Raw genomic sequence first — 72,089 nt, forward strand, 5'->3', positions numbered from 1 at the left:
ACCTCTTGATATCGTTTTATCGAGAAAAAATATATCGCGATAATTATCGTTATCGTTTTATCGCCCAGCCCTTAACATAAACAGAAAAATTCTGCCTGTTAAAACGATAACAACAAAAAATATAGCCTTTAAACCTAGCACTATGTTTTACTTTTGTCAATCTTTTCGTAGAATATGCATCTTTTCTCTCTCTTAATATGTGTCTATGAGAGAGAGATAGAAGGATGAATCCATTTATTACTTAAAGTGCATATCTTAACGTATCGCAATCAGCATGCCGCATGCATACAGTTTTCAATTGACTTAAACATTCCGAGGTTTGATATTTTCAGGTAATGACTGTCGTCAATAACAATGCCGCTGTATAACAAACTACTAACTAACTGCGACTGGCGCCATGTTGTGTCCACTTAGCGATTGTATTGAAAATAATTACTTGTCTTGTTGACAGGACGATTGTTTTATACATTGTAATGGATTATATAGTAACAAGCTGGATTTACATTATCCCTTAAATCTTAGGACATTTATTACAAACAAAACAGATAATAGAAAGATCATATATTTTGTCTATATAATACAAATAATAGGATTTTTTTTTTTTTTGGTAAGGCATGAATTGACTCAAGACTCGACTCAGACTCGTGACAAAAGACTCCAGACTTGTCTTAGACTCCAGTGATAAAGACTTCAGACTTGACTCGGACTCCAGATGAAATACTTGTGAACTTCTCTGGTATATGATATATTAGACATATTTATGTCATATATTTCAAATGAAATTTAAATAAGTTTAAAAGATAAGAAAAGTTTTAATAGTAGATTCGTTGGGTTAATTTGACCACCTGCAGTCTCCAAACGAGAAGGCACGTTCTAAATTTGAGAGCAGAGCGGTAACAAGCTGTATATAAAGCATAAAAAAAAATTATGATATGTATATTTATTTGCAACAATTATATTAACAGCAATAATGAGAAATTCCTGTTAGATTCCAATTCCAACAGCCAATGGGCTGATGGACGCCGCACTGCGTTGTCATGGTAATATTCCAGGTGAAGGTAATGAAGAAATTACATTTCTTTCATTGCTCCCTTCCCAAAGTGGATTCCAAATGGCTACATCCTGACATGCAAGAGCTCTGCTCCCTCCAAGGTCCCCACTTCAAGGGCTCTGCCCTTCGGAGTGAGTAGGGCATGGGGTCCTCACTTCCGATTGGAATTCGTCATTGTCAATATGTCATTGCCAAAGCCGGCGGCCATCTTGGGAACACACTCAGGCAGTTATTTTCAGTCATCAAGTACAGCTCCTAACTAAATGAATGAGGAAATACTAATCTAAAAAAAATACCTGCTTGCCAAACTCACATTTCAATAACATTTTATTGAAAACTAATCTGACATGAAATAATATCAAAGTTATTTTCAATGTCAAGTTTGTTAGCCAGTGCATGTGAGGTGTAGAGCAAAGGGTAAATGCAAGCTTCACTACACCAACCACTTTACTGTTGTTTCTTGATCTTCTCTCATCAAACAGCAAGAACTAGCCAATTAGCTATTTGAAAGGCGGGACTTCTTTTCTAGAGCTGCCATATTGGTCGTTACAGTTTCTCCCTTTCTTAGTAATACAAGGGGAACTGTCTCTGCCACTGCTTAGACTGGTCAACAGAAATGGTTTTAGTGCTTGTGCCAATTGGCATGTGTCATTTGTCATCAACGAACCCCTTCCATGGGTTCTGTTGTAGAAGAGGAAGAACGAGATGAATGATACAGCCAGTGGCTTTTAAGATGGATGACTGAGCCTCTGTGCCGACGAGAACCTGTCCGCTTCCATTTCCATCCTTCTGAAGAGTCACAGCTGATTAAAATATCCACACTGCTCGTTCCCATTAACCATCCACTCATTTTCCACCCAACCTTAGCCTGGCTTCCTCAATTAAAGTGCCCCCTGCCTGTGTTAATGGACCCGGTAGAACGACAGCACACAGAATTACAAACGCCACTACTTTCCTTCCTGACAGCCAAGAAGCAATTTGTTTCATGTTTACAGGTCTAGGCGGAGACCTGGCTCCAGCTGCTTTCAGCGACAGCTCTTTACAACAGTTTGTTCTTGTTTTTTCTTTTAAAAAAAATTTCTCACATAGGAACTAAAACCATCAATTCAAAGCCTGTGTCATTAGTTTGATATAAAAGACAGGCCATGGTCGTCTCCTCTCCTTAGAAAAAAGACGGAGAAAAAATCTGAAGATTGTAGATCCGAGCTGCTGTCCATGACAGATTAAACACTGTTAGGTGATGGTACAATAACACAATCTTCACTGGAGCCATAAGGCACCAAGAAAAGCCATAAAAGGATAAGCCATATGTTGTCCTCCAAAAACTGCTGTCCTTATGTTATCCATACCCTAAATGTAAGAGCATTTTGCATACATGATAAACTCTGTCCAGTGCAACAGAATGGCTATAAACAGAAAGCAGTGTGCCTTTCAGAGAGCCGATGTCCTCTTCTACACGCTGAGCTCAAGCACATCTGGAGCCAAACTGCTAAACTCTTATGGTGTATGCCATTGTGCTTTGAAAAAAGCCTTTGGAAATGCATTAGCGTTAGACACTATCTAAAGAAAGACCAAGCACGGATTTGAGACATAGCAATGAAGCACAAAGAAATGGGACACAGATAAATTTTTATTTTATTTTTTCAAATCCAGATCCTCCCAACCCTATTGAAGGCTTTTCTTTATTGTTTGGTAACAATTTGATACCTCAAAGTTCTATCAGTATTTTTTTTAGCTTCCAAATCACTTTTTTCTCTCTTCCTCTCAACCGCGGCAAATTTGTTTTCAGTCTCCATAAAATAGCCTTTTCTTATTTCTGAGCAGCGCTGTATACTGTGGAAAATCTTTCACATAATGTATCCTTAAAAGCACATTACTCTGTCTCATACACCGTTACGAGTTAAGAACGTGGTTAATATTTACAGACAGAGCGAGGAGGGAAAAAAAGGGGGAAAGAAATGGGGAGGAAAAAGAGAGAGGATTTTGCTGTGGAATAAAATTCCCCCACCCACGTATACACACTCGCTCTCTCTTTGCAGCAGTCAAACAATTGCTATTCACAATCCTACCCTTAATGCCTAAGACCCGCATAAAAGCAGTGAGTTTAAGAATATAGGGATAAGCTCTTTCAGCTTTTCTAAGTCTTAAGGCTGGTTTATGCTCCGTGAATACTGAGCATCAGCCGCCACTGCTGTTGCCACTCTAAATAGATATTACAATGATTTGGGAACAATGGCTTCTTCCAGACACAAAAATACATATATGTGTATATATACTGAATAGGAGGCAAACATTAGCAGCGCTCTGACAATGCGAGCTCATGATAGATGGAGAAGAAGAGAGAAAGATTACTGTCTGTGAGAGAGAAAAGGCGAGATGGCAGTCGGGGTGTTTGTGGGGAAAGCTGGGGCTGGGAGATGCTTTGAGAAGCTAAATCTCCCCCAGAGCACAATGCTGCTCCGCTGATACAAGCAGCAGACATGGGGTCACCTCCCCTCCAGGAGACAAAGGAGCCCGCGCTGCTTGCAGACGCGAGATGAGCTCCGGCACCTCTGCACCGACGGAAACTTTAGCTTTATTCGCTCGGATTGTTGCGTTTGTTTTGCAATCACTGCTGTTGGTAATTGAGTGTTTCTGTGAGCACTTTCAGCCCTGTAAATTCCCACTAGTTATTTCACCTCATTGGTGTTTTGTTATTTTACCTCAAAGTCTTTTATCTGTCTTGTACTGTTTTAACTTTTTTCACCACGTTTAATTTTAAACTCTTTTTTTTTTTTTGAGTGAAAAATGCAGGACTTCATTGTGCTAAAGCTATTGTCACGGCTAACTTTTTATGCATCTAAATACACAAACAACATTTTCACAATATTCGCAAAAGATCTGTTGCTACTTCTGTTACGCCACAACTGACTTTAATAAAAAAATCTTAGCACATATTAAAAAAATGCTAGACTTTGTCTCGCTAAAGCTAATGTCATGGCTATCATTTTATTGTAAATACACACAAACAAATTTTGCGCACTTTTTGCAAAATTTGAGAAATTTACAGTTTTGGAAATGAAGCACAATAAAAAAAATATTCAGTCACATTTTATATTAGGTGTCTTTACTAAAAACATTTTCTATTTATATTGATAAATTAAAATGAAATAATGCATAGCTTTTTATGTTTTTAGATTAAAAGTTTGTATCTAAATGGTATAAAACAATAAGATTTATACATAGAAGCCATCAGAAATATGTATTTTAACAAAAAAAAAGAAAGAAATTAAATGGAAATTCTAAACATGGACATCCATGTGTACCTACAGTTTTTTTATTTATTTTTTTTTATTTTTTTTATCGATGACAGACTTCCCTCTGGTAAAGTTTCCTGGAATTCTCCAATCATTTAGCCCACTTAAAACCCGCCACTTTCTTACAAGTGACTGGAAGCGCGCATCTAGTCAACGACTGATGAACAGAACCAAGAACCAATTGAACCAAAATGTTTTCTTTTTCGATAATCCAGAATATGAAAGAAGAAAAAATCTGTCACTACTTCCGTTATATTGCAACTTTAATAAAAAAAATCGAATCTTAGCACATATAAGTGCCCATTTCAAAAACACCAGGTTGCGGTTCATTTTGCAGTTGGCACTGGTTTGACTGTGGACAGGTCAGGTGCAGGAAGTCTTATCTCATGATCGTAGTATTAATGTCAATTGTAATGTTTGTTGGCACTGCAGGAAAATTACTCTTAGGGCCCTTATTCGTTCTCATTCAAAAGACCTGAGGGGAAGCAGCTCTCTCTCCCTCTCCTTGTCTTAATCCAGTCCAATCACCGCTCTCGGACTTTGCCACCTCTCACAATTACAGCAGTCCATAATCCGAGCAGCTTCCATTTTCCTCTGAGGGTTAAGAGAAGCAGAGATCAGGGGGGGATCACTGACCACCCACACGCAGCCCTCTCCATAGCTCCCCGTCAACCCTGTCACCACAAATCATAAGGCGATGGCTCTGATAGATTCTAATGCTGCCTTCTGCTCATGGTCAGTGCTTAAATACAGTTTAGTGGCTTAGGGAGGATTTGCTTGTATCAGAGGTGCTGGGTGTTTAGGAGAAGCTTTCTCAAGCGTATTGCGCTTGTTCACATGTGTTATGTTGCCAAGATGGCCTTTTTGAAGGGGCTCAAGAATTCACCAAGTTTGAAGTGTGGTCAATGAGATACTTGACTTAGAGGCAAAGTCTCTCTCGCTCGCACTTCTCACGGAGTTTAAGCTGTTTTTAAGGGAGACATTCCTAATTCTACTCGAACAGATATGACTACCATGTCCATTTGGATGGTGATCCACTTTGTAAACTCTCAGTGGCACCATGTGAGCCGCAACCAAGCAGGAAAACACAATCTTCATTTTAAGCAAGCACTCCAGGAAGAGTTTCAACTGCTTATGTTTATTTAAAAAAAAATAAAAAAAAATAATAATAATTATAAAAATAAACTTGACTGCATTGAACTCTGATTAAATGACAAATTTCCTTGTAAACCTTATATAACATAACTTAAATAAGCCATTAACCCTTAAATGCATGAATGTTTCGCCAATCATTACATATTCGGGAAGAATGAAATCACACAGAAGAATAAAATAAAGCATGTGTTGTTACCTTTTGGAGCTTGAAAGGGTTTAGTTTTAGCAGATGTTTTATATTATCATCACTGTCCTCGTCAGAGCTCATTTCCCAGTACATTCAGCATCTGGCTCATATTAGCCATCTCAAACATGTTTTCAAAACTATCATTTTCAACATCTTCAAAATCCATATTTTGATCGCTGACAGCTTCTTCACCAGATCCACCATCAGGTGACAGTGAGATTTAATATTTGATTGCATTCAGTATTTGTTTTGCAGTAAATCGTTGAGCCATTTAAAGTTTTGCTGATGATACTTCCTATTTTTTGTTTTCTGCCTATGAGTGAAACGTCACTTCATCATTGTGTATCAGACAGGGTGATTTGCACTTATTCAGTCATCAAATATTAAATTATTGTTGTGCAAAAAATAAATACACTATTACATACCTCGGGTTGTTAGTGAGCCTATACATTTTTTTTTACAAAGTAATGAATGAGAAAGCAGACATTGAATTGATTGAGGAATACCAAGAAGGTTGATTCTTACACGTTATGCTTATCATGACAATCTTCACAAATGAATACAGCTTTAATGAATTTGGAAGCCTAAATACAATAGTCAGAAGTATAAAGCTAAACGTAGGCTAAGAACTACACTATGGTCATATGACTTCACCACCACTATTAAAGGGTTAGTTCACCCAAAAATTAAAATGATGTCATTAATGACTCACCCTCATGTCGTTCCAAGCCCGTAAGACCTCCGTTCATCTTCAGAACACAGTTTAAGGTATTTTAGATTTAGTCCGAGAGCTTTCTGTCCCTCCATTGAAAATGTATGTATGGTATACTGTCCTTGTCCAGAAAGGAAATAAAGACATCATCAAAGTTGTCCATGTGACATCAGTTGGTTAGTTAGAATTTTTTGAAGCATCGAAAATACATTTTGGTCCAAAAATAACAAAAACTACGACTTTATTCATCATTGTATTCTCTTCCGGTTCTGTTGTCAATCCGCGTTCACGAGTCCGCAGTGACGTTGGTGATGTAAGACGCTGCTAGAATAGCTTGAATACAGCGTGCGTCTCCCTTAGACTGTAAACGAAGCTCTGGCGCACCAGATAACACGTCAGCAGCGTCACTGCGGACTCGTGAACGCGGATTGACAACAGAACCGGAAGAGAATACAATGCTGAATAAAGTCGTAGTTTTTGTTAATTTTGGACCAAAATGTATTTTCGATGCTTCAAATAATTCTAACTAAGACTTACTGTATATTATATCTTGTAAAAAGTGGCAAAATAGGTTCCCTTAAATGTACACGAAGAACATCGATGCTAATGCTAGTTAAAGAACTATGGAATGCAAACCCAATTTTTTTTTTTACCCAAAAATGACTAATCATCATGTTTTTACTAACTTGTATCGCTGTATTTCTTCTGAATAACACACACACACACACACTCACACAATTAAGGAATGTTATATAATGGCCTAAGCCTTTATTCACCCTCGAATAAAATCAAAACATTGATGAACGTACATGTGATAAGGCAATTCAAACCTCAACTAGCATATAACCTCATACTCATTGGTTCTCAGGTTCTTGCACCATGAAATTTCATAAAATGTTATGTGAGAACCAATGAGGTTTGACGAGAGATGACGGCAGGGGTGGACTTAACTAGTAAGCAAGTTAAAAGTGGCCACTTAGGGCCCCCAGAAAATTAGGGGATCCCATCTGATATTGGCAAAAAAAGATTTGACAAACGACTTCAGCGCAAAGTTCTGCACGCTCGCGAATCCTCTCATTAGTCATTATAACAAACAAAGTGCAGACACAATGTAAATAATAGATCCATTGTATAGTGTAGAAAGCTTCATTGATTATAGCAGAACTTTGGGGATCCCAATGAACTGAAGTTCAGTGATTATAAAGGGAGTGCTCTTTGCGTGCTTTCTAGGCTATTTAATCTATTCAAAATTTGTATATAAGTCTTGTTCTTCATGCTGCTAACAGGACTAACAGCCACGTAAATGCTGCAAAGTTTCGGGAGTGACATCCGCATATAAATGCGGGATTCACTGTTGAAATTGCAGTGTTTGACATAGTGATAACCATAGCAATGGACAGGACAGAAATATATTATGTCAAATGTGCATTAAGGCTAGAGCACCCTACCATGTGCCTTCAAAACAATTGGTATATGGAATGACAGTTTTAAGAGCAATATTAAGACGTGAAAGAGGACTTGGTTTAATACTCACATGACACGCCGTATGACATCCAGCTCTCTGTGCGCGTGCTTCGGATGGGCACTGCACACGCTCAGGAAACCATATATCTGAAGTTTAGACTGATATGTCTTTAAAACACATGCAGATGATAAACTTTCATGATGATGAAGAAGAACTGCAATGTCATGTGAGCATGGCCGAGATAGAGATGATAATAAACACCAAACAAATGTTTTAGTTTTTGGCAGAGTATCCGAAGCACGAGCTGTACAGGCTCCGCCCTCTTCTGGAAACAGGGTGAGGAGCAGCAGCTCATTTGCATAGCTGAAACTTCACAGACACATTCTGGAGACACCTGAGACGTGTATTACATCTTGTAAAAAGGGGTCCCCTTTAAATGGACAAGTGCAAGCACATTTCTTTTTTTTGTAATTTCTTCTCTTGTGATCCAACAAAATTAAGGCAATACAGCTTTAGAACATCTTTAGAATGACTTTAAGCTTTGAAGAAATAGACTATAATTGTCTCAGTGATGTTTGAATGTAAGGCAGGAAAAAAAAAAAAATTACTATCCACCAAGAGCATCTTTCTGGGTAAGCTTTGTGCAGGATTCTCTATTGAGTTGTAAGGAGAGTGCTTCAAAGTCATACTAGAAGGAGAGAGGCAGCGAGACTGAAAGTGAGACAGAGCGAGAGAGAGAATCCTTAGCTTCAGCAGAAATACACATACTGCTTATGGAGACGACAGAAGCGGTTAAATGAATCATCCAGTTGGCTTTAACTAAGCTTGGCTGCCTCTGTCCTCCCAGCATCTTTAATGTTTGTTTGCCTGCGGGGTCCGTGATTTTTTTATTTTTTTTTTCCCTTCTTGTTTCTGTTTCCCCTCTCAAAATGGGAAGATACAGATTTATTTCAAAACCTTTAAATGGACTTGAATCGATCAACTCCTTTTTGTATGTGTGACGAAAGCCGTACAGGAGGGGGAAGAGCACCCCAATTCGGCAGATGTTACAATTCCGATTTGCCTTTCATTCTTTTTCAAACCTGCACAATAGCATAACGAAAGGAATTTCAAAGGCCGATTTAAATTGATTTAAGTTAGAGCTCTTGTCATAAAAGTGAGTGTTTGCAAGTATCACAAAGATGAAGAGAATTGAGAGAGAGATGACAATAAAAGGAACCCAAGGCATTGTACTTTTTTGCAAAAGCCTCAAGAATCTTTTTTAAAAATATCCAGGCTTGGAATGATTTGCTCAAGTCTTTTTAGATTTCTACAGTGTAAGAGATAGTCATCAAGAAGAATAAACAACTTGGATATGCCGGAGAGAGGATATGAAAGAAAGAAAGTGCTGAAAAAGAATACCCTGCTGCCAAGAAAAATTGGAAATGGAAGGCTTTGTTTACTTTCAGAGCAGCCATGTTGAATTTTGCACCTTTCTTAGAAACAGAGAATAGTGCACAGAGATATTAGCGCCTAAAGATGATGGTACAGACAGTTTTCGATAGAGGAGACTGGGCCTACAGTAGTTGTCCCTTTTTTTTCTCGGAGGTGAATATTTCTCAGGGTCGTCAATTGTTTTACTTGTATACATTTATGTCTTCACTACAAAACAGCTATTGAACCTTTCAAAAGCTTTGTTGGCAAACATGAAACTTGAATACACATTTTGCCACTAAATAGGGTAACCACGAAACTATTATAGGCTAAAGCAATTCATGAAGCAAGAGTAATAAAAAATAAAAAGATTTATATACTAAAATACCAAAGCATTGTTTTGGCCAACAGCGCAAAAAAAAAAAATATATATATAGCAACATGACATCATGACTTTGCGTAAACATACACGCCACTTTCAATTCAAACATGACATCATGACTTTGCGTAAACATACACGCCACTTTCAATTCAAGTGGCGTGTTATCTATACGCATTTTGAGCTATCCGCGTGTATGTCCACGCCGAAATCTTTTGCGTGTATGTCTACGCCATTAAATGTCCGAGTGATTCCGCGTGTATGTGTACGCCGTTAAATGTCCGAGCAAAATCTATATCTACATCTGTGGAGCGATATTTCTTTTCCTAGGATGGTAGGAGAAGACTCATAAATGGTATTAACCCTAGTGACGGGTAGGTTTAGGGACGGGGTTGGGGTAGGTCATATATTTATACATAATACAGTAATATAACGTTAAGTCAAGGGCGTTGATAAACACGCTGAAAAGCGATTATGCGTGTTGATAGCACGCCAAAAATGGAAATACGAATTGGCGTGTCATACATACGCCATTTCATGAGATCAGTCTGTATATATATATATATATATATATATATATATATATATTTATATTAGTAACAATAGTTTAGGGTCCAATTATCACTATTAACTAGTTGCTAGCATGCATATTACTAGGATATTGACTTTATATTTATAAAGCACATATTAATGCCTTATTCTGCATGACTATATTCTACATCCTGTAATCCTACCAAATAACTTAATTTAACAACTACCTTACTAACTATTAATAAGCAGTAATTAGGAGTTTATTGAGGCAAAAGTCATAGTTATAGTTAATAGTGAGAATTGGACCCTAAAATAAAGTGTGATCAAAAAATCTTACTGACAACCAAAGTTTTGAACGGTACTGTATAAAAACTAGAATTTGGGACAAAATTCACCAAAATTATTCTAATTTAACACAATTTTTAGCTAGTCTGAAACCAAGATAAAAAAAAACAATTAAACAAACAAAACAAAAAAAAACCTTTTAACTCAAAACCTTATAATTTCAGATCATGACTACTCGGTGTGACAGTCCCATGTATGCAAATAATAAAAAAAGACCCTGAAAAAATCGGGTCATATTTTATTTTGACAATATACTGCAAGGTGTCTTAAGATATACAATTGAATGATAGTTTGCAACCCAGTGTTTCTCTACAATCTGCATCCTGTAAATTCTTTCCCACAGCTTGGGTCTTCTTTTAGTTACTTTTGATGGATTTGTGGCATCATCCTAGCAAATGGGTTCAATTAAGACTGGGCAACCATATTGGCAAAGTCCCTAAAAGTGTGTATCGGCACTAAATCAAGCTGCTTAGGAGAGACAAAGATAATTAAAGAGTGCAAACAGTAAATGATGATGAAGAGGGTGAGGGAAGAGCCACTGTCTGTCTGAACTCTCAACAAAACGTGTAACTGGTACTAATGAGCACACTATAGGCCCTGCTAACGAGGGCCTGTTCATCATGGGCAAGTCACAAGTCACGGTATAATCTTATCACCAGTGCTGTGCTCTCCTCAACTGGAGGAACAGCCTCATGCCTGGACAAAACCAAGAGAAACCCAGTCACTCAGCCAGATGACAGAAACACACTTATACATGTTTGTTTGTGTATATGGTGGGGTCTTTCCATTAAATTCTGAGCTATTTCTATCCCCTACCCTTTAAATCATTTTGCATTTTAGGTTTTAATTAAGACAGCTATTGTAGATGTATTTTATCCCTGCAAGGATTTCAAACCTACAGGGATGCACATTGTAAATATGCATTTTGTTTATACAAAGGCCTTTTACCTTTGATGGTACTATTTCTGTCCTTCAGATAATCATAATACTATCTTGTTTGGCCTCAGATGGACATCCACCACTAGAGGGCAGTGCAGCCCAGTCCTTGTACATAGTCAACAGACCATATGCATGGAAATGCAGCCAAACGACTGATAAAGACAAGTAACCTGATGGTTCAGGCTGATAGTGCATGGGTGACGTAGTCCATAGGGTGCACAAATTCCAAAACATTTATTATCTCCTTTGATTCATTCCTGATCAGTGAATATTTTCATCAGCAAATCCTCCCACTGGGCCCACAGCCTATTGACTTTCCGTAGCCTACTGTTTGTTTTTCTTGTGTTTCTTTTTACTGTTGCCGAAAAAGCTAGAGATGGAAGGGAAGAGAGGAAAAGTTTAGAGATTCTAGTTAACATGGATTAGCAATATTTTTACAGCATTTATTAGGCTAGTCTTGGTTATGTTCGCTTCTACATAGAGGGTCAGTGGCAGAAGGGAAAGTGGAATATGTTTTAATCCTCAGGTGCCTTTTAAATATCAGCTTTGAGTTTTGATGGCCATTGATCATTAAGCATTATACAATTGTAAGCAATGTCACAAAAGCAGTGTACAGTATAAAAGATTTTAAGTGTGTTCAAACTATAATCATTTAATATGTTTCGAATTATATAATAATTTGATACAATAGACTTATTGTGTACATACATGTTTTTACATTGTACTTATATTTTAAAAATACCTGCATGTAATTACAGCTGTAATTAATTTATGTAATTACATTTGTAATTACACTGTTACACCCTTACACCTTAATAACGTCTATATTGTAAAACACATTGCTGCTATTGAGTATAAGGGTGACTCAATAGCAGCAATGTGTTTTACAATACAACATGAACACAATTAGTACATTTTACTTATTTTTAGATGTAATAGTACTTAAAGCCACTTAATATAAAGTGGGACCACATTTATATACATTTTACACACACACACACACACACACACACACACACACACACACACACACACACACACACACACACACACACACACACACACACACACACACACACACACACACGTCTATATTTTACTATCTTTGTGGGGACTCTCCATAAACGTAATGGTTTTTATACTGTAAAAACTGTATATTACACACACACACACACACACACACACACACACACACACACACACACACACACACACACACACACACACACACACACACACACACACACGCGCACACACACACACACACACACACACACACACACACACACACACACACACACTTTAGAATAAACTCAAAGGCTGAGAGTAAAAGGATCAATGCTATATCACACATCTACCAAAACCTTTTACATTTTTACTATTAAAAGGTGTATATGAACTAAAACTAGTATATAAACTGATACTGGCCAGTATATAATTAATATTAACACAGATTAATAATTGCTATAAAATATTGGTTATTGTTAGTTCATGACACCTAATGTAAAACCATATTGTTATGAAAACTGAAACCTTTAACTTTTGTTTTTGGCTCATAGATTTGAACAATTTGTGACATGTTCACATTCAGCACAATTTTCAAAACAAAACTTGGACTTGTTTAAAAAGTAGCATGTTTTAATAGTGAAAGAACGTGAGACACAGAATGGGGAAGAATGGAAAAGCACAATAACAGGAATAAAGGGAAGAGTCTGGATTTAACTCTTTATCCGTTGGCTTGGTTTCTTTTTTTTTTTTTTTCACAGGGCAAAGCTCTGGCAGTCACAATTGGATGAACAAGTTTTTCTTTCCTATTTACGTGTCTATCACAGCTATGACTCATTCCGTACCCCGTAATTATGTGTCTTTGAAAAAGTAAATCTTCCTTTAATGCACTGTAATTGTGTGAGAGTGTGTGAGTGTGAAATGAGGTTTGGATGGAAAGTCTGATGAGTTTAATCCTGATCTGATTGCTTAAAACCTGTTGAGCTAAATGTCTTTAAACTTGTACGAAACTGATTTAAAATACATTTACTACTATTTACATAACAACATTTTACATTTAACAATTTGTAACTATAAGACTTTCAAGTGCATGTGTACATGTATTTGTAAATGTGAATACTTCCTCTTCCCACAGACCTTTGCTTGGCCCCAAGGCATCAGTAAACGACTGTGATTGATCCAACATATCTCACACTGCACTTACTTTACACAGATATGCCTACCAAAGTACCTTCCTTGAGCAGGGAAAAGAGCCAAGAGCAGCACACAAACAGCACTGATGTGTCGATCTGTAATATCAAGTCAATTCTGCTGGTGAAAAAACAAAAAAAAACAAAGAGGAGTTACAGGATTCACCTCAGGGTGATAATAACTGAATGAGATGAGACCACAGAAGAGGATGTTTCTTGTTTTTACTTGCCTTAAATGATAAAAAGGGAGTTGAATAAAGCTGAACAACCTAAGGTTTAAAAGGCCATGGAGTGCGCAAATAGCTCTGTGTGTTCTAACTGCAAACCGCAACGACATTACACAAATATTATCAACACCATTTCTCCTCAGAAATGAAAACATGTTGTCAAGTGGCTTTATCAGGTCGTAATGAGTCAAATTAAACTACATTATAATCAAATTTTCACTATTCTCTATACAATTTCAAGAAAACTGTCTTTACATTGTGTGCACAAGTTATTAAGACTCATTAAGCTTGTATTGGAGTCACATTGCATGAGCGAAGGATGTTCTTCCAGCTATGGAAGGCTCTTGTGCTAGCATGTGGCCCCTGAGGGAGCTCACGAGGAAGAAAAGAGATGAGTGTGTAAGATAAAGCCTGTTTAGAGTATGACATGCTTTCAGGCTTGAAAGAAGACACCCGAGTATATACTTGGGTCTAGACATGTTTGATCAACACCTCTATCAGACAATAATCTTTCTCCACAAAGTGTAGTGAAAGATTACAAGAGCACACAAAGACACACATGGACGGTTTGTTGGATGCAGATAATGAAAAATAATGGGTCTTAAAATTGTTGTTGCAAGTGCTACTTTTTTTTTTATAAACTACTACTTTAGTAGGATTATATATATATATATACATACACACATACATACAGTTGTAATCGAAATTATTCAACCCCCATTGTAAATAAGGTTTATCGGCAAAATTTACAGACTTTCAGCTGTTTGCAATGAACAAATCAAACAAAAGTAATTGAAATAGTTCCACACAACAAATGTTTCAAGTGGTTTCCCCAAATTCAACTAAAAGTCCAACTTCCAATGACTTCTGCAATATCAAAATTATTCAACCCCCTAAATAGAATCCCTCACAACAGCACAAATCTGCAAAACAGGTGTTGTCTCAAGCACACCTGATGCAAATAATCAAGGTCTTCAAGTTGCACCAGGTTTGCTTGGGCTAAAACACATGAAATATCTGAACTGGCTAGGTTTGATGATTGTCACGTTTGACTGCATGTTAGAAATATGGCTAAGTCAAAAGAATGGTCGGAAAAAATGTTAAGAGAAAATATCACCACCCTTTACGAAAAGATAGTGAAGGCGCTAAATGTTCCTAGAGCCACCATTGGAAGAATAGTTTGCAAGGAACAGTGGTTATACCTGGACAGGGAAGAAATAGGAAGCAATATCAATGGCTGCAACCAGATTTCTGAGAAGGCAGGTTCAGAAAAACCCTTGAGTGACTGCAAAAGACCTGCAGCAAGACTTTGTGGCAACAGGCACTGAGGTTTCAGCTTGCCAGAACTCCAAGACGTACACCATTACTGATCCAAAAGCACAAAAAAGGTGATCAAAATCATATAAATAAGCCACAGAAGTGTTGGGATTCTGTCCTGTAGAGTGATGAAACAACACTTTTGGAATTTTTCGGCCCTATGGATCGGCGGTGTGTCTGGAGTAAGAAGAATGAAGCATATGCTGAAAAGAACACTCTGTCTACAGTTAAGCATGGTGGTGCTTGATGCTCTGGGGCTGCTTTGCATCCTCTGGCACTGGAAACCTGCAGCGTGTGGAAGGCAAGATGGCTTCATTGAAGTATCAGGAAATCCTAGAAAAAAACGTGATGTCTAGCCTACGTTTATTTGTGTATACGATTGTAATCTGATCTAAAATTATTGACGTCCACACTGTGTATTGCAACTGTTCAGGGGTGCGTTTCCCGAAAGCATCGTTAGCCAACTATGGTCGCAAGTTCCGTCGTTACCAATAGCAGACTGATCTCATGAAATGGCGTATGTATGACACGCCAATTCGTATTTCCATTTTTGGCGTGCTATCAACACGCATAATCGCTTTTCAGCGTGTTTATCAACGCCTTTGACTTAACGTTATATTACTGTATTATGTATATATAGATATATGACCTACCCCAACCCCGTCCCTAAACCTACCCGTCACTGGGGTTAATACCATTTATGAGTGTTCTCCTACCATCCTAGGAAAAGAAATATCGCTCCACAGATGTAGATATAGATTTTGCTTCGTTTCGCTCGGACATTTAACGGCGTACACATACACGCGGAATCACTCGGACATTTAGTGGCGTAGACATACACGTAAAAGATTTCGGCGTGGACATACACGCGGATAGCCCAAAATGCGTATAGATAACACGCCACTTGACTTGAAAGTGGCGTGTATGTTTACGCAAAGTCATGATGTCATGTTGCCAATAGAGTTCAATGGGATTTGCAACCAACTTGCGACCATAGTTGGCTAACGATGCTTTCGGGAAACGCACCCCAGATCCGATTTGTGTGTCCATGCGGCTCTTTCGTTTTCTGGAATACTTGCGTTGGTACTAGGAATACACCAAAATACAACTGCAACATGGAGGGGTTTGCAATAGAGATGTTGTCTTATTTAAATGTTACAACATGACAATGTGTAGCCGCCTCGCTGGTCTACTGCGTCTTCTGAGGCAACGGGAGAACCATAGGCTGTTATTGCGTGGCTTTATTCTCTGCTGTCGTCTCCGTCGGTTTACAAACATGTCTCCGTTAGCTATATTGTCATTTTCGTATCGCCTCGTCTGGCACTTTGGAACAACACAGTCTTGTTTCGGCAGCGACTTTCAGCATGTTTCCTTAGACTTAGACTTAGGGCCCTATTTTAACGATCTGAAACGCAAGTGTCAAAGCGCAAAGCGCAAGTAACTTTGTGGGCGGATCCCGGCGCTGTTGCTATTTTCCCGGCGGGATAAATGCCTCTTGCGCCTGGCGCAAATCTAAAAGGGGTTGGTCTGAAGTAGCTTCATTATTCATAGGTGTGGTTTGCGCGTAACGTGAAATAAACCAATCAGAGCGTCATCCAACATACCCTTTAAGAGCAGGTGCGCATGTTGCATGGCGGATTGCTATTGTAACGGCGGATTTACCAGGCGCGCGCCAGGAGCGGTTCACAGCCGAGGAGACAGACGTTCTTGTCAGGACCGTGAAAGACAGAGAAGTGACGTTGTATGGGGATGGGAGAAACACACCCAAATCAGCGTCGGTTAAACAGGCGTGGGAGGAAAAAAACTACATTTTTTTACATCTTCATGGACACCACAATGATTTCCCTCATGTGTTAATATTTTTATTTGTTATAATGTATGATTTGCAAAAATAAAAACTGCTGCATCTGTGTTGATGAGAGAATCAAAGTGTATGCGCGTTGTGCACCCGCTACATTAAGGCCAAGCATGCACGCTTAAAATAGCATTATGAACAACGCGCAACGCGCGTGACTTTAGACTAGGTTTTTCTGGTCAGTGGCGCAATTGTTTTCTGGAACTGCAAAATAGCACTAGGGAATGTTTGCGCCGAAACACGCCTCCTTTTTGCGCCGACCCGCCCAGGGAGCGCAAGTTCATTTCCTAGTTTACTGACGTGCGTCTGTGGAGGGAAAAGCCCGCTTTGCGCGGGTGCAAAATACGGATGATACATGCGCCGGTGTACAACGTCAATTGCGCTGAGTGCAAGATATAGGGCCCTTAGACTTAGAAAACTTTAATGTCCCCGAAAGGCAATTTGTTGTACAATACAGGCATATTGACACATAATCCACAACACAAACATTATCCACATGCACAATGTCATAAATAAATAAAATAAAAAATAAATATTACCACTTCACATTACTTCACATATATTCTCCAATCATACCCCTCCTCCCACCTTATTTAATTGGGTTATTGCCATAGGAACGAATGAGTATTTTGCTCGATTTGTTCTAACCTTAGGGTATCTATATCTACGACCAGAAGGGAGCGGCTATAACAACTATAACAACATCTGACGTTTACGTTTTACGTGGCGTGAGAAAGTCACATAAACCACGCGAAATCCAATCATAGCTGTCAGACTGAAGCAGATTTCCAGAAATGGGATTTGAATAGGATTTCAAACCACATATGGATGTAGCTTGAAACGGATTAGAAAAAAAATCGCATTTTATATGACCTAAGCACCAATCACACCACGTCTGTCAGTTGACAGACCAATCACGACAGTGATTCGGGAGTCCCACCTCCCTAATATAAACCACTGCCGGGTGGTCCCTACTTCATTCTCTGCATATCTCTTCTCCGTGCACTGCAAGGAGGGAAGTGTGGTGAGATACCTCACTCATGTTATCAGAGAACCGGGGTTACGTAAGTAACCTAAAGTTCTCTTTCAAACATTCGCTCGGTATCTCACTATGGGATATAGACAACTCCCGTATTGCAGAAATGCTGTCTGAAGCAGGCCTGTCAACCAACTCAGTGATGTATATAACATAAACACACCCCAACGTGTTTATTTATTTATTTATTTATTTTTACAGACTTAGGACGGAATGAGCCAGTGATGGCTCAGTGACATCCAGTCAATAAAATCGGACAAATGTGTGAGGCGAAGCCCAACTGCTGCACATATGTCCTGAACTGAAACGCCCTTAAACAGTGCCCATGAGGTAGCCAAACCTCTGGTAGAATGAGCCTTCAGCCCGTCCGGAGGACAGAGACCCATGCCATTATAACCTAATATAATGGCTTCCACTACCCTGTGGGAAAGGCGCTGACGCGAAATAGGTTTCCCTTTATGAGAATCAGCCCATGAAACAAATAACTGATTACTCTTCCTTAGTGCTTTCGTTCTCTCCACATAGTGACGCAAAGCACGGACAGGGCACAAGCAATGAAGCCGCGCATCTTCTGACGAGGAAAAAGGCTGCGGATGGAAAGCCAGTAAATCCACCTGTTTATAAGCGATAGTGTTGTGATGTCTGTCTGTGTTCCCCCTGTCTTTGTGTATTTGGTTCAGTCCTGTTCCCTGTTTTCCCACTCCTCGTTTGTGTTCATGTATACCACGCCCCTTGTTATCTCGTTTAGCTCGTTTGTCCCTTGTATTTAAGCCCTGTGTTTCAGCCCTGTCTTTGTGAGTTCTTGTTTGATTGTTTACGTGTATGTTGGTTGTTGCTATTCTTTAATCCTGTTCCTGAGTCTGGTTTCATGTCTGAGTTTGTATGGTTTGTAGTCTATTGAATAAAGTGTGCTGCAGTTGGATCCTGCTTCATCGCTTGCTTCAACTACACAAAGCGTAACAGAAGAACTCACCAAAACTATGGATCCAGTAGTCACAAACAACCAGGCCCTAAGGAGATACCTGTTGTCAATGTCACAAGATGGCCAGACCATAGTAAGGTATGTGAAGGACTTCTGGGCTTGCTGCCATTTAGCGTCCCTAGACGACGTCCAGCTTATAGAGCTGTTCCGGAGCGGACTATACGAGGGCATCGCTCTTATGATGCCAGATGACTATACCGACTGGACGCTAGAACGGTATATCGACCTGGCCCTTTTCCTGAGCGATTCGTCGTTTGCTGTGGACATGGAGAAGAAACTCCGTCAACCAGTAGTATCCCTTCAGTCTGGTCTTTACGTCACTCAAATTATCAAGCCACCCACCAGATCGATCTATAGCCGTCTGGTGTCCAGCGTGGCCGATCCCCCGCTGAGGTCAGCACGGGTTACCAAAAAGGCTAACCTGCTTGGGACTCGTTTCGTCCAGACCGTCCCACCTGCCGAGCCTGAGCATCACGTCAGCGCTGTCGAACCTGTGTTCCAAGTCAGCCCTGACGAATCTGCACTTCACGCCGGTCCTGCAGAGCCTTTGCCGCTGGCACAGTCCAGCCCAGCTGAGCCTTCACCGCTGATTCCATCCCGCCCAGCCGAGCCTTCACCGCTGGTCCCGTCCAGCCCAGAGCTTCCTTCGCCGCTGGTCCTGTCCAGCCCTGAGCTTCCTTCGCCGTTGGTCCGGCCCAGTTCAGATCTTCACGTCACGCCTACCGAGCCAGAGCTTCACGTCACGCCTGCCGAGCCTGCGCTTCACGTCAGCCACGCCGAGCCTGCGCGTCACGTCAGCCACGCCGAGCCTGCGCTTCACGTCACGTCTGCCCAGCCAGAGTCTGTTCACGTCACGTCTGCCCAGCCAGAGACTGTTCACGCCACGCATGCGCCGCCTGAGTCCTCAGCAGATATGGCCACCGCTATGCCTGAGCCCTCAGTGACCGCAACACTGGCCATTATGGCCACAGCCATGTGGTGTGTGTGGGCTGTGCACACACTTGAGCCGGTGTCTGTTCCTGAGCCGGTGTCTGTTCCTGAGCCGCGGTCTGTTCCTATTCCCGAGCCGGCGCCTGTTCCAGCCTATGACCCCATAGCTACCCCCAAGAAAATTTGGGGGGGGGGGGGGGGGGCAGTAGGTACTCGCCATGGCCACCCGAAGGGTCCTCACCGCCGTGGCCGCCCGAGGGGTCTGCTCCGCCCTGGCCACCGGTACTGCCAGCTCCGCCCTGGCCGCCTGCACGTCGAGCTCCACCCACATTCCATGGCCCAGGTCCGCCAACGTTCCATGGCCCATGCCCGCCATTGCAAGGCCCTGGTCCCGTTCCCTGCGCGGACCTGGCCCTCCAGCCCTCCCCCGGGACCGCCTCCGCTCCACCACCCTCCCGAACTGTCTTGTTTCCTGTTTTGTTGGGCGTCAGGAGCCGCCCATAGAGGGGGGGCTATGTTGTGATGTCTGTCTGTGTTCCCCCTGTCTTTGTGTATTTGGTTCAGTCCTGTTCCCTGTTTTCCCGCTCCTCGTTTGTGTTCATGTATACCACGCCCCTTGTTATCTCGTTTAGCTCGTTTGTCCCTTGTATTTAAGCCCTGTGTTTCAGCCCTGTCTTTGTGAGTTCTTGTTTGATTGTTTACTAGGGGTGGAATGGTACATGTATTCGTATCGAACCGAAACGGTACGGGCGTCACGGTTCGGTGCACGAATTTACACGGAGAATACACGGTATAAAAATAAATAAAACTCATGTGCAAATTAATTAATGTAATGCGGAACTACTGTTAGATACGCGGGTTCTTTAGGGACACATAATCTGTAGCCTACCATCGGCTTAGCTCTGAACGTGCCTTCAAACGTTAGCTTTATACGCGCGTCCTATTCGCTTTGGACTAGCGTAGAACTAGACGCGAATTTGGCGCTCTATTCGCGTTTGGTGTGACCGCATAATGAACAGGCTGCGATGTCAAGATTGCAATGCTGGAGTGTGTGTGTGTGCGAGAGAGAGAGAGAAAGAGAGAGAGAGAGAGAGAGAGAGAGAGAGACGCGTGGGCACGATCGAACTGTGTGTGTGTGTGAGAGAGAGAGAGAGAGAGAGACGCATGGGCGCGATCGAACTGTGTGTGTGTGAGAGAGAGAGAGAGAGAGAGAGAGAGAGAGAGAGAGAGAGAGAGAGAGAGAGAGAGGCGCGCGCTCGAACAGTGGAAACATAAAAAACATACTCCGTCATTTTGTTCATACAGATCATTCAACCTGCAAAGTGTTTACTTATATTTGTGTACACTCGCAATAAAACACAACATTGTGCTTTTGTCACACTGTAAACTCTTGTCAAACTGTAACCTACAACTGTCACCCAACCAAAATCACACACACACACTGTTTTAAAAGAAAAACATATTTATCCAACTCCATTTCAAAACAGTCTGTGGGTCCCATCATCTTTTGGACATTCATCATATTGCATTGGTCTTCATTTCTTGTCCTCGGAGGACTAATCTTACACATTCTACATTGATTAAAAAAAGAAAATCGAATGTTTTTAATGGTAGTATTATTTTATACAGAAATCAATTATTTATAATTCAGATGAGAATAATGTTACATTGTCAATTAATAATGTTAATTAAAATTAAGGAAAACAAATATATTGATCTGAAATATAGCAAAATAATTTTAAATTAATAGTACAATTACCAAACATATCGCAAGGTCTTTTTGTCTTTTTATTAATATAATTAATTAACTAATTATATAAAACTATTGTCAGTGCACTACAAATAAACTGGTTCTATGCCTTTATTTATAAAACTTATTTAAAAAATGCAATGCCTTCTGCATTTTTGTTTTGCTTTTCCCTCCATTGTACCGAAATCGTACCGAACCGTGATGTCTGAACCGAGGTATGAACCGAACCGTGACTTCTGTGTACCGTTCCACCCCTATTGTTTACGTGTATGTTGGTTGTTGCTATTCTTTAATCCTGTTCCTGTGTCTGGTTTCATGTCTGAGTTTGTATGGTTTGTAGTCTATTGAATAAAGTGTGCTGCAGTTGGATCCTGCTTCATCCCTTGCTTCAACTACACAAAACGTAACAGATAGCTGACTCGCTAACTTTAGGCACAAACGCTGGATTCATTTTGAGATTTACTCTCGAGTAATCCATAGCGAAACGCATACAGGAGTTATGAACCGATAATGCGTGAAGTTCACTAACCCGCTTTGCGGTCGAAAGAGCCAATAATAAAGCAGCCTTTAGCGAAAGGAGCTTTAATTCAACACTCTCTATAGGCTCAAAAGGGGGCTTAGATAGTGCGTTAAGGACCACAGACATATCCCACGGCGGAATCAATGGCTTTGAAACCTTGTTCAAACGCCGTGCACCTCTCATAAACCTGCATACAAGCGGGTGTTGACCTATAGTGTTTCCAGCAAGATAAACCTTAACAGTCGAAAAGGCTCTGCCCTTATCCAAAAGTTCCTGCAGAAAACATAACACATCCGTGACAGAACAGAGAAAAGGAACGATGTGTCTGTGTGCGCACCATCGCTCAAACACAGTCCATTTCCGATCATATGCAGAGCGCGTTGAAGCTGCTCGTGCGTTCTGAATTGTTTCAATCACCCTCGAAGGTAAACCCTTCACACTCAAGTTTAACCTCTCACGGGCCAGGCCCAAAAAGCCACTTTGTCTGGGGCTGGGTGAAAAATCTCGCCGCGCGCTTGTGAGAGAAGGTCCCTGCGCAACGAGAGAGGCCAAGGCTGGTCGCACAGGAGTTGAATTATCTCCGTCAACCACAACTTCCCTGGCCAGTTCGGGGCAATCATTATGACTGAGTGACCGTACTCTCTTACCCTCTTACCCTAGTTGGAAATATCAGACTCAGAGGAGGAAACGCGTACAGTAGTGCGTTTGGCCACGGGTGCGCTAGAGCATCCACACCCATAGGCTCTCGCCAGAGAGAAGAATAGAGGACACTGAGTGTTTTCGTGCGAGGCGAAGAGATCTACGCCAGCTCGGCCAAACCTCTCCCACAACTGGCTCACTACCTGAGGGTGGAGAGTCCATTCTCCATACAGAGGATTTCCCCTGGACAGGAGATCCGCCCCCACATTCATTATTCCCGGGACATGGGTCGCCCGTAGTGAATGAAAATGCTTCACGCCCCTTACGATTAGTTTCCGTGCCAGGCTGTGAAGCAGATGGGAACGTGTGCCTCCCTGGCGATTTATGTAAGCCACCGCCGTTGTGTTGTCTGATCTGATCAGAATGTGGTGGTTCCTTAGGAACCGCACAAAATGTTTCAGTGCCAGAAACACTGTTAACAGTTCCAGGAAGTTTATGTGTGCATCTTGTAGCGAGACGGGCCATTTCCCCTTCGCTATCCTGCCCTCGCACACTGCACCCCAACCTGTGAGCGGCGCATTCATTGTAACCACCTTTCTCAGAGAGATTGCTCCCAGCGGAGTCCCTGACTCGAGAAAAAAACGATCTCTCCACTGACGGGGAGTGCGCATGCAGAGTGACGTCACCGTCACTTTGCAGTTGAGGTGGCGTTTTGGACACAAGCCCTGCGCTGCCGTCCAGTGCTGAAACTCCCTCATTCGCAACAGTCCCAGTGGAATGACAGAAACTGTCGATGCCATCAGCCCCACAAGACGTAAACACAGTCTGAATTAAACTCTGTGTCCTTTCTGAAAAAGGGAAAGACAGCCGCGAATTGACCTGATGCGCTCCTCGGACAGAAAAGCTTGATTCAGGTCCGAGTTCAGTCTGAGACCCAGGTAAATTATCTTTTGTGTGGGCACTAAACAGCTTTTTGTCTCGTTTATCTTGAAGCCTAAGCTCTCCTAATGAGACACGAGCATTTCTGTCTCTCTCTCTGCCTGTTGCCATGACGGCGTGCACAGCAGCAGATCGTCCAAATATGCTGACACTCTCAGACCCATTTCTCTCAGCGGTGTGAGCGCTGCTTCCACACATTTGCTGAATACTCTTGGAGCTAAAGACAAACCGAACGGGACTGTCAAAAACTCGTAGGCTGTGCCCCGATAGGCAAACCTGAGAAATTTTCTGTGTGCCTGGTTGATGCTTATGTGAAAATATGCATCCTTCAGATCGACTGACGTAAGACGAATAATTTGAGACAACGTCTTTAAGGTCAACATTTTGAAAATGTATTTTCTGAGGTGTTTGTTGAGGTTCCGTAAATCCAGAATGGGACGGACAGGGGACTGCAGCTCTGCCCTACAAAGGCAAAAGACCTTAACTCGCTAGAGTGTGGAACTGAGAAAAATGACTTTAAAGATTTTTAGTTGTCCTGCCAAATTAATTATAGGTAGGACACTGAAAATCTGGCAATTAGATGTTTAAGTAATGAAAAGTATCTACATAACAAAATTTTGAGCTCAAACTTGACTTTTGACCACTATTTTAAAGTTACTGTACTCTGCCTTTGTATTGTCAGCAAAAAGTGAGAAGTCATGCCAAGGCAAAAGGCAGTAACTTCCACATTATCAATATTTGGTTGCTGATCACCATTAACAAAATCATTATAGTAACACCTGTATAAAATCTAGTGATCATGGCATTTATTTTGTATGATTTACAATTATAGCCTTCAACTTATTGTGCTTTGGTTGAATTCTGGTGGCCCTATTAATACATTAGACATGACAAAACACCTACATAGCGGTAAATACTATCTTCAAGTGGTAGGCTACCGATTGGCATAAGACTTGCTAAACACGCGTTCAAAATGATCACGATAAATCAGATCCTCGCGCACATTCGACCCGGAGACTGGTTTATAGCGGTGGATCTGAAAAAGACGCATACTTTCACAGGCGTTTGTTTACCGAGATTCGTGTTCGAAGGTGTCACGCTCCAATCACGAAAAGTAACCTATGCAGTGCTTTACCCCTTAGGACTCAGTAGGGAGCGCGTTCTGGACTACTTAGACGCATTTATAGCACAACCTTCTGTGTTCTGCGTCTTTTCAGTATGCGTTGGTTTCAGCTGTCTGCCCTATTATTGTGCGTGCACTTCGCTCTTCCCGCGGATTTATTCTGGACGCTGTGTTTTGTATGCATGCTTTTAACAGCTGTTCTGATGTTGTATGCACCCGCACTTCTTGCTTCATTATGTTGTTGTCAATATACCCTTGTTGCTTCATTATTATCACTCCCTGTGATATATTAGTCCCGCGTCGGCTCGACCGTGTTCAAGGCTGAGCTGAAGGCGCCGGCGAAGTTTTGGCACTCTGCCAGCTAGATACATGATTGTTTCAACTAGGTCCGGTACCCGAACTGGGTGAGGCGGGGCTTTAGTTCTTTGTTGTATTGACCTGCTACGGCATGTGTAAAATTTTTCTGTCAACTCTATATATCCTTCGCGATCGATATCGCACTTTTGTCGATGGAGCGGGTTAAGAGCATACTAAATGTTCTGACCGCATTAGTGCAGGACAAAGCTCTGAGGACATCAGAAGTTACAGGGACAGATGGTAGCTGTACAAAGTAGCCTACACAGGCTACATCGTAATTTCAATATTAATGGAGAGTAAAACAAAGACAGAACACCGTATAATCTGATTGGTAGCATTATTTGATAGAACACCGGCACCGTAACTTCATATTGACGCGCGGCTAAACAAAGGCAGAGTGCCGTAACTCAATATGAGCGTTCCAAAACTAAGCCAAAGAGCCGTAACTGGTGTTACGGTGTTCTGCCTTGGTTTCTCATGGGCTTTTGGAAGTTATGGTTAAGACAACACATTATTTTCTCGAAAAAACAACGGAATTGACTCAAGATACTTATCCACATGATAAAGGAGGTCTTGAATGTGCCAAAAATATCAATAACTCATTTTCGACCAAAAACGAAGTTACGGCCTTTTGCCTTTGCACGGCAGAGCTCTGATCTGGACAATTTTATTTTTGTGTGTGTTTTTCTTTTCAAACATTGCTGTGCCCTCGGCCCACTGCCTGGATGCACAGGGAACTTGTTTATTATTTTCATAGAACACATTTCTTTTAGAAAACAGCCCTCTGCCCTCTTTTGTAACCCCGTGGGTGGAGGGAGGGTAATTTCTCTGTGAGGCACTGGGGGAACTGGTGCAAACTTCACAACTGAACTGGTCATTGGATAACTTTTTCCTGTGAACAATTCCCGTGTCCGACGCCTTCTCTTGGCGGGAGGGGGAGAAAATGGCCGCTCTCTTTGAGGGAGGATAACAACAGATACTCCGTGAGTGCAGTTGCTCATCCCTTTGTCCTGAATACGAAATATCAGGTTGCTCACCGTTTCTTCCCTCCCTGAGGGTTTGCTGGTTGGTATCTGGCTGCAGCCGCTGCAAAGGAAGGTTTTCCCCTCGCCTGAGCTGGCTTAGACTGAGGCTCAGCCTGCTGAGGCTGATAAGGTCTAGGGCCTCTGAAGTCTAAACGACCACCCCTCTGAGGGGCTTCAAACCTGGACCGTGGTGGTTGAGAAACCCTAGCGGCGGATCTGCGGGGGAGGCAAGTTTGGAAAGCATCACCCTCTTGTTTCTTCAGATCACACCGTTGTCGCATAGCAGTGACCGAAGCCCCGAAAAGGGCTTTGGGCTCAATCGGAGCATCCAAGAAGTCTGCTTTCTATTTGTCTGACAGCACTGACAGCCCCAGCCAGAGAGCTCGCTCGCCGACCACTGCTAGGCCCATGCTGCGGCCACAGCTCTGGACCGCACCTCTGGAAGTTCTCAGGTTGAGATCTGCAATAACGCAAATCTCCTCCCAGAGGGCTGGGTTTGGTGTCCCAGCATCCATTTGCCTCCCCATCTCTTCCATAAGCTCCGCTTGATAAGCATACTGAAGTTATGCTCCGCCTGCTGAAGTATAGCTTCCAATTTAATCTTCACGGGGAAGAGATCGAGAATGAAGTAGGGACCACCCGGCAGTGGTTTATATTAGGGAGGTGGGACTCCCGCATCACTGTCGTGATTGGTCTGTCAACTGACAGACGTGGTGTGATTGGTGCTTCCAGGATCTGTCACGCCCAGAGGCGTTTCCCATAGTGAGATACCGAGCGAATGTTTGAAAGAGAACATGAACTAACAATGAACAGATGTATTTTGTTTCATTTTCTAACATTAATTAAGATGAATAAATACTGAAACAAATGTATTGCTCAGTGTTAGTTCACGTATAACAGTAACCACTGAGGCCTTATTGTAAAGTTGTAACAGATATATTTACAGTATCTCGATGATATTAAAATAACACTGCCCCATACATTTGATCAGGGGTGTGAAACTCGCTTCCTGAAGGGCCACTGTCCAGCATAGTTTAGCATAAACTCTAATTAAACACACTTGAACCAGCTAATCAAGGATTCAGGATTACTTAAAACTTCCAGGCACGCGTTTTGGAGCTACACTCTAAAGGACAGTGGCACAGTGGCCCTCCTAGAGCGGAGTTTCACGTGTGAATTGGACTATAATTTTTCATGTGCTTATTCAAAATGATGTAGCTCATAATTCATAAAAAAAATAACAGTATACTCATCAACTTTTGGGTCTAGCATACAAACCTGAGATGCACACTAACACAGACACACGTGCCTTTTGTTCTGTCACAAATAACCAGATTCATGTGGTGTTGAGCGAGGACAGTCTTTCTTCCTAACAAAAGGTTTTTTTTGAATGCATGCATGCAATGACGAAGTACGGTGATAGCACTAAGGTAAAGTAATGGCATCACGTAATACCAATATACTTTGATATATAATTTAATACTGAATTATTAGCTCAGTAGTTCCTGACCCTGGTCCTCAAATCCCACACCACTGCACATTTTAAATGTCTCACTCTCCCTTATCAAACACACTCAGATCTGAAATGGGCGTGTCAGATAAGAGAGACATCCAAAATGTGCAGTTTTGTGGCCACAGAAAAATAACTCTTTCCTAATGAATATAGTGGCCTACTACTAAAAGCATGTAGCTTCATTAAAGGGACTTTGTTTTGCAAGCAGTGACCACAGAACCAACACTCATGTGAATGTGCAAAAAAGTTTTATTTAACTCAGGGTACGTTTTCACGACAACAATATGCTTAAAACGGAGAAGTTTTTCCTTTGAGTTTTCCGCATACAGACGACACCATTGTCAAAACGATGCCCATTCACACGGATCCGCGAAAACGACTAAAAACGTTGTATTCTGCTGCCAGGCCATTAAATGGTGATGAAACGCTATAGACTGAACACGTAATACGCATGCGCATGACGACGTCATCGTCTTCAGAGATTCCCGTTTTCAGCCACCCAAAACGCCGTTGTTGTGTAAACGAACGTCCAAAACGCATAAAAAGTTTTACGTTTTTAGTTGAAAACGGTGTCGTGTAAACAGCCCCTAAATCCTGAACTCATAACTAGTCTAAACAAACACATACACAAATCATACATGGGCAACATGGAAAGTGAAAGTAAGGCTGTTTACATGGAAACGATCTGAAGAGAAAACTCAAAAGTGGAGTTGTGTTATCACTTTTTATTCTGCGTTTAGACAAGCGTTATGGGTGGGAAATCTGCTTGCATATGGTGACGCAAAAGTGTGTGAAATTCGATGTAGTATGCACTCCAGGCGGCTAGGTGGCAATGTGAAGCACTGCACAACAACACCAAGTCCGCGCGCCTGCGTACAACCCTAACTGTCTAGCAGACTTTTGCGTTTTTACCCTTTAGACGGGAACACATGGGTGGAGCGTTTTTAAGATTTCCACTCTGGAGGGTGGTTTCACCTTTTTGCGTTTTTAAGCCACAAAAACGCCGTCGCAGAGCCTAAATGGATGAAACTGAAACAGAAACGGGGGAATGAAGCTATGAAAAAGTAAGAGTCAGTTAACCAGCTGAACAAAACCATCAGTTTCTTAATTTAAAGCACCTTGGCAACAAGGGGTCTACAGCTTTCACTAAACCTCTGTTTAGTTAAATGTATGATAGTTGCACAATGCCTTATTTGTTGAAGAGCGTACGGGTTTGCACTCTCAGAAGAAAGTCTTGATGGTTCAGTAGATCGATGGTGGTGAAGTTGCAGTCAGGTTCTTCGGGGTTGAGTGAAGAATGTACTCCTGGACCAGGGTTGGAAACCACTGGATTAGCTTACCATATTCATAAACCATGGTATTGAAATGGTACCACAGGGTACTTCAAATATTGTTATAGTACTATTAAGGTACTTGACCAAAAAAAAACTATGATAGTTCTCAAGTCACAGAGGAAAACATCTCTGCTGAAGCATATATAATCATCTAGTTTACAATTTCTCAAACAGAAATATTCATTTCACTTGAAACATTCCATCTTTTATTTCAAATATCTGATTACAGTTATAATGTATCATTTTACGTCTATAAGACTCATGCTTACATCAGCAGCAAGGGATGTGCATAGGAGTCATTAGATATGAAATGTACCCTAAAATGTAGAATGACTCCTATGCACTACTATACAAACTTTCAAATAATAGATTAAAAAGTAAAACTTTTTTTTAATAAAAAGTCATCAGATCTGATGTTATTTTAGAAATGTATAATTTGACAATAAACTAACACAAAATAAACACTTCAATTCAATTGTGATGTGTAGATATTCTCCATATTAGTATTTTTCCTCCTACCACTTTCAGCTTTGTGATTGGTGGTCAAGCTGTGAAATTACAAAAGACCAAGCCATAGCAAATCAATGAGAGACTTATTTCAAATGACAGGAAAATTGACCAATCATATCGTCCCCCTGGGTGGGGCTTGTAATCACTAAGGCTGTGTCTGACTCTGAAAACTTATAAATGCTGCCTTCGGAGGACACATTCCAAGGTCGGAAGGCATCAAGGCACGTCTGAATGTAATGTTAGTTTTACTTCTTGTCTCCTGCGAGATACCTTCATCTGATCGATTTTTGAAGGCAGCATAGATGTATCCTTTGCTGCCTTTGATATCCCACAATCCTGTGCTTTCCATTCTTTGACAGTTGAGCTAGAAAAATAAAGATGGTGTTTGAAAGTTGCGGCTGGTCGTCAGTTTGTGTAAATGAAAATTTTTGATCAACGTTTTCCCCTTATGATGTCATTTCTAGCGAGGAATTACTATTGTAGTCATTAAATATTCAAGCTTCAGTTTTCACCAAAGCTTGCTCTATTTTGCTGTAGATCATTAAACCGTTACCTGCCTCAGTGGTCTGTCCGAAATCAGTTTCGTGTGCAGACGCTGCTTGCAAAGTAATCGGACGCTGTGGGGAACACCATCGGGAAAAAAGCGATACCCCTGGATGACAGCATCAATCAAGAAGCTAAAACTTTACTGCTGGAATTGTTTGTTGTTTGAGTAAGTTATTTAAAATCTAATAGGTTACAAGACTGATTTTCTTCTAGCCGCCGGTACCACTTTTTTACAGCATGTTAAGCTTTAGTTTAGTTATTTTTGAGAATTACTGGTCAGTCTGTAAATTTACTTACTTAGCAACCATGCGCATTTTCTGTAATTTGCTGCCACCTGCCCACCTTGTTGTCTTTATCATCGCTGGCTTCGTCCAGTCCTCACGACCCACCTGCCCTTGGGTCTCCTCTCCATCAGCCGGCTCCACTTTGGCACTGCGCTCCCTCAGCTCCTGGTATGACATCATCTGGGCTCGCTTGTCCCTCCACTCCATCTTGGTCACTCATCATCCTGCTTCCGCAGCAGACTTCTGTGCTTCTGGCTTTGCCTCAGCCCTCCACTCCATTGTGTTCCTCCTTCCCTCTGGCTTCACCTTGGTCCTCGCTCCCTCCGTCTTTCCCGTTCTGCAAGGCCCTGGCGTCGCCTCCGTCTCTTAAGCTGGCGGTGTCACCTCGGACTTCTGGGCCTGTGATGTCGCCCTGAACCCTCATCCTCATAGTAACTATGTTCGCCCCAGTTGATCCCCAGGTCCCATGAGATCCATCAAGGCTCCACCCTGGCTCCTCCCTCCTTTAACTCTACCGTTGTGTTCCTCTTTGCCAACTCCTCCTGTATCCTGTCCTTTGCCAACCCCTCATCCTCCTCGTTCTCCTCCAAGACTCCCTCCCTCCACTCTGGGACTGTTTATGGTGCGAGGATGCGCCTGGTGGGAGGTTGGAGTCATGTCAGGGTCATGTTATGTTTCTTTGTGGTTTTTTTCATGTTCCTGTGTTTCCTTTCAGATTAGCCTAGTTCATATTTCCTTAGTTACGAATTCCTCCCTGTTCGTTACCTAGGTTACTGATTTATCCCACCTGTGTATAGTTTAGTTTGTTGTGTATAAGTACTCCTATTTTGTTAAATCCTTTTTTCGATTCTCATCTTATGTTATGTGGTATAAGTGCTATTATTCTCCTGTGTATATTCTCTGTTATTAGTAAAAGTATCTCCTTTGAACTTTCAGCATCATGCGTTTACTGAACGCTGCATTGTTTATGACAACATTATCTATATTCCATTTATTTCTAAGAATCCATAGGTAACATTCTTTTCAAAGTTTGTACTCGTTAAAAATAAATATCCTTAAACATTGGTGAATGACTGGGATCAACTCAGATTCTAAGGTAGTGTGAAGGTGGTTCTTGACCTGAAAAGTCTGGAAACCACAATTCTAGGTCATGCGCAAACTAATATACATCTGAGATTGTGCATGGAAATATTTCAAATCTTGTAAACATGGAACTGTGCCACTGTCACATTTAATTACTGTAATTGCTGCAATTTTTTTAATCAAATAATTCCAATACAAAGTCCCTTGCGTGTTTTCCTTTAAGTCATGTTTCTCTACCATTCTCATACCAAAACTAACAAAATTGCCTTCTTTCCCATTCCAGCACATTCGACCATTCAAATCACATAACCTACATAGTGTTCTTCTTCGTTTTTGATCTCTCATCAATTATAGATTCCGTCCTCTGGGGCTCTAGAACGGTTGTGTTTTTTGGGGTGACTGACGCAGGGGGACATCTCCGACTCATACCACTGAGATAGCCGTCTTTGACCGCACCGTTTCTCCATTATTAATCAGAGTCTCTCCAGATCCTAACAGAGGGCTCGGGGAGGTCAGCTCACATTAGTGCCAGCGCAGAGACAGGCCTGAGATCTTCAGATTGGGCATTTCGCGCTACGCTGCTCCCACTCCACAAGTCCTGATTTGATATTAATATCCATTTAAGGTTTCTTCTCTCATCTCATTGAGATTATCAGATCTTCTTTGGCCTCTGACACTCATTAAAATCTCTTGTGCTTTGTTTGAACTGTTGTGAAATGGTTAAGCAGTTTAAATTTAAATTACTCATAATGCTAGATGAGGATCTATCTGCGTGAACTCCAATGTTTTCCTTCCTGAATCATAATTTGATTCTTGCATACGCCGCGTGGAAGCCTCAAATGCGCGCACACTCACACACATAGGCAATCTTGTCTATGACATACTTCATCCAGCAATCATTTTCAGGATGGCGATGAGATCTGATATTGGAGGCATGTTTTTTATTCGCCCAACAATGTCTGTTGGTCTTTCCAATAAGCGAGGAGCACAAACCACTCTAACGTGACAGTTCCAACAAAGATGGTGGTGACATCTCGTTGGTGGTGGAGAATGATTTCTCCACCCACTTCTGCACTTCCAGCAGTTATCTGATGGTATCAGATCTTGTTAGTAGCACAGGCAGGAGATTGAGGTTTTGGAGAAGGAGGGGGGCAGGTGACACAGTTGAGTGATTTGGATTTACCCCACTAAGGTAATGGGTGGGAGGGGGTTGGCGGATGGTGTCTGTGCCCGAAGGCCTACAAACTGCCGCAGTCTCCCAGGCCTGTCGTCTTCCTCCTATTGTACTGCATGACAACTGCACCCCAACAAAACACATCAGGGGTCGGGTGTCGGGTCAAAGGTGATTGGGCGGACAGCACTTCAGACACTCAAACAAGGCTTTAGCTCATCTGATCCACACAGCCTGAAGAGTTTGTTATTGGGAGACTGTGGGAGTCATAACAAACAGGGTCAATCTACCAGATGCTACATAACTTGTGTCTAGAAAAGTTTGGTTTCACACCGTATTTATTTTAGCAAAACAGCCCACATTAGCTGCACAGTACTCCCTAGCAGAAGTGTAGCTGCAAGCCAAGTTTCAGTGCTGAGCCTGTCTGATGCATGTCATGTGCTGGTCAGCAGAAAATATGGATAATATGCACATTTTATGCAGTCTAGGCTCTAAAACAATGATAAATAATGGAGCCATCTGATCACCCATTGTTTGACAGTGACGAGTGTCAGATTGATGCAAGTTATACATACAATGACAAACAGCTCAAAAACATAATTTTCTCTTCGGAAAAATAAGATAGAATCCAGACCAGGTTTCATACCTTTTAAAAGCATAGACTTCCTAAAATTCAAACATAAATATATATCTCTTCATTAAAAAAACTATGTAAAAATTGCAGAATGTAGAAAAGTAGAAAAATGAAACAAGTATAATGTAAAATTCAAAGCATTTTTTTATCATTATTAAAATGAATAATAACAGAGAAATAATATATAAATTAATAATGGGATAAAGAAAAAAAAGATAAATAAATAAGGCCGAAAAAGAAACGTAAAAAGAACACATAATAATAATAGTAATGATTGCCATTATTATTATAATTATTAGTAGTAGTAGTATTTAAATATTTATTTACTTATTTATCCATTTTGTTTCGTTGTGATCATTTTTATCCCCTAAACTTTTTCGCAGATCCCCCTTTTGGTTCCTTGTAGGTCCTGGGACCCCTGATCCAGATGATGTAAGCAGTTTACAGCTGCAATTTTGGTTTGATCTCCGTGCTATGCAGATTAATTTAAATTTGTATATTGTTGTGGTCTCCCTAAAAATATAATAACCCATTTTATTTTCTGTATAAAGCCACAGCCTTGCAGCCACACTTACATGCAGCTTACACGAACATGAACCAGGCCTAATGCTTACACCAAACTTTTCTCCCTTCTCTGAAATTCATCCTGTTAATCTGTCCTCTCTCCGTGTGCAGAAGGGGTGGAGATACATTAATTAGCATTATGGTTTACAGAACCGTGGCCCGGCTCAAACCCTGACTGCTTCTGCGGCTGAGGTTCGGAGACTGTGGGAGGGAGAGCTTTCTGCCTGGGCCTCTTTTCACACAGTCCTGTCTTCTCATATTTAACATGCCTAATGGAAGAGCCTGTCTACAGCCTGCAGCCATTCCTACTCCTACAAGAGCTTTTCATCATCCAGCACCGAGAGGGGGCGGAGGGGCAAGAGAAAGAGAGATGCTGCTTTTAGTGTAGAGAATTTAGAGAGGAATCAAAAAGAAGAGAATTAATTATGTGGAAACACATTACATTGAGAAGTGGAGGGGCTTCATCTTTAGGAGCTGAAGACAGAGCCATAAGAGTAGACCAAAAGACAGAAATTATGTCATAGACAGAGGTTTCCTATCTGATCTACATCTTTACCTTTATATCTTCTTTGTGTAGTAGACCAGAGGGTGTGTGCATATCTGAGGTCACCTTGAGCACAAACTATGTACCCTTGGTGTCTCCTCTTTCCTGCGTGCTTCACTGAGCACTCCTCCAAGCACAAAACCTTCTCGCCTGCAGGGATTTTTATACTTTAGCCATTTACCAGGGATTAGTGAGAGAGAGAAAAAGGGAGAGAGACAGAACCTGGAAGATATTACAGTATAGCACAAACATAATTTGAGATGACGACAATTTAGTGTTTTTTTGTTTATTTTTTAAAGACTAATCGCTTGTTTGACTCAAAAGAAGGTCTTTTGCCATCTTTACACTACAGGAAGCATATAAGTGGCATATACAGTATTTGAAAAGGTGCATTTTCTTAGAATGTTTATTCCAGCACAGTGGTGGCATTATTACATTTACACACAAATTACATCTGCAGAAATAATGCTATGAAATTAGTGGTTTAAAATGAGACTATGGCTATGAATATAGAAACTTGAAATTGAAAACACAAAAATGATGTTACATTTTTGTCATTCTACTTAGTTATTGTATTATAATTAGTTCTTGAAATTATAATGCATTAGGGAATTCCTTAAAAGTGACAGTATAGACATTTATAATGTTACAAAACATTTTTTTATTTTAAGTCAGTTCTGTTCTTTTGAACTTTCTATTTATCAGAGAGTTTGTATCTCAAAAAATATTAAGAAGCACAAACTTTGTCTATATTAATCAGATAAATACTTGAGGCGCAGATTAGAATATCAGAATTATTTCTGAAGGACCAGGTGACACTAAAGACTAGAGTAATGATGCTGAAAATTCAGTTTTGCCATCACGGGGAAAATGAATGAATTAAAAAAAATCTGTCAAGTTTATTGCTGCATGATTTTACACAGAAACCACCTGTGGAACAGGCACAGAGCCTCTTTCAGCACAGACATTCCATCCGGTATGTTTTTGTGTCACAAATACTAAGAAATGTGGATTACTTTGAATCTATACAAAAAGATTAGACCAACAATATACCCTGAAATGTTGTCTCAACTAGCCTAACAGAGTCATCTGAACAATTTTATTTTGAACAGTGTGCTATGTTATAGTTTTGCAAGGTCCCAGCGTGCATTGCAACATAAATAAATTATGCAGTTACTGTTATAGGCTCATAGTTTTGCTCACCATTTATGCTGTTGTTGTTCTGTCATAATTTACTTACCCTCATGTTGTTCCAAGCCTGTATGCATTTAATTTTTCTGTGGAACACCAAACAGTTTTGGTGACCACTTACTTCCATTGTATGGACAAAAAAAACGAAAAAAGAATAAACACTGCAAATAGCTCAAAATAGCTTCTTTTATGTTCCATAGAAGAAAGAACTGGGTGCCTATCCCTTAAAGAGCACATAAAACTATAAAAAAAAAATGAATTTGTCAATTATATTAAACAAGTCTGTAAATGCCTTGACAAGAATTTGTTGGCTGAATAAAATGTTTTGTGTTTAGTTAAATAAATTCAAATTGGTTAAACAAAATAGTATTATTGTGGACTATTAATGAGACCCTTTTCACATTTCTGGGTAGTCGTCAAACTTCTATAGCGACTCTTAACTAATAAGAGACTACATTTAAATATATATTTGTATACTCCCATTTGCTCAAATAGCAAAAGAAACTCCACAATAATGTTTTCACAACTTTCCAAAAAAGGAAAAAAAGAAAGAGATATTGATAACGTCTCTGGTTACTTGCGTAACCTATGTTCTCTGAATAGGGAACGAGACGCTGCGGAAAGCGCAGTGGGATATTCTCTGAATGTGCCGATTGTCTGAAGCCTTATAGAATCACGCCAATTCATTGGCTGATGGCGTCCGCGCGATATGGCTCCGCCCCGACGCTCTTACGTCGCATCATTACATATTCGCGCGCGCGCCATCTGCTCCTCAGATTTCTCTGCCAAAAAGAAACTGTCAGCAGCGCGAGGAGCTTGGCCGCTAACGCAGCGTCTCGTTCCCTATTCAGAGAACATAGGTTACGCAAGTAACCAGAGACGTTCTCTTTCATAGGTTCACTCAACGCTGCGGAAAGCGCAGTGGGAACGGACTACCAAACTCGCCAAGCTAGAGCACTTTTATAACTGGTAGATAAAAGAGACAACGACCGAAATGAGTTCAAACAGAAAGAACCTGGGAACCCGGGGTCATGTCAAGATCCAAGCTATAGAACCTTACAAAAGTGTGCGGAGAGGACCAGCCTGCCGCAACACAAATATCCTCCAAAAGTGCTCCTCTGAAAAGAGCTTGAGAAGATGCTACACTTCTGGTGGAATGTGCTTTAATGCTAAGAGGTGAAGGCAAGCCACGCACCCCGTAAGCCAACGAGATAGCCTCTGTGACCCAGTGAGAAATCCTCTGCTTTGATGCAGCAAGCCCACGGCGGCTAGCACCGAAGCAAACCAGAAGCTGGTTAGATTTCCTCCAACCGCCTGACCGGTCTACATATATCTTAAGAGAACGAACTGAGCAGAGCAAGTTAAGCTTCCTATCTTCCTCAGACGAAAATGGAGGAGGGTGGAAAGCGTTAAGGTTAACTACCTGTGAGCGGAAAGTTGAGGAAAGAACCTTGGGGACATACCCTGGTCTCGGCCTCAAGGAAACTTTGACCAGGCCAGGGGCAAAGTCCAAGCAAGACTCGCTAACAGAAAGAGCTTGTAAGTCTCCCACCCGCTTTAATGAGGACAAAGCTAACAAAAGAGAAACCTTGAGAGTCAGAATCCTCTCCGGAGCTGACTCCAAGGGCTCAAAGAGGGCTTTCGTCAAACCCTCTAGGACAACAGAAAGATCCCATGAGGGAACTCTAGGGGAGCGAGCCGGTTTCAGGCGCTTCACCCCACGCATGAAGGCAGAAACTAACCTTAATTTGCCCAGGGGAATCTCATCCGATTCCCTATGCGCTGCAATAGCCGCGACATAAACTCTGAGAGTGGTAGCGGCTGCTCCAGCAGCAAACTTCTCCTGCAGGAATTCCAGTACTGAACCAGCAGGGCACTTAACTGGGCTCCTATCATGTGCTAAGCACCAAGTCTCAAACACCCTCCATTTGGAAGAATATAATCTCCTTGTAGAAGGGGCTCTAGCACTCGCAATGGTCTCCTGAACGTCAGTTGGGAGACCAGAGCTTAATGCCGACGGCCTCCGATCGGCCAAACATACAGCTTCCACATGTCTGGGCGAGGATGCCATATCCTGCCCTGTAGCTGGGACAGCAGATCTTCCCTGACCGGGATCCTCCAGGGGGAAGATTCCAGTAGAGGAATTAGCTCCGAAAACCATGGCTGAGATGGCCAGAACGGAGCTACCAGGAGGAGGCGGACTCCACTCTCTCTCACTCTGGCCAAGACCGCCTGGATCAGTTTGATGGGCGGGAAGGCATAGAGTTTCTGCGTTGGCCAAGGGTGAGCGAACGCATCTATCCCCAATGGGGCCGGGGGACTCAGGGAGAACCAAAGCGGGCATTGGGACGACTCTTGAGATGCAAAGAGGTCCACCTCCGCCTCTCCAAAAACCTCCCAGATCAGGGCCATCGTCTGGCGGTTCAACATCCATTCCCCCGATCTGAGTTTCTGTCTCGACAGAAAATCTGCTGCGAGGTTCAGAACCCCTGGGACATGAACCGCTCTTAGAGATAGGAATCTGCTCTGAGACCACAGGAGAAGGTGACCACAGAAGAACCTCCCTGCCGGTTCACATGAGACACCACTGCCATGTTGTCTGTTCTGACAATGACATGGTGACCCTCCAGAAGAGGGAGGAAATGATGCAGAGCCAGAAAAACGGCTCTTAACTCCAGGCAGTTTATGTGCCAAGAGAGAGCCTCTCCGGTCCAGACCCCACACGCTGGTCTGCCCTCGAAACCGCTCCCCAGCCGGTGAGAGAGGCATCTGTTGTAATCATCTGGCGACGAGATACCGCACCCATGCTGACCCCTTTCCGAAGAAAAAGAGGGTCCCGCCAAACTGACAGGGCTCAAAAGCAACTGCGCGATACAGCATCCTGCGGCAGGTGCCCACAGACACATGATGGCCTAGCAAAAAACGAGCCAAGCATGTCATCAAGCTGGAAATCCGTGCATGGGCCAAGCGGGCCTGCATGAGAACGGAATCCATGTTCACCCCCAAGAAAACGGTGCTTTGAGCCGGAGCAAGAACACTCTTCTCCGAGTTCAACCTCAAACCGAGAGACTGGATATGACTCAGAACGATGTCTCTGTGGTGGGCCACTAGCTTCCTGGACTGGGCTAAAATAAGCCAATCGTCCAGGTAATTTAGAACACGGATGCCCTGGAGCCGCAATGGGGCCAGAGCTGCATCCATGCACTTTGTGAATGTCCTCGGGGCCAGAGATAGGCCGAATGGAAGGACCCTGTACTGGAACGCCCTTTCTCCAACGGCGAACCTGAGGAACTGCCTGTGTCGCTGTACAACCTGGATGTGAAAATAAGCATCCTTTAGGTCTATCGTCACGAACCAATCCCCTGGCCGAATCTGAGATATGATAGCTTTCAGCGTCAACATCTTGAATTTCCCTTTGTAAAGGGCGAAGTTCAGTCGGCGAAGGTCCAGTATGGGACGCAAACCGCCGCCCTTCTTCGGGACCAGGAAGTAACGGCTGTAAAAGCCCCGCTCGGTTTCCCCTGGAGTAATCTCCTCTATTGCTCCTTTGAGAAGGAGGGAAGAGATTTCCTGCTGAAGTACAGAAGCCTGAGTGGCGCTGTCTACTACAGTAGGAAACACCCCTGAACTGAAGAGTGTAGCCGAACCGAATTGAGCGAAGAACCCAAGACGATACCCCTGGTAAGCGCTCCCACTCTGGAAGGAAATGTGATAGAGGAGGAGGGATGTTGTAATGCAGACGACATACCTGAGTGAGGGTGCCATGCTGACGCTCCTGGAGTAAAGAGGTTGACTGTGCAGGAGGGCCATCGGCGTCCTGGCACGTGATGGGAGGCATCGATGCTGGGGTCATGGTGACCAGATCCGCCTGCTCCGGAGGAAAACGGAAAGTGCCTCCGAGGATGCGGCCGGCAGTTATAGAGAGTGTGGGGGGTGAGGGGAGAAAGCAGAAAGCGTCTCCTTCCTCCCGCACCGGACTGAGTAGAGAAGGTGAAATATGACCTGCACTTCGAGACACTCTGAGTGGCGAAGGTGACAGGGCAAGGAAAGGAGAGCTGGGAGGTGGGCAGAAACGCTTGTGTGGTCTGACCCAACCTTGAGGAAGCAGAGGAGCTCTCCTTTTTCCGACCGGAAGGTCAGGAACGGCTCTGGGCCGCCGGAGCAGTCGGTTTGTCGGACCGCTTCAACTGGAGGCGCTTGTGAGGCCGTTGACGGGGAAAGCAGAAGGTTCCCTAGCCCTCCTGGGCATGAACTGTCTGAACGCAGCCGATTGGGATTTGGAGGAGCGGAATTTCTCAACCACTGTGTTGACCGCCTCACCAAACAACCCCGTTTGAGAAATGGGGGCGTCCAAGAGGAAAACCTTCTCTTTGTCACGGATCTCCGTGAGATTAAGCCACAAGTGGCGCTCCACCGCAACAGAACCAGCCATAGAGCGACCTATAGCGCGTGTGGTATGCTTGGTGGCTCTTAAGGCTAAATCCGTAGCCTTACGAAGCTCCTTGACCGCTTCAGGAGTCACGCCGTCGCCCTCGTCCATTTCCTTCAGGACGTCCGCCTGGTAGGCCTGAAGAATGGCCATAGTGTGCAGGGTCATGCCTGCCTGCCCAGCCGCCATGTAGGATTTCCCAATGAGAGAGGAAGTAGTCCTACATGCTTTAGAAGGGAGGAGGGGGCGCGACTTCCAGGACGGCGCAGACGACGGAGCAAGATGGTCGGCTAAAGTTTCCTCAATCGCCGGAATGGCGGAATAGCCCTGTTCCACAGAGCCTACCAGGTTGGTAAAATCAGCAGCAGCCGCATTAGTGAGGCTCGAAGAGAAAGGCTGCTTCCAGGATCTGGAGATCTCATGATGCAGATCACTGAAAAATGGCAGCTTCCTCCGTTGAGGCCTAGAATTAGGGCCACTGAGAAGCCTTTCGTCAAGTTTCGACGACTGAGACTCACGTGGCTCGTCGGGCCAATCAATAGTGAGCTTCTCCGTAGCGCGCGAAAGCACGTCAACGAGCTCAGCGTAGGCCGCAGTAGGCCGCGCTTCCTGGCCGCTCGGCGGGATAACCTCGTCGGCGAGAGTAGGCCCGAAATCCTCAGAGTCGGAAGCCTCGGTAAAAAGTATATCCTCCAGCCCGAAAGAAACCGCGTCGCGTGCAAATAATCGTGTGAAAATTCGACTGGCATGCCTCGCGCGTGCCGAGGGAGAGAAAGAGCGGGGCTCGTCTGCTCGAACTCCACATCCTCAAGCTCTACATCCGAACCCCATGTCGCGGATCCTCGAGAGGCCTCGGGAGCGTGACAGGGGGAGACGAATGATTCCCTCTCAAAGACCGCGAGCCGCGAATTGAGGGTTTTGAGCAACAAATTTTCACAGAATTTGCATTTGCACTTTCTCTCTTCTGACCGCTGTTCTCTTTCATCTCTTCTGACTGCTGTCCACTGAAGGTGAGTATAAAGAACCCAAGTGCAGTTTATTTAAATCCCAACGAATACAGATAAAAAATGAACAAAGACTTGACTAAATGAACATGAACATCAGAGGTCACAGTGAACAAAGCTACACAAAAGACAAGGGTAGCATGAGGGCTATATATACACCAGGACTAATCACAAAACAAGGAACACCTGAGAACAATCAAACAATGAACCAATGAGAAAACAAGACACATGAACAGAACAACCAATGAGAACATGACATAAGACTAGGGAAACACAAGACATGGGCTGCTTTTTGATTGAATAGCCAATACATTACTGCAACACTCTACACACTCCTGTACAGTAGGTGGCGGTATGCAACAAATGACCAATGCAATCTGCCAAGAAACTAAAATAATAAGAATACATGGGCTGCGTTCCACTCCACTTTTAGGCATGCACTCGCAAACTTCCCTAAGCACTACCCCTCGGGGGAATCCCAGCCGCCATTTTTAAGTGCGTTCAACTTTGTGAAGTGGACAAGTGAAGTTTATATGGGCAGACCCTCGACCCCTTGATTTTGACAGAGGGAGCGAGTCTACTTCATATGTACACTTCAGGCAGCTCCAAATATCACAATGCAAAGTGATTGTGACGTCACCTCATATCGCGTTTAATTTGCCACCACCACAAAAAAATATATGATATATTATTTATTATTATTTAAATAAAAAAATACCCAAACACACCTATATACATATATAATGCTGCATTAAACAAATTTATAAAGGTAAAAAAAGTAAATAATATATCAACTCCATTGCGGATTCAAGTGATCAAGGGCTTAGGAAGCCTTTCTCCACTTTCTCCGGTCCAAGGCATACTCGGGGGCGGCATCGATGTATTTCATGTCTTCCTTGATTCGGTCCATCCACCTCTTTTTCGGTCTTCCACGTGGCATTTTCCCCTCAGGGCTGAGCCGCAGTGCTCTTCTCGCCACTGACTCTTCGTGCGGATCACATGGCCATACCATCGGAGGCGGGCTTCTCACATCTTCTCCGTGATTAGTGCTACTCCCATGATCTTCCTGGCATCCTCATTCATAACGTGGTCCAGTCAGGTCAGTCCCAATGTCCATCTGAGCATACGCATTACCCTCGTGTGGAGGGCCTGTTCGTGTTTGGTGGTTGCAGGCCAGCATTCTGCTCCATAGAGGGCGACTTGGCGAACTACCGTCTTGTAAACCTTTGCCTTGAGGTGGCTGGGCATGCGTCGATCACAGAGGACACCAGTGACCTGGCGCCACTTCATCCAGGCAGCGTTGACTCTTGCTCTGGTGTCTGGAAGGCTGTCACCATTAGCCGAGAGGGTGGAGCCGAGGTACTTGAACTGCTCCACTTTCTTCAGGTCCTTCCCATTGATTTTGATTGTGCCACCTTCCATGTATTCCGTTTTATCCAGGTTGAGCTTGAGGCCGCTTTCGCCAAGGTGGTCATTCCACTGCTGCACTTGGACGTTGAGTTCCTGGCGGGTCTCTTTGGCGAGGAAGACGTCGTCAGCGTACAGCAGCGTCCATGGGTGGTTTGCATGGACACAGCAACAGCCGGCATCCAAACGGAGGACGAAAAGGAGGGGCGATAGGGCTGATCCCTGGTGTACGCCAACCCGGATGTGAAATTGTGGCGAGGTTCCCACAGGGCACCGGACGCTGCTCGTGATACCTTGGTAGAGTAGTTGGGTCCAGCGCACGTACTTTTCCGGGACTTGGTGCGATCGAAGTGTTCGCCATATAAGGTCATGGGGAACTCTGTCGAAAGCTTTCTCCAAATCGAGGAAGGCCATATGGACCTGTGTGTTCTTCTCCCTGTGCCTCTCCATTAGCAGGCGGGCGGCGTAGATGGCATCTGTGGTTCCAGAGCCCTTGACAAAACCGCATTGGTTTGGCGTGATACTGGTGATAGAGCGTAGGCGGGAGTCCAGGATGCGCTCAAATATCTTCATCGTGTGACATAGGAGTCGGATTGGCCGGTAGTTAGTGCACTCGCTGACATCCCCTTTGCCTTTCCAGATCGGCACCGTGGTGCTAGTTGTCCAGGCTTGGGGAGGCTTGTTAACGGCAATGATTTGGTTGAAGAGTAGCGTGAGGATTTCTGCGCCTCCGCGTCCCATGAGTTTCCAGGCTTCGGCAGGAATGTCATTGGGTCCAGTTGCCTTCCCGTTTTTCATCTTCTTGACAGCCTGTGACACTTCGGTGGTGGTGATTGGTGGGACTGGACCAGCGACGGGGTCCATGCTTGGTATTGGAGGGTTTTGGAACTCTTCATTGGAGATCCCGGAAAAGTAGTCGCGCCATCGCTGAAGAATAGCTGGTGGGTCCTGCAGCAGACGGTGGTTGACGTCCTTGATGGTGGCTACTTAAGCGATGGCTTGTGAGGACTGGTAACGGAGCTGGCTAGGTGGTAGATCTTGTTTGCCCCCTCTGATGTGTCCAGCTCGTCGAAGTGCTTCGCCTTGGCGGTGGCCACTGCCCTTTTCGCCGCAGACTTGAGGGTCTTGTATCGGTCGAGTTCAGCGGGCTGTCACATTCAAACCAGTTCTTGTAGGCCATCTTCTTTGCCTTTGCCTTAATTTTTTTAAGTTTCTCAATTCCTTTTCACAGTGTGTGCACAGATCATGCTAAGATGTGCAGTCATTTGAGTAATCTGTCTTGCTGAACAAAAATAATATCCAGTAGCTAGCACTTCTGTCACCTGTAGGACTACATGTGAGGGTTCCCAACATTCCAGCACAGCATCCCTTCATATGGGAAGGCAGTGTATTGATGCCAGTGGATCAGTCAGACAGACAATGGCTCTGTGGGTGGGTAAGGCCATGCCTTCTTCTTCTACACTGGCACAGATTGTCCTCACACACTGGCACTGCTGAACGCCAGAGCTTCTGACACAGTTGGCAGATGAGCAGAGAAGACCTGGTGAATGCCAGCCAGGGATAAGAATGGTGGTAAAAAACCCTTCTGGACCACAGTAAATAATTGCTTAACTTGTTTTCAGATGACGTACTCTTGCGATGTTCTTTCAGAGTTTTGTATTTGCAATCCCTTTATTCTTGTCTTTCTTTTATGCATTGAGTTGCGGCTTAGTCAGTTCTTTCAAAGTAATACAAGAATCAATTCATCTTCTTTCTCCTTTTGTGCCATAAAAGTTTGATGTAAAAAGTAAACAGAAGTTCCAGATATTATATTTAAAGAATTTCCCACACCACTGAATCACAATGCAACACATAAAATAAAATAAGGGGTTATATCTCCTAAGTCTGCTGGATAGTGAGAAGCCAGTGTTGACATTCCAGTTCATCAATTCACAAAACAGAGTTTGACATTCAATCATTGAGGGGAAAAAAGAAAACAATGTCTCCTTATTCTACTCACTCATTACCTGTCAAACAGCAAGTGGATAATGCACTCCCCGCTGTCATCAAAACAGAACAATTAAAACACTTCAAATACAGGAGCAATCTATTTATGTTCCCGCTCACTCAAGTGGGTGTCATGTCACAACAAGCATAGCCATTTTGCTGTTTCTAATATTTTTTTTTTGTTTGTTTCATGTCGGTGTACCTGCCAGTACTTTGACACATTAATTGCATTCGAGTCAAGTAACATCAGACAGATTTTGATCATTTCACTTGATCTCACGTTTGCAGAAAGTCGTTCATTTTAAGGACGGCATTGTGAGGGGTTTAAACTGGTGGTGTCTTACAGGTCGCCCTATGAGCTCCATGTGTTTTCCCAGGGTTGTACCCCCCCCCCCCCCCCCACTCAGAACCGCCGGGTTATTGAAACTCAAGCAAGGTAATCCAAATGCATGGGTCACCACTCCTCGTCGAGACAAAGACAAGGTTTTGGCAGCTGGGTTACACTCACACAGGGAAGAAAGGAATTGGTCCAGCAGGTAAATAGGAAGTTATTGTGCAATAACAAAGACATTGAGTTAACCTGCTGACCCTATGCCTCCAGTTCCATACCTTGCCCCGAGCAAAAGTGTGTGTGTGTGAGAGAGAGAGAGAGAGAGAGAGAGAGAGAGAGAGAGAGAGAGAGAGAGAGAGAGAGAGAGAGAGAGAGAGAGAGAGAGAGAGAGAGAGAGAGAGAGAGAGAGAGAGAGAGAGCAATATTTCTATCCAAGAACCCTCATTTCTATGCAATTTCCAACAGGTCACCTTCTGTGAACCCCCTTAGAAGCGTTGCATTCTGAAAAACAAAAACAGCATTTCAGCTGTTAGAACATGGTTTTGTGTGTTCCATGGCGTTTAACCACATCGCTGTACTTCATCTTTACCTCATCTGTCTTTCCAACAGGAGGACTCAAGGAGGCAGAACAGACAATGGCATGACCTAAAAGGTCTAGGACCGAGTGTCGAAACACGGCGGATAAACAAATAAATAAATAATTCACAATGAAAGAGCAAGTGAATAGGTTTTGTTCTATGTTGAAATATGAATGCGCTACACACTCCTCAAACACGCCAACACACACTCACTAAAGAGAGCCATGACTCTGTTCTGATCTCAGTTATTTCTCTCTCTTTCATTTAAAGATGCACACTAATTGAGATGCCACTGCATACTAGATTACTTTTTTATTCTACAAAGATTGCATCTTTGGTTTAAAAAGAAGTGCATACTCCGGCTTTCTTTCTGCTTATAAATGGTCTATTTTGGTTATTTTACTAGTTCTATTCATTCTTTTGAATTGCATTTGGGCCTGTATGCACAGAGTCACAGATCAGCTGAGAAATAAAACCATCCAATCATATTCCTTATAAACTGCATCAAACCCAAACTGAGACAAATTGATGGTATTTATCTTATTGTTTTACTGCTTAATAAGGTTAATTAATGAACAAAGCTTATTTTCATCTCTTAGATGGAATCCGATGGAATTGTTTTTTTTTTATCATTTTAAATTCAATCTTAAAGAAAAAAACACAGATCTGCTTTGTGATGTGACCTCTATTTTATTTAATTTTATTTCGTTTTTTCATGTTCATGAGTCTCAGAGAAATTTCGTGATATGACCCAATCTGATCCACTATTAATAACACGCCTAACACCTTACGTGTGTGTAAAGCTAGTCGAGTCTCGTCCTCTATCTTTCCCATGTCACAGATCTGGATTGTGACAGTGCAATAAGATGAATGCAACTTAATTATAGATATTTTAAAGAGCCCTTTCTTTCTCCTCCTCTCTTCAGCCTGCAGCCAAACAGTACTTGTGTTCTGCCACGGCACATAAACACGCACAAAGGAAGTTATTAGCGTAGATGGAAATCAAATTACTAACAGTGTAAACCGCTCTTCTACCGTGCTCTCACGCCTGTAATTACTCAAGCTTATAGGACTATAATGAATGCTAATGATGGTCTTTAACCAAGTCACCAGACCCTCACTAGAACCTTGTTCTCCTGTTTGCCTTCTCTCTTTGTTGCAAAAACAACAACAACAAATCTCCAAAAAAGTAAATTTTTCTTACCCTATTTGCATTTTTTTAAATCTTTTTTTAAATCTTTTTTTGAGGACCCTTAGATATTTGTACTAAAAACCCCACAAAATACAATTAAAAAAAAAGGAACATTCTTGGTTCAATACAATGGAAGTTAATGGGGCCAATCTAAACTTTAAAATACTCAGTTGCAAAAGTATATAGCTACAAGACGTAAACAACGTGTTAATTATTTTAGTGTGATAAAATTGCTTTTTAATCTTTTGTGTAAAGTTATATACAAATGCACAACTCTACTATGACAACATAACAGAACTCACAACAGAATTACTGAATGGTTGAATGAATGAATCAATCAATCAATGAATCAACGAATCAATCAATCAATCAATCAATTAATTAATCAATCAGTCAGTCTTATGACCCTGAATGAACAAAGACAAAACAGTCAAACAAGACTGTCACTGTAAGTTCTATCCATTTTGCTGTTTTAAAAATGTCTATGTGTTTGGTTAACCAGCTTTTATAAAATTGATTTCTTTTGGAATGTCTGAATTATTCCAGTCAAAGAGCTGTATTTTCAGATGCCGTCTGTGTCCAAACGCAGAATATGATTTGATTTTACAGGATATGAGTTCAGCACAGAGACCATTTGAACTGTTTTGGCAGGACAAAGATGCTCTGGAAGTTCACACTGGCCTCTATCTCAAAACAAGTGTTCTTAAACTCTATTCATTTCAACACACTGAGAGAAAGCATCTTCATGGACAAATAAATATATAGAAAAATGGCCACACGTTTAACTTCACAATATATGTCGGCCTTGAGAGGTATTTAAAAATAAGGGTTTTCATCTGTTGAACAGAAGAGTGTGTGTAGGAAGTGCACTACAAAAAAAAAATTGGAAACAAGAACCATTTAGAACATGTTCTTGTTCCTAGACATCCAAGAAATAATTTAACTTAAACAGTAAAAGTAAAACACTGAGTGATGTTTGAATCGCCTTGTCAGGCACTTTGTGATATTTATATTATAAGTCAAGCTTTACTGCAGCAGTCATTATGGCCATAGTCATAATTTTGTTCACAATACCATTTTTTCTCTGAAGCATACTGACTGTTTAGTATGAAACCAAATTTGCAAACCATTTTATTTCACTTTATTTATATGAATAAACCTTAATAGTCAACAAGAAAAAATATTGATCGTCTTGATTGTATCCACTGGGAATTGATCGGATTGTGAAAAGTGTCTGTTATGTAATAGAATGGAGCCAGAAGTCAAAGGTCAAGTTCAGCCCAGAGTGAATCTCAACGTATCCCATTGGTAACATCTGTTTTTAGTCACTATTTGCCACTATTTGCCATTATTGTTTTACAATGTTTTTGTTCTTAGAGGATTATTTTCAGTAGCACCTCATTGCAGTACACGAGATCCAGGGGGCGGAGTTGGATCCAGATCTAAGGGGTGGAGATGGGTAGGATTAGGGGTGGGGTTAGGGATCGGGGCGGAGATGGGTAGGTTTAGGTATATGTAAGGCTCCCCCTGGATTTCGTGTTCTGCAGTGAGGACCAGCTCATTATTTTACTGGATCAAATAAATGTAGCCTTGGTGAGCATAAGAGATGTATTCCAAAAACATTGTATAGACCTCAAACTGTTCAATATACTAAGGGGGATAATACAGTCAGCTGGTCTTTATTGCTAAATAGAAGCATTTAGGGTAATGCAAGACTAATCTGTTTCATTATAGGTTCCTTGTTACCTAATTAAGTGCTTTTAAAAGTATTTTGCGATAATAACGGATGACTGTTCTAGAAGCTGCAATAGACAGAACTGTCTGTTAGCATTTCTGTTGTTTGTAATGTAATATGCTACATTTTTGCATTTTATGATAAATATATGACAAATATGTTTTTTTTGCCTTCATTATTGTGCAGTTACAACATCTACCAGCAAACTATAATCTCTGGCTTCAGGTAACGGGCGTATGTGAGTCTAGTTCCGGCAGAACAGTGACCTCTGGCCTGATGTTTGACGAAGGATGTAAGAGTAGCGTAAGCTTAGGTGAGAGTAGACACCTCTAGAGGTTCAAACAAATAGGGCTCGGCAACAAACTCAAGCTCCTCCAACAGTTCTCTTTAAAATATAATATCTATATATAACTCTGATTGTGTTTGGCTGAATAAATAAAGTCATATACGACTAGGATGGCTTGAGGGTGAGTAAATTATGGGATACTTTTCATGTGAACTATCCCTTTAAAGGGTTAGTTCGCCCAAAAATGAAAATTCTGTCAGTAATTACTCACCCTCATGTTGTTCCAACCCCGTAAGACCTTCGTTCATCTTCGGAACACGAATTAAGATATTTTTGATGAAATCTGAGAGCTGGATCACTCCTCCATACTAGTCCATAGGCTTCTTCAGGGATTGAACTTGCCGGCCTCGAAAAGTTATTAAAGACATCGTTAAAATAGTCCAAGTGACTACAGTGGCTCAATCTTAAGTTTATCAAGCGACGAGAATACTTTTTGTGCGCAAAACAAACAAAAATAACTACTTTATTTCAACTATTCATTTCCTTCTCTTTGGGCCTCTAGTCAGTTAACGTTGTGTGATTCCGTAGAGCTACGTCACACGTAGGCTCACTATTGGCCGACGCTGGTCATGTGTGTGATGCGTGTGACGTACAACAACAGAAGCTTACGCTATTACACTAGTGAACTGACTCGAGGCCCACAGAGAAGGAAATGAATAGTTGAAATAAAGTCGTTATTTTTGGGGGGTTTTGCGCACAAAAAGTATTCTCGTCGCTTGATAAACTTAAGATTGAGCCACTGTAGTCACTTGGACTATTTTAACGATGTCTTTAATAACTTTTCGAGGCCGGCAAGTTCAACCCCTGAAGAAGCCTATGGAGGAGTGATCCAGCTCTCAGATTTCATCAAAAATATCTTAATTCGTGTTCCGAAGATGAACGAAGGTCTTACGGGGTTGGAACAACATGAGGGTGAGTAATTACTGACAGAATTTTCATATTTGGGTGAACTAACCCTTTAATGTTTTGGATTGAAGATTTTGAATCTACTTGACAACAGTGGCCATTTAGTCAAAATTATGGTTCTTATTAGCACTTTTTAAGTCAAATATTAAGTGGAATAATAACAACGTCTGGTATTTAGAAATAATAGTAATAATTGTCAATTAGTATGGGTTGTACTTCCTCTTTATTATGTCTTTGTAAATGGATGGACCAGGCTTTTGAACACAAAATAGGCATTGTTGATTTGAAATAACCTAGTCTCAATACATTGTTTTTTTGTGAGTGTTGAGTTCAAAAGTTACAGTTTGCTAACATCAAAAAGTTTGATTTAAAAGATCAGGGGGACTTTTTTTTTTATGAATATAAACTTCCAGTATACTGGAATTGTTTGGCAGCTCTAAAAGTTCCGAATATTGAATGGTTAAAGGGATAGTTCACTTTGAAATTAATTTTTGATATGTTTTAGCTTACCTTAAGGGTATCCAAGATGTAGGTGTCTTTGTGTCCACAGTATTTTCAATTTTGATATTTTTAGATCAAACCGTTCTTGTCTGTCAGTCATATAATGCAGGTCTATGGTAACTTCCTCAAAGAGCATGCACAAAGAAGTCCAAATTAAACATGATTTAATGACTCGTAAATGTACACATTGATGGCCTAAGACACGAAACGAGCGGTTTGTGTGAGAAAACGAACAGTATTTATATCGTTTTTACCTCTAGTAAACACAGCCAGGTCCAAGTGATCTGTCGGCACCGGCGGTTCGGTCTTTTCCGGCAAGCGCCGGAAGTGATCTCTCGCGCGTGTACGTCACTCATACAATTGTTTTATTTTATTATTTTTAATTGTTTTAATTAATTAATTTAATTTCCCGGATAAGCACAAATTAGTACCCTTTTAATTAGCCGTCTTACCTACAATCTCTGTTCTGTGTAAACAATGAGTGACGTATACGCGCGAGAGATCACTTCCGGTGCTTTCCGGAAAAGACCGAAGCCCCGCGACCTCAGAATGATCACTTGGACGTGGCTGTGTTTACAAGCGGTAAAAACGATATAAATACTGTTCGTTTTCTCACACAAACCGCTCGTTTCGTGTCTTAGGCCATCAATGTGTACTTACACTTACGAGTCATTAAATCATGTTTAATTTGGACTTCTTTGTGCATGCTCTTTGAGGAAGTTACCATAGACCTGCATTATATGACTGACAGACAAGAACGGTTTGACCTAAAAATATCAAAATTGAAAATACTGTGGAAACAAAGACACCTACATCTTGGATGCCCTTGAGGTAAGCTAAAACATATCAAAAATTAATTTCAAAGTGAACTATCCCTTTAATTGTGGTCAGCTGTAAGAGGTCCAACTCATCTAGCTTAAAAATGTAATTCTGCTTCTGTTTCTCTCTTAGATTCTGAGTGGCCTTTGACTGCTTTCCACAGCATTGTGTCAATTCATGTTGTTTTGTTCATTAACATAACATAGAAAATTTATTTTAAAATGACTTAAAAAATAATAGTCTGTTATGCTTAATGCAGTCCACATGTTTATTATCTTAGTATGGGTTTTATGATGAACTTGCAAAATGGGAAAGAAGGAGGGGGAGATAGTTTTAAAGGTCAGCCCATAGAGGCTCAAGTTTAAGTAATAAAATGTTGAGAATGATCAATTACTGATTGACATTTTTATAAGAGACAATGTTTGTGAAGTAGAGTGCAATGTCAAGGCATGAGTGGACAACATGGCATTTTCCTGGTCTCTTTAGTGATCATATCTCAGTCATGTGTGAATAAATATCAAATGTGCTTTAAACAGAACTCACTTTTCACTCATCTCTCTTATGGCTTTGCTACAGTATAATACAGCTGCAAGAAATAATAATATAATAATTATTAACATAGCCACAAATTAAGTGTCCCCCAATATATATCGGATTTCCATATGGAATATATTGCATATTATATATGGAATATATATGTGTATATATATATATATATATATGGAAATCTGACATAGTTACACAATTTGTATCTATTCCACTTTTTGGCAAACTTTGGATGATTTCGTATGATCTCATTTGTACGTTTTCATATGATCTGTTTACATCCCACTGAGGATTCGGTTTAAGGGTGGAACTTCATGCTTTGTTTTTATACGAATCAAATCATAAAAATTCATAAGAAATCGCCAACTCGTAAAATAGTTACATTTTCTCATGAGATCGCGTAGAGAAATCTTTGAACAACAGCCTTTTCACCAAATGTCTTAAAAACTGAAACTATCCATCCATCCATGCTCCACATGCTTGTAAGAGCGTATTGAACAAGTCTGGAAACACCATATTACATACACACACATCGTCTCACAATTACCCTGACTCTATGAGCTTTCCATGCAACACAACCAAGGCAACAGGTTCGTCAAGGCCACCGTATCATTATAATCTGATGCTTTTTCAGAGACCTCAGTGTCGGATGCAGACGTAACGATAATGGACTGTGGGTAAACAAGAAACCCAGGGCAGACCCTGCATCAGAGTCACTAAGCCTGCGTCCGAAATCGCATACTCTCTGAGTAGGTACTTGTTTTGAATAAGTACAACTTTGCGAGCACTAAAAATGTACGGTCTATATAGTATGGATGTGTGTAGTATGAAGGTAATCCGGATGTACTACATTTATCATGTTGTTATCATGTGACCTACCAGCGTCTGTTGTGTCGCTTCACTGGGATAGTAAAGTGTCCATTGAATGTCCACTTCAGAATCTTGGCAAGGTCATCCGGGTACTTTTTGTCTACTCTTTTATGAGTACTGTAAACATACTACTCGTCTCACATACTGTTCTAAGGAAGTATTCAATTTCAGACGCAGCCTAAGTGTCTGTTACTGCTATAGCCGGTGAGATTCATTTGGGCTAATGAGGCTGAATCATTTAAATGCAGCCCTTTTTACGCTCATGTGGTCTTCATTAAACCTGATTACAGTAATTCCTGCTCTCACACTGTCTTCAACGGCTCGGTGGCAGTTCTCAAGTAGGTCTGCACGCGACTCGACCCCTTCACAATGTCAGGTCAAGTCACCTTTATTTATACAGCGCTTTATACAGATTGTTTTAAAGCAGCTTAACAGTTATAACAGGAGAAGGATTCAACAATGCAAACGCTGTTCATTTCAACACAGCAGCTCAAAAAGAAAATAATGTCATTGTTCAGCTGAAGTCAGTAAGTGTCTATTGCAGGATGTGTAGCAATGTGTAGTTTTGTTTTTAAAATGTTTCTTCTTGTTTTTCTTCTGTAATAAACCAATAACATTTTCTGATCTGAGCGGGAGAGATAGACTGTATATTTTGTAAACTATCCTAAATCCCTTCCAGAAAAAGAGATTAATTTGGAGGTAGTCATAAGTGTCTTAATTTGCTTTATCGCTACTGCTTTCGCAAGCACGCTAAAGGCCCAATTAGCTCCTGAAGTTGCCTCGGTATAAATATTCATACTTTTGTTTAACTCACTACCGTGCATCAGGATGATCTGCGGTGACTTCCTAAACAAACAGAGAGTGAGAAATAAATATATAATAAAGACAAAAAGTGAGAAGGAGCGGGGGTCTTAAAACATCAAAGACTTCGCTATCTCTGTGGCATGTAAACACTGAGTGCCTTTCGTGCATCGAAGAGCCCTATTTAATGATTCTATGGAAGATTGCCACGGCGACAAGCATCCTGAAAAAAAAAAAAAAAAAAAAAAATTAACAAACATTTCTGTAGGGTCTGTTCAAAGGGAAAGGGAGCCCAATGTTTTTTGTCCCGATAAGTGGTCTATACATCCCTCCTGCTCTTTCCTGATTAGTCTAATCCAGTGAGAAGTGCGTGCCGGGGTTCTGATTGAGTCAGTCACCGCGGCCCCTGAGGGGAACCCTCCTGATAAGTGCCTTTACCTTTCACCTCCACAGCCCCACGCACACACCGCTCTAATCTCATTTGGACCAGGAAGACATGCTCTGGCACGGGGAGCAGCGATTAGCATCCACTCATCTTACATGCTCTCTCTCTCTCTCTCTCTCTCTCTCTCTCTCTCTCTCTTTAGCACACATGCGCGCAGTCCTCCACAGGCCTGCAATCAGACAGACCACTACACCCTGTTTGTGCCCAAAGAGAGAAAGACTCAGTTTTAGGTCATTTTTGAATGACTCGACTTGATTTTATCTGCTGGAACTGATGAACGTGAACCAATTCTGCGCATGCGTACAGTCCAACGAATAACAAAGCCCCCTGAAGACCTCCAAAAGCATGTGTTTATCCATTTATCCAATGATGCCCAGTGTATGGCATGCAATGACCTATTGGGACAGTAAGTTTATTAAGCTTTTATCAGCAGAAGTAGCATTTTGAAGTCAGGCATTCAAAAAAATGAGCTCACTTAGGCCCGAAACAGTCTGAAGAAATTCCCGTCTGGCCATCACAAACAGATCTCTTGCTGAAACCGATTAATTGTGACTGGTTTTTTAAAACACACTAATCTCCTTTGTCGAGACTGATGTTCAGTTGATATAACTGCGAATGAAATTTAATTACATTTGATGTGCAGCCTGCAGGAGAAGCGCTCTATCGTTTCTACTCACCTGAGAGTGTCTGGGAAGCGGAGGTTATTTCTGACATCACTTCTCTTAGAAAGATACCTTTGTGAGGATCTTAATAAAGGTAACATGCTTCTATTGTTTGAAAGCAAACACTGTAGGCCTTTGTCTTGTTGTATGCACAATTCAGAGATAAATTTCTCAATACAATTGTCATCTCATTCATTCTTCGTGATTCATGACATCATTAGAACTTCAGTTGGAAAGTTTTACTTGTACAACATTACACGTGCCTGTTTGAAAGCCAGTAATTACTTTCCTTCACTTTGATTCAGGCTAAGCTCTGGAGAGTTTCAGGGTCATTTTACATTTGTGTGTTCCTGACAGGGGATCCAGGTGACTGGATCTGAATGAGACAAGTGACATCTGGACCCACAAACCAGTCACATGGGTCTCAGACCATTGACTTGGGTTTAAGTTTTCATCTGGTAATATGCTGCAAACCGAAGGATGACTGACAGCTTGTCAACCTGCATGGCAGTGTGTGTCATAGAGCTCAATGTTGTCAACAGACAAGATCCTTTCGCTACTGCTTAGGCAACATCAGTAAATAATGCAGTCATTGGTATGAGAGGTGACACGCAGCATGATAGGATAGATTTATATGTGTATGCCTGTGCGTTTTTACATTTTATGCTTCTATGGTGTTGTAACATTGGTTGTATATGGTGCATATGTACCTACACATGGATAATGAACAACAAGGGTCATACTTACATTAATACAGTCACTTATAACATACTATTTTTTATATATGCTACCGTTATAGTATAGTAAGTTTGGGGTCAGTAAGATTTAATGTTTTTATATGTTCACCACCAAGGCTGCATTGATTAAAAACAGTAATATGTCATCACAATTTAAAAATAACAGTCTTTACTGTAATTTATGGCAAAGCTGAATATTCAGCAGCCATTATTCCAGACTTCTGTGTCACATGATGCTTCATAAATCATTCTAATATGCGGAATTGCTTCTCAAGAAACATTTCTTTTTATTATCAATGCTGAAAACAGTTGTGCTGCTTAATATTTTTGTGGAAACCGTGATGCATTGTTTAGGATTCTTTGATTAATAGAAAGTTCAAAAGCATTTTATTTATTCGAATTTTTTTTTCTAACAAATTTAAAGTTCTTTTTGACATTTTGGATCAATTTAAATGAGATAATAAGGAAATGAGCACCACATCACCTTCATGAGCACCAAGGCATGCGTCACAGCACGTGTGCCAACCAGCAGACTAGTTATATTTTTTATAAATTCCTTGTAGTACTTCATAAAATAAATCAATGCCTTTTTTGAAAAACGAATAGGCACTGACTCCTCATTTCCATTTCTCCATGGTTTGTGGCTTTAAAATGTAAATATCCCATAAAGAAAGTGTTTCTTCTTGACACTTTGTTGACAAAACGCCTACAGAACTGCAGTGGGACCCAGAGCATACCAGGATTATGATTACCCTCTTCATAACAGCAGTGAAAGTGAAACATTTGTCTTTCAACAATCTTCACTTGACAGCTAAAACTGGGGAACCGATAATAGCAACATGACATAAAATGGTTACCTGGACACACACATAAATATATAATATCATATTATATTAGGTTCTGCACCATGGCTCCTTAAGACACTGTATGTCATCTCTATTTCACCATAGGAGAGAAGTCAAAATAAACCAACCTTGACAATTTTCTAGTGTAGCATTACTCTATCCATATAGTTTTGCACTACTGTTGGCTAATGGAATGTAAAGGGATGCAAATTAGACTGGAGAACAGAAGTTAATGAAAGGAGAAAATTCTACATCCAGGATTAAGTTAGATATTTACAACTGACACTTTTCTCAAATAGCCTATGTGTAGACTCTCTTTAAGGGCACTATAAATTTACCTACTTTGAGTCAGGAGAGAAAAAAAAGTTTTTCCAACACAATGCACACAAAGACTATGCAATGCACAATGCACACAAAGTTATTGCACTCAGACTTGGATTTAAGTGTATAGGCCTAAGGTTAGAACGACTCTGGCATATTCATAACCTAAATATAATAATTGCTGTGTGGCAAAAGGACATATGACTTATGAGAGATCAACAGTTTACAGCAACACATGAAACGGTACAGCACAAATGGTATAAACCCAGGTAAAGAATGTCACCTGAAGGTATATTTCAAATAAAATAACATAAATAAATAAATACTTAGTTTAAAAGATTGCAAATTCCATCTCATTAAAACAATTGAAGAGTAAATCATGCAGTTTTAACTTTTAATGGCAAAATAATCACATTCGTCCAAACACCTTTCAACCCCAACACAAAGTTTTCTCGTTGATTTTCTTCCGACGTCACGCGTTTTGTGTCGTTAATCGTTATTTCCACAAAATATGACATTTGCCATGATTCAACTTTTCCTTACCTTAATTGAAAGCTTATTCTATTAAGCGTGTTTATGAAACCCTGGGTAACTTCATTATTAGGCCTACGCTTAAAACAAAATCAGAGTGTTGTTATTTCAACATCTCTGTTTCCGTCCTTTTAGCATGATACAATAATTTTCATAATTTTGATTACATTTTATACGCTTTCAGTTTAAAATTTTCAGTTTTTCTCCTACTAAAAAGAGGTCGAAAATTGTACATGAACCAAACTTCTGTAAATAGCCTACTCTGTAAATACAGAAGTTAAACTTAAGTTTTAAAATTCTATAGAAATTATTATTAATTTTATATTAAATTATTATTATTATTATATCAGCGTGTAACCTACAATATGTTACGTGTAACTATAATGAACACTGCAACAAACCAACCGCTGTAACATGAACCGCTATAAAACCAAACCAATCTCTGTTACCTTAAATTATATGTTTATCTAAAGCTGCTTTGAAACAATCTACGTTGTTAAAAGCGCTATATAAATGAGGATGATTTGACTTGATTTGACAACACTGCTACCCGACTAACTGCAGCAAAACGTCTGTGCTGCAGCTCCTACTAAATCGTTTGAAAGATTTACAGCGTCACTTGTGAAACGTATCAATAAACTAATCTGGAGTTTAACATTCCTCCGGCCTTGACAGTCACTTCAGCATCTGTGTGACCCATATTGACGACATGACCGTTATCCAAAACTTTCCTCTTTTTTTTTTAGAGGGAAATTTATATTTCAATGTAATATTTATTTTCCAAATCAGTATGTATCAGTTTATGTGAACTATGCATGTTTCAGACAGGTTTGTGTATCAAACTGTTCAGTGTGTGTGTGTGTGTGTGAGAGAGAGAGAGAGAGAGAGAGAGAGAGAGAGAGAGAGAGAGAGAGAGAGAGAGAGAGAGAGAGAGAGAGAGAGAGAGAGAGAGAGAGAGAGAGAGAGAGAGAGAGAGAGAGAGAGAGAGAGAGAGAGAGAGAGAGAGAGAGAGATGCATCCTACTCTCTCTTTGAATCAGTCGGAGGGGTAACGTCTCAGTGTATATCACATTCCCGACTGGACCCGCACATTAAACCACCGAGGCATGATTCCTTTTCTCTTCTATATTTCCTTATCAGCTCCTTCACCGTTTCATTTCTTTCACATGAGAATTCAGGGACCCCCAAATTCAAGGCCGGCGCTTCAAACAACAGCATGCGGTTTACTTTTCTTCTGTCCAAATGCTATCCCAGATCCAATTTTAGATAGACGAGGCATCAGCAATGATGCTTTTAGGACTTTCCGAGAGAGAGAGACAATAGTTAAAATTTTAAAATGAGATCAGCGTAACAGCAAACCCAATATATTGCAATATTAAAATGTAGGCTACTATAATGTCTCACTAAATTTAGACCGAGATAAGCATGTGTTTCACTTCTGTAAAATGACATAATTAAAGAACAACGATAATAAAATGTATTGCCATTATAAAATATTATATTCGAAATAATGTATAGTTATAAAAATAATTGCTTTATAAATATTAATAATAAACAAATCTCAGGGCATGCAAAAACCCGTTCTTGTTGTCTCCCTCGCAGTGCACTGAGGTGAATTTTAGTTTTCAATGAAATAGGCCTGGAAAATTAGCATGGCAAGATTCAGAGCAAGATATTTATAAGCTACATATCAAACTGAATAGTGCGCCCGCGATTTCAGGGTGACATTAGGAGACAATAATGCAAATGACCCATGGCATTCAATTAAAAGTGTCATGTCCCCTCACTTTTGTTTCATGTGTTTTATATTTTTCACTAAAGTGTTTGAGAAAGAAAGCGCCTTGTGTCCCCCTCCTCATTGAATTTTATCACTAAATGAAGCATATAAATGATCTGAAAGCACAGCCTGTCGCATTAAATTAAATAAAATAAAGAACAATTATCCTCTCTTTTTCTCTGATCTCCTGCTGAAAGGAGTCTTGGCGAGATAAGGCAGATTGAATTCGGGCTCTCCGTTGAGCTCAAATAAAAACGTTTCGGAGAAGAGCTACAGATTTAGAGCTCTATAATTTCAAATCATAATTTTCACCTGTTTTTTTTTTCTTCTTCTTCTTTCTATTCGGGTTTTGTTTGCGACGTTTTATTTTACCAGGATGCTTGAGAAAATAGTTCAAAATGGCTGCAATGATCACAGTTGATTAATAGCCGTGAAGGGCTCATAAATTAACATCTAATTACACCCACATGCTTTTAAATAAACATAAAGCCATGGATTGATATTCATATTCAGGTCTTGTGGTTGATTTGTTCAGTGTGTCATTTTGTTTACCATGTTAAATGTTGCCTGGATCAATATGCCAAATTATGAAATGATGTTAGAGACTTCCGTGCTGATTGGACGCTGAGCTAAACAATCATTTAAAAAATATATATTTTTTCCCGATATGAAGGGTTTAATTTAAGTTTAGGTCTTGTTGATTGTTAAATAATCTAGTAATGCAAAAACGCACGTTTCCCGCATTTCTGTTAGATTAGAAGTGTTCCTTAAAGTTCCCTAATTATCATCGTCCAATTTCAAAGTTGAATCTGCATGCTTTAGGGGGCTGATGTAAAACGTGCTATTCGGTTCAATGGAGTATCACCCTAATTTACAGCGGCAGATAAGAGCACAGTCTGTCATAAAAATCTGAGCCCCCTCCCTCCCTTATATTGAATTGCACCTTGGGCAATAGTGCAGAATCGTGAATCTTAACTTCTTCCAGCATATGTTCCTGGCAGATAAGTAAACAATCTGGATGTGAAATGAAAATTTTAATTAATACAGTAATGCTATTACACCTCGGTGTGCAAATCCCATTCCCCATCCCTGCGACAATAGACAAAAGTACAGGCCAATTCCAATCCTCTGTTTGCAGCCCAAACCCAATTGTTCTGCGAGCTTGTTTCCTTTGAGTGAATCCCATTCCCTATTCACGCATCTGCTTTAGTTTCAGCAACACTTTTTTTGTAATACAGGAGGAGGACTTGTACCAACTGTGTTGGGTTAGTATTATGTGAATCTTGACAAATTGTGAAAGACATGTTATTCTAAACGAGTTGTAACATGTTCACTGTTCACATTAGAAATCGAATTATTTAATAGAAAAAAATGTATGAAATTGATTTAAAGGCTAAACTGCATTTAAAAACAATGTGCACTGATTTTTTTTTCATTAACCATTGAAACTAATGAAGTCAAAGGTACTATAGTTACCATGAATGTTATAGAAGTAGTAGTAGTAGCCTACACTGTAAAAAAAAAAAACGATATATATATATATATATATATATATTGTTGGTTTAACTTAAAAAAGCAACCTGGTTGCCTTAAATTTTGAGTTCATTTAAATAAATTAAGAAATTAGTTAATACAATGAAGGAGATTGGTTTAATCAACAGAAACACCAAATATTATGTTATCTGAACCACATAAATTTGATTTGACAAAAGAAAAAATGTTGTGATAACAAATCATGAAAATATATATTTTTGTTTTACAGAGTAGTAGTAGTAGTATGCCTATTATTTTACAACGCATTGATTTAAAAAAAATAGATATATTTATATTGTGGGAAGTGCATGAATAAGATTTTATTCGAAACGTCATAAATCACCCTTTACACGTAATCTTAGTTCATGAAGAAGGTATTAATTCATTTGTTTTGTGAAACTTATAGCATCGTGTTTATGTCCGTAAAACGTTGGAGTGATCTAAGCGGTGGAACAGGTGGAACAAGCATAGAGTCCCTGAAGGGTGAAACGTCTCATACACACATCAAAGAGTGTGATCACCTTATTTCAGAGACATGACACACACCTAAATGCAAAAAAGTTTTACACCCTGAACACAGTAACACGAACGTGTTTACAGATAAAAACATGAGCTCAAAATTTAATAAAAATTAGGCAAAAGAAAGAAAGAAAGAATCAACAAACCGAATGTAAAATGGAGATAGTAATGCAAACTGTCAGCTTCTACTGCAGTCTGTTCAATGTGTCACAGAGCGTTTGTAGGCGCCACTCGGCGAAAATCGGCCCATATTTTAAAGCACCTGACGCTTTGTTCACTTGTTTTTATTGGAAATTGTTTTGTGATACTAAATGACATGGCTCATACTCGTACCACCCCTTCTTCTGTCCAATTTCCATCCTATTGTGGGTCTCAGGGACAGGGTAAATCACAATTCATGTTCGCCCTCAGTTTCCCTAAGCGTCCCTGTACAGTAATTGTTTTGCCATTTAATTTGGAACGGCGGTCCCTATAGAGCAGTCGGGAACGCCACGCGCTGACAGAGTTCATCTCAAATCTAAGCAGAAAAGCCAGATGGTTATTTGACAGCCGAAACGTTGGACTATTTAAGCAGTGCTGATTGAGAAGATAATTATTATAGATATATATTTAGCGTGGAAGATACATTTCTGTTTATGTGTAGCAGTTAAGGCCTGCGTTCCCTCTGCCCGACAAAATCCATTATATTTGATGCAAAAATAAAAACCGCTTAGTTAATACATAACAGGAAGAGTAAATATTTATTAAACGCATGTTCGGGTACACCACTACCGACATGCCTGTTACCTTTTGGCACGACTGTATAAGAGCATCAAGAACAATATTCATTAATAGTTTAAATAAGCAATTTAACAAGGGTTATGCATTTTTTAAGACAGATTGTCTTTATTCAAAATGTCTTTGCTCGGCAAATGAACAAAGAATCGAGGTATCACCCTTTTAGATACATTTCCTTTCCATTAACATGACAGGATTTAAGTTACCATCGCAGATAAAAAATACAACATGAACTGCTTCGCTTCAAACTTTAAGTCTTTCTGAAATCAAATAGACGAGTGACTAGCACTTGAACCACAGAACAAAAATGTCCAAATTAAAAATATTGAAAGATAAGGATTTTCTTTTTTTCCCACATTTGATATTTTAAATAGACTGTCTAATTTTAGGTGCCGGTTTAATAATTATAAACAATATAACCCGTATAATCTAAACTCTGAAATCTCTCACTTTGAAATCCTTATAGTCGTATCATTTGAATTTCAGAGTGCCAAACATAATGGTAAATACAACAGGCTGTACAAGAAACATGAATCCTAACCGTTAGTTGTGCAAATCAAAGTCATTCAAATAATAATAATAATAATATGATGAGAATAACAATTATATTAACTGTTCAAAGAAAATTATCATTATTATAGCATCAAATCGTACATAATAAATAAAATTAAAGGCATCCAAATCCGGTAGCCATAATAATAAACGTTTGAACATTTACATTTCTTACAGTTCTGGGCACCTGCCTTATCTATTCCAAGATCCATGCTGGGATCCAATGAACCTCTCGTAGATGGTGAAAAGTTCATGTCCACACGGCCTCAGTAAAATGTCTCGATCATTCCTCACTTCTTATGTACATGCATTGCTGTATTCAAGTTTTCAAAGAGGAGACTGTTTTTAGCGGTGCAGTCACATAGCAGCGGCATGTGCTGATGAGTACGGGTCAATCCCACTCTTGGTCATACCTGGGAACAGTATGTAGGCAACAGGCGGCTGTAAACTCGATGCCGACCATGCGGTGCAGTTACACGGCACCACGTACCCAGGGTTTGTGGGCGACGGGTGGGTGTGGGTGTGCTGGCTGTGGCAACCCAGGCTCCCGAATGCGCCGTTCTGGTATCCCAGAGATGATGCGTAAGGTAAAGTGCTGGTGGCCAACGTGTGGGGCATCTCTGTCATCTTCTGGATGGCACTGGTGCTGAACTGGCTCGGGTCGAGGAAAGAGTAAGGGGAAGATGTGGGTGGCAGGAACGCACGGGCTTTTTCCGCGGAACTTAAGAGCGAGTCCGTGGCTGAGACTGGAAGTCCTTTCAGGTGATCCGTGTCACCCAGATAGGGCAGAGGAAACACGTACCTGTCCTTCTTGAGGAGGTTCTTGGGCTTGCGCCGGGGTCTGTATTTGTAGTCTGGGTGTTCTTTCATGTGTTGAGCCCTCAGCCTCTTGGCCTCGTCGATGTACGGTCGCTTCTCGGATTCAGAGAGCAGCTTCCACTCGGCGCCAAGTCTTTTGCTTATTTCGGAATTGTGCATTTTTGGATTCTCTTGAGCCATTTTCCTCCTCTGGCCTCTTGACCAGACCATGAAGGCGTTCATTGGTCTCTTGATGTGATCAACCGGTTTTGACATTTTTCAAGGCGCCCGTTTAAAGTTCCCTGTTAAAATAACAACGAAAAAGTTCTTCGACCAACCAAGAGAAAAACAAGTATTCACCTGTCCTGCAGACAGACACGGATCATGCCACTTCTAAAGAGCAGGAGGAGAAGGGAAACGGCATCAATGGAGGAAAAATCCAGTAATTCTTCCGTGTTTGTCGTTAAGTTGAAAGATTTTTCTTCTTCAAAACACTGACACTGTTCGGCTCAGAGAAGAACAGCCACGCGCGCCACAAAATCCAGCGCGGAAGCGAAGTTTCCACAATCAGTTTGCCTGCTTTTTTTCTCGGAGGATTCTCGCCCCGCGAAGCACCTGGCTGGGAAATGAGGAGTAGCGCGTGAATGAGAGCCAAAAGCGGTGAAGTTCAAAGGCTGGGCTGGTTCGCTCTGCACGCGATCTGACATAATCGCAGGGCGTTCACGCGCCAACCTGAGCGCCCAATCAGCTCTGAGAAAGCCACATAATACCTACCAAAATATGTATATTACAACACAAACAAAGATCGGGGAGGAAAAGGAGGTGACTCTCTTCCCACCCCAAATCCATTTAGTTGAAGGTCTACAAACACAGACCTTCAACCTTAATGTAATAAAACCTGACATCTACCAGCGTCAATCCTTCAGAGACGACAGATGCCTGAAGAACAGACAAATTCTTATTTTAAACATCGCTTTCCTTATGCGAACACGCTTCTGTGTGTGCCCTTAAAGTTAAACTCGACTATTTATTTAAAATATTTTAACAATTCATCTGACTTTTATCTTAAATACTTTTTTATTATTCAATATATCTGTCCTTTTGCAGCAGATTTGTTGTTTATTAGTTTATTTTGGTTAAACAACGTCATAAATGAAGCACATAATAAGGAAAGCTTAATCATTAAAACCACAACGCACTAAGAAAGAAAATAAAAAGGGAAAAAAAGGTATTAAAGATCTCAGAAAACAAACGCGCTATCTGAGGGAGTGGCCCCCAGGCCAATATTTCCTAAATGAGAACAATTGTCCAAAGCTCTCCTGGGACAGGCTGGGTTGGGGCTTGCACCTGTTTTGCTGCTGTAATCTCACATGTGTAGAACATGCCCATGGACCCTTTCTGAATGGTAACATACCCACGGAAATTTGGCAGTTCGAAAACAATGCCAGTTGCTCATAGAATCATGACATCCGACAAATAATCAAACGCAGATGAAAACCTTGAGCTATGTGATGCGTTTTTGTTTCCATTTGTTCATGTTTCTGAGATATTTGCACGAGTTCTGGTAGATGTGCTTTATTAAATTCCTATTCAGAATATCACGTAATTGGTTTAAACATTAGATTCATTGCCACAGTATAAAGTTACCTTAATCATTTTCAGTAGAACATATTTTACATTAAAGCTGCGGTTAATTACCCCTCTGTTTTTTTCTCGTGTTCTCTTTCTACCTTTCTCTTTTGTTGCCTATCTGACAAATAAACTTAATAAAATCGAATTAATTTAGAATTGTCCAAATCTGAAAATCTGAAAAATGTGTGAACAGAAATATTACAAATTCAGTTAATGTTTTGTGTTAAGGTTCGCGCACCAAAACCTTTAACATGCAAATTTGAGTGTTTCAAAAAGATCAGGGTCTTAATGAGCCTGAGGCAAGGAGCTTGATATATGAGAGGCACGGGTGTAATTATTAAGTGAAATGTATAAGATATGTGATATCTCGTGGAGGGGCCTTCAAGCGTGACATGAAGAGAGATCTGTCTGTAATTTAGCACACGAATATATATTGTCTCTACCGTATTACATGATACAGCGTTCGTTATTTAAAACGCAGGTAATAATCTAAACCGCATTTTAATGTTTGGAAATATTCCAATTGCTTATTTAATGATTTATCTGTCTGTCAGCTTGAGAGCTTTGTCTTTGTGTTGTTTTTTAACGTCTAAAATGGTCTATCTTATTATCGGCGAAGGTTATTTAACTGACTATGCACTTCATTTGTGTGTGTGTATAACTCCCCCAGTCTTGCTCTCCCAAGGTCACTTTATAGCTGAATATTAACGCAGATGTATTGATTTTCACATATGCAATCACATGCAGGAGTTTCGGCTTTGCAGCATGCAGGTGAAGATGGTTTAATTTATTTTAGTCATCAGAATTATGTGAATTGTTTTTTAAATTTGTATTGCTTTATCTATACTCTTGTTGCAACTTTATTTGGCAGTGTAAAAGCAACTCAAGTGTCATGCTCATCTTACTCCTAATGACACGTTTTACGAAAATACAATCTGCATAATGAAAGCAAATTTAGCTACCTGGACGTTTATCATCTTTGCCATACATTAAATTCTGACAAAAAATAAAAACAACTTTTTTTGAAAAAAATTAAGCAAAGCCCATGTGTATATAAATCCTCAATGAGGCGCTGATGGTAAATGCGTCCGGAGAGCATGAAGTGTGTTTTCGTAGGGGTGCCGGCTCGATATCCATCAAGCTTTACCGTTCCACCGCCTCTCAGCCTCCCTCTCCATTTCAGAGCACAGCCGAGAGCAGTGCAGCTTGAAATCCGGAGACCACCAGCCTGATAGAAACAGAAATTACAACGGGAATTAACAGAAATTATTGGGGCACACAGCATTTGACATAGAGATGATGTACTCAACGCCAAATGAAGTGAGATTTGTGAAATCAAGCATGCTGAGGCGCGCGCGTCATTAAATGGGAGCTCGTCATAATGGAGGAGATATTCCGTGTGTGGAGTAGCTATGGATCGCTCACGTGCGCAAAGTGAACTGCTTCCACTTCTTTTTCCGCGTACCGAGGACTTTAGCAACCCACCAACGCATGCAAAGGTGTGCATGTATTTATGTTTTGATGTGTACGATACTCTATATCAGAGTATGTAATCTAAAATACGAGTTGTCTACAAATTCGGGTCGGATGGTTTTTTTTTTATTGAACGCATTTTTTTTCCGAAATTACTTTTTCAAGCCCTTTTAACTAGCTACCTTTAAGTAATATTTCGATATCACTGTATGCTACTATTCACATTCAAACTGCTATCCGATAGTCTTTAAGAACGTGCACTGATATTATCAACATGTTTGCTGTTCCCCTAAAAATACAAAAAACTGTTTCTTTAAAAATGTATTACTCTCAAGCATTTGCAGGTCGACTGAGATGCACAAAGGCACCTGAAGTCAATACATACAAAAAAAAAAAAAAAAAACCTTAGCAAAGCTTCAGTCAATTTAAAGCCTAAAGTTGCACTTAGTGGTGTTTTATGCATGTGATGATAGAAACTCAACTGCTGCATGGAAATTATTTTTTTATATATTAACCCGCTGTTGAAAAGCTGAATGAATTACCTTTAATAATAATAATAATAATAATAGGCTAATAATAATAAACTTGGCACGCCTAACAATGCTCTATAGACGCATTTGCCTGAACTTCCCCATCAATAACTTTATGCAAAAAAAAGTTAAAATAGACTCCAGGTGAGGAAATCTATGAAGTCCTTTATATAAAGAGATATATTATTGAACTTTATATCTATTTTTTAATATAATCAATCACATATCTTTAGATAGGCTATTTTACTGATCATGACTAAAATTATGGTGGCCTACATAGGACAAGCGACTTGGAAAACAGATGGATGAATGGGTATTTCAGTGATATAGAATGAAAAGAGGTCAACTCAATATCAACAATTCCATTAATTACAGAAAAACAATTCGGTTACATCGCCGTTGATGTGTTTTCTCAGAATCAGCGGTAGCATTGTGTAAATCCCACGTGTTCCGACCCTGATGTTTCACACAGGGTTCATGAGATGGATACGGTGGTACAGTAGCTGTCCATGGTCCTGACGCGCTAAGTGGCTTTTTCCACTGCTAACTCGCGGTCCCACTCAGGACTCCTCACAAACCCGTGTTGACATTTCAATGCTTTTTATTCTTTTTTCATCCCATTTGCTGCTGTGATTCTGCTCGCATGATGCTGCAATAGATGTTTTTCCTCTGAGAATTTGGAAATGTGCTCTGCCAAGAAACCTCTGCGACTATGTTGCATGTTGTTTTGTAAGCCAATATTCACCCCCTAGGAATTATCTTGGTAAGTTAAGTTCTGTGCGTAACATTGCGGATTCAACAGCGGAAATAGTAGTGTGCTTACAACGGAAATGCTCTCATGTATACAAAGCACACGAAGAACATTTCAAATGTCTGACCTAGTGGGAATGCAGACATTATTCAAAAGCAGAGTGGCCTCTTTTGCCTTGGCCTAACCTCATATGCAGTTCAGAAATTAAATTCCAAAGAAGTCTTAAGAATATCATTATAAAACTGCTCATAAGTCATTCTGAATAGACACATAACCAAATTATTTAGAAAGCCAACCAACACGTTTTAAAGGTTACTAAAGCTCAAAAAGAAATAATCTATTTGAAACTAAAAATGCAAGAACTATACAAACACTGATGGTGACTATAACAATCCTTATGGGGGTGCAAAAAACATGGGATACGGTGTTATATATGTTTTACTTTTAATGACAAAGATAGCTAGGATAAACTACTCAACTTGATTGCTAAAAAGTAATGAAGAGCCAATGAAGTAACCAGCATATAAAATGAAAGCTTTACATTGTCAAATTATATACTTAAAGACCACTGGCACTTCAAAATTAATCATAATGTTCTCACCCTAAGGGCTGCTGTCAGCCAATTATATAGACAGACTGTAATGGAAGTTAAAAGTTGTTTTGGCATGTTTTGAGCCAACACTAAGCAAACCCCTGATGACCTCCAGCAACTTTTCACTCCGACTGCCAGCCTGAAAGGTAAAATTCAGAAAATTCTACCCATTATGAGACAGTGGGTTGAAAAGTGGTGGAGTATTGCCTCAACCTCCCCCTCCGTTCCATCTCCCTCCCCCAGCCTGCTTCCTCCTCACAGACCGACATTATTTCGCATATTCAAATTGCCAGTGTTTGTTCTGGCCGTGGCTCTTGGCTCCCATTTCTCTCCAGTGTGGAAATTGATTTTAGTCAGCTGTCACAGCCAGCATTTTTCTGGAACCTCTGCAAAATATATATTTACAAAAAAAATTCTGTTTGGTTTGGAGAAATTTCATTAGCCCACGCAGCATCCCAGGCCCGTTTTTGGAGCGGCCATACGAGTGATGAGCATAATGCTATTTTGGGAAAACGGTGAAAGACAAGCCATCAATGCCTTCGAGATTGGACAGCATGTCCGGGAAAGTGTCCAGTCATGGCCAAGTCCAGTCCATCTTCGGATGTTTACATATCTGTTTCCTTTTCCTCATTCTCTCCCCATATCAATCTGTGATTATCAATAGCTGGGACCAAGCCCTAATCAAAACCGAAATGAGCATAGGGCAGAAACGTATGACTGACAGGAGACATATAAAATTGACAATTCTCATGGTCAAATATTTTTACAATATAACATTTCACGAAGGAGCCCAATAAGGGCCCCTTAGAGAATCCCATGCCTTGTGCAAAGGGCAGAGTTAATGAAAAAGGAAAGACAGAGCCAATGATTGAATGAAATAAAATAGAATGGAAATTAAAAGAGGTTCAAGGCAATGGTTGATAATGAAAAGAGGAGGGTAATGCTTCAGAGACACAGAAGCAAGCATCGCACAATCATACAATACAATTAGGATTAAAGGGGCCAGGCACAGATAACAGGAGATAGGGATGAATTATCACCCAAAAAGAGAAATGGGGCCTCTTCTCTGACCTTCATTAAGAGGAAGAAAGGCTCGCTCACGGCCAGGATGACTCGTGGCACACTTTCAGCTTCCTGATTGGTAATTGTGACTCAGAGAGTCCCTGCTAGATCAGCCTCTTGAGGAACCAGGTGGAAAATAAAGAGGTTTATAAATAAATAAAAATTCATAAAAACACAATTCAAAAACCAGTGACCGGTTTAATTCAAGTATTTTTTTTATTTGTCCTCGTTTAGGTGTACTTCCATTGACAGTTAAAGGGATAGTTCACCAAAAAAAAGGAAAATTCTGACACCATTTACTCATGTCGTTCCAAACCCATAAGCGCAACCATGAACAAACCTCATTGGTTCCCGCGTGTCAAGCAAGCACGGATGAGCTTCTGTGCTTGCCATATTTGATGAGCTCTACATGTAATTTGATCTATGTTTATATAGGAATATAAGCCTAAACTAGATCTGTTCTTCATATAAAGTGATTGTATCTATTAAAAAGTATTTTGGTGGCAAGGACTTTCAATGGATGGACAAAAATAAAGAGAGAATATTGAAATTATTTGTATTTCAAAAATGAACGAAAGTCTTGTGAGCTTTCAAAAAGGTTCATTGTTGGGTGAACTGTCCCTTTAAGTTGTAGTGAAGGAGATAATGAGAAAGTTAGACATAAAACTACACAAACTGGACTTAAAACAAGTCAGTAAAATCAGTAACAACAATGTAAATCGCATTTCAACTCCTCTGTTAGCTCTGAAAGCAACACTGAGGGAAAGAATAAATCTAAACTCAAATGATCTTGTATATACACAAATCAACTTAAAATAATAGTTCACTTAAAAATGAAAATTCTGTCATCATTTAATCACCCTCAAGTTATTTCAAACCTGTATGAATTTATTTCTTCTGCTGAACACAAAAGAAGATATTTTGAAGATTATGGGTAACCAAACAGTTGATGTACCTCATTTGCTTACAATATATATTTTGTCCTACCATGGAAGTCAATGGGGCACATCAACTGTCTGGTTACCGACATTCTTCAAAATATCTTCCTTTGTATTCAGCAGAAGAAAGAAATTCATACAGGTTTGAAACAACTTGAGGGTGAGTAAATGATGAACAGAATTTTCATTTTTAAGTGAACTATTCCTTTAACACAAACACTGACATTATGCTTTTCTTTTACAGGCTAATATTAGTAGTGACATCCACAATTTAATGGAAGAACACAACAGAAGCAAGCATCTTGCAACCACGCTCAGAACCAAGGTACACAGAGAGAGAAAAAAGGGAAAGTAAAAAGGAAACCAAAAGGGTAATGATAAAAGGAGAGTCAATTAAAAGATCTGAATGCCTTTGAATGCAGAAAAAAATTATTTAGATGAAACTGTAATAATAAACATTGGTACTGGGTGTTGATTGATTCTTTTTATTGGGAGGGGGATCTGTTATTGCATTGTGAGATATCAGTTCTCCTTTTCCTTTACACTTTGTGATTCTCAATGGAGCAGCAGTTCAAAAGACAATTCTATTTGGCTTCCTATTAGAACTGCGCTCTGAAGCGCTTTTCAGATCGTTTCCTTTTGAATCAGTTTAAAGTGCTCCTGTGTGTTTGTAGTAGATGAAAAGCAGCGTTATGTTCTAAAAGCCTGTTTATTAACTTTTTCGATGCATTAACATGAACCAATTGGAGCATTGATATTTACTAGTTACAGTATTGGCTGTACCACATCTACATCTTGAAAATCCGCCTTGTTGACCAACAGTTAGTCAAAACTTCTTAAATACTGTTTTGCACACAGCTTTACGAGACGTTTATTCGACCATAAACGACGCAAATCAGGTGTGGACGGCACTTTTAGGGATTCTGCATCCTCTGAACGTTCGAAACCATTTGAAATCCCTACGTGCTTCTCGTCCTCTCTCTCTCTCTCTTCTTCACTTTTGAATATAATGGCTATAGTAGGCTCTCAAACAAAAGGGCTTTATCACAGTCTCCTAATGTCACCCCCACAGCCCCTCTCTCATGGCCACCAACTCCTTCCTCTCTTTTCTCATTCATTTATTCCACTGTATGTGGAAATAGGCTGGCCAACAATTAATTTCAGAGTGAATTCAGGCAGGATCTATTACCCCCTCACTGCCTCCATTGCTCTAATGGAAATCTATTTCACTTCTCTTTTGTGTCCAATATAATTTAATGCCCATTTTATTAATGGCCTGAAATAATTATGGAAGCCTTTTGTGATTTTTGAGTATGTTTCATTTAATTGTGCAATAAATGTCTAATCAGGCCTCCCATCTGAAGCCATTATGGCATTAAAATTAACAATTACGCCATGAATGTCTTGGTGAATGCGTCGAGGTCTATAGAAATCGCTGTTGATAACAAGACACACATACATCATTCATGAGAGTTTTTTTTTTTTTTTTTACTCGCAAAGGAAAGCGAGAGATATGGGAACGGGTGGGAGAGAAAAAGAAAGCGAGAAAAGTGGAAGAAGAAAAGGAGGAGAAGAAAGAGGCACAGACTCTTTATTCCTTTCAAAAGAGGGGATGGCCAAAAGATAGGGCATTCTAAAACTGTGTCACCCACTCGACTTCTTTTCTTCGCCGGTCTCTCTCTATCTCCCTTTAATTTGCCTCACTCTTTATTTTTTCGAGTGACAGATTTCTCGGGGAATGGAAATGTATTAACCGTTTACTTGAGCGATAAAATATCTATCAGCCCTTTGTGCCTCTTGCCCAGTCTGCAATTCTGAGCCGAGCGGCACCCGTTTTGCCTGTGTGGGTGACCAAAGGCAATTAAGAAGACATTGGCCCTCTTTCTGTCTCTCAATCTCTTTCTGTCCCACAGTCACTTTCTCTCAACTCAAATGGGGCAGCTACTCAACGCACCAGCAAGAATTGTTTTCTTAGTTGCCAAGTATACAAATTTCACGGTTTGGAGGAACTCCATCCAGCAGTAAAAAGCCTTGTCAGTTCCTCCTTGTCACTTCCCAGCTAATAATTTACAATTGGTTTTGGTGCATCTACTTTAATGGCGGCCGGGTTTGTTTCCCACTCCTGCAGCGATCTGCATGTGGCCTCAAAAGACTGTAGATTGTTTTGAAGTGACTGCTGTCTGCCAATCTGGGCACTGATGGATGTCATTGGACGACGAGAAAAGCATTTGGCCCCAGTTTAACCTTTGCATACTCACGCTGCCTGCCACGCTTTACACACTAAGGGACTTATTCACTGTGCACAACTAAATTAATTTAACAGATGATGAGTAAAACGAACAAATGAGATCTCGACTGAAAAAAATAAACAGATTTACGAATAAAAACGAAAGGGCGATTGAAGATTTATTTCTTCTCGTCT

The 72,089-nt window shown here is 40.9% G+C and overlaps 1 protein-coding gene and 1 pseudogene across 1 annotated transcript; both read right to left on the bottom strand.

Moving 5' to 3' along the window:
• Positions 1-22,153: 22,153 nt before the first annotated feature.
• On the bottom strand, positions 22,154-23,146 carry LOC130081124 (uncharacterized; annotated as a pseudogene).
• A 38,274-nt stretch (positions 23,147-61,420) lies between these two features.
• sox14 (SRY-box transcription factor 14) lies at positions 61,421-63,439 on the bottom strand. The gene has a single exon (XM_056246255.1). It carries the CDS (start codon positions 62,963-62,965, stop codon positions 62,249-62,251), a length of 717 nt encoding a protein of 238 aa, XP_056102230.1. The 5' UTR covers positions 62,966-63,439; the 3' UTR covers positions 61,421-62,248.
• Positions 63,440-72,089: the final 8,650 nt, after the last annotated feature.

This window comes from Rhinichthys klamathensis, unplaced genomic scaffold (assembly GCF_029890125.1).
Source record: "Rhinichthys klamathensis goyatoka isolate OS25496 unplaced genomic scaffold, OSU_Roscu_1.1 h1tg000036l_1, whole genome shotgun sequence".
Classification (NCBI taxonomy): domain Eukaryota; kingdom Metazoa; phylum Chordata; class Actinopteri; order Cypriniformes; family Leuciscidae; genus Rhinichthys; species Rhinichthys klamathensis.

What these genes read in the sequence shown, in the direction of transcription:
- sox14 (XM_056246255.1), bottom strand. Translation starts at nt 62,965, where the DNA reads ATGTCAAAACCGGTTGATCACATCAAGAGACCAATGAACGCCTTCATG.